General features: G+C 60.3%; 1 protein-coding gene and 1 long non-coding RNA gene across 2 annotated transcripts in view; both read left to right on the forward strand.

The window, feature by feature from the left end:
• The first annotated feature begins 5,305 nt into the window (after window positions 1-5,305).
• Window positions 5,306-31,435, forward strand: GLRX3 (glutaredoxin 3). Its single transcript, XM_037159158.2, has 12 exons — window positions 5,306-5,385; window positions 6,178-6,306; window positions 11,398-11,506; window positions 18,797-18,871; window positions 19,695-19,896; window positions 24,135-24,307; window positions 24,534-24,595; window positions 25,496-25,553; window positions 26,470-26,522; window positions 28,297-28,336; window positions 28,419-28,511; window positions 31,196-31,435. Exons 1-12 carry the CDS (start codon window positions 5,306-5,308, stop codon window positions 31,244-31,246), a joined length of 1,125 nt encoding a protein of 374 aa, XP_037015053.2. The 3' UTR covers window positions 31,247-31,435.
• A 33,413-nt stretch (window positions 31,436-64,848) lies between these two features.
• Window positions 64,849-68,530, forward strand: part of LOC128627946 (uncharacterized) — a 9,524-nt gene continuing 5,842 nt past the window's right edge. Inside the window, exons 1-2 of the long non-coding RNA XR_008392252.1 lie at window positions 64,849-65,321; window positions 67,340-67,432. This is a non-coding gene — a long non-coding RNA (uncharacterized LOC128627946). The remainder of the gene's footprint in view (window positions 65,322-67,339; window positions 67,433-68,530) is intronic.

Here is a 68,530-nt window from a genome sequence, read left to right on the forward strand (position 1 = left end):
GCCCCCCCTGCCCCCCAGCCCGAGGGGGGCAGCCCCACTGGGAGACCCTCTGACTCGGGAATCCTTTCAGGATCCGAAGCTGTCACACCATTCAGGATTACTTGATTGTCCCCACCGTTCTGAGGGTCCAATCCTTCCAGGAATTCTGGAGGGGGACACAGAACACTAGTTGGTAAGAGAGAGGCCACCTGAGATGAGTGGCCTATGGGAGCGCGTGGTGGCTGCTCCAGTCTCGGAGCAGCCGTGAGCCCCAAGCCTCACCACTAACTGGGGGGGTTCCTTTGCCCTTCCCCTGCAGGAAGGTCAAGTTCTCCGTCAGAAGACAGAGAGGAAGGGAGCAAGGCCTTGTAGAGGTGGTACTTTTGAGGCAGTGTGGCCGGCGTGAGGTATCGTGGTCGCTGGTTTACTAGTTAGGCCGATTCACTGGACGGGTTGGGATGACGTCTGCCACGGGAGAGAGGACCAGTGGGCAACTCTGCCCTTGGCCGTGGCGGGGACCCTAGAACCCAGCGGTGACCATCGAGCTGTGTCTTTCGGGGGCACACGTGCCTGCATTCTCCTATCCCAGGCCTTTGCACCCTGAGTCCCTTCTGCAGGCTGGAAGGGCCAGCTCTGCTTGGGGGGCCCACTGGACACCACGGACAGCCACTCCAATGAGGTGACACCTCCTGGCAAAAGCAGCAGTAGGGGGAGCAAGGGGGCAGCAGCAGACAGGGACGGGCGGGGGCTCACAGGGCGCAGGGCACCCGGTCCTTGTCCAGAAGGGTCCTGGTTGAGGAGGAACGTACCTGGTCAGACCTCGTTAGCTGCCTTCAGGGTCACTTCTGACTCAACGAGTATTCTTGTTTGGGACACAGCAGCAAGCTCGCCTGGCCCTTAGTTTCTCAAATGGAAAGAATTACAAAGAAGAGCAGACAATGAACTCCAAGTGGACTCGGAGAATAAATGCCCATACACACACAGGGCACGCGCACCGCGGCGTGTTCGGGTAAAGCGATCCACTCAAAGCCACGCAGCTGCGTACAGACACAGTGTGTCCCTAGTCCGCACCTGGGGTGACGCCGCCGCGGGGAACCACCCTGGGGGTTCCCGGGAACCGCCGGTCCCCGCCCCTTCCCGGGCCCGCAAGTTCACAGGCACAGCCCAGACTGGGGAGACTGGGGATCTCCGCTCCCCGGACCACCGCAAGGAGAAGGGCTGGCAGAGGGGAACCGGCCTGCGCCTGGGGAACGGCACTTGCTTCTGGTGGCAGCAGGGCGCCTGCGGACACAGCACCTTCTGTGGAAGCTCTGAGTGGTGGCCTCTCCGGGCCTAAAGAAAGCTCACAACAAAGGACGCGCCCTCCGGCCTGGAGAGGCGGCTGGCGCCACCCGCAGTCTGGAAGCCGGGGCTGCAGCCCGCACCTGCGGCCCCCTGGCGGGCGTGGGACAGGGAAAACGCACCGGCAGTCGCTCTCCCGATGAGCCCTTTCCGGGTGAACGGTAAACAATTAAAGACACCTTTAAAAGTTATTTTGTCTCCAGAGGTTTTGGAGATTGCAGCAATGGACCTAAGATTTGTGAACTACATTTCTTATACATACATTTCTTGCGGGATATGCTCGCACCTGTCCCCCCCCCCCCACGCAACCCCCAAGCACCCCACCCAACCCTAGATTAATTAGGGCAGTGAGCACCTGCTCATCCAGGTGGGTTTATCTTCTTCCAGGAAACCGGTTACCGTGAAAGCATCGACAACACGCCTCTGAAAAGAAATGAAATGTGTTTTTATTGGTGAAGCCCAGATGAAGGTGCCTGGAAATCTGTTTTACAAATAACCTTGCACATAAATTGTCCATTCCTGCGCCGAGATCTTTTTTCATGCCTGAGGAGCTGTCAGGGGTCCCTAATAAACGTGAGTTTTATTTAGTTCACCGGATATGTAATTCTTCTTTTCTTTGAAAATAATTATGTTTCAAGCAAGTGCAGCAAAAATACAACCAATAAAAATCTAGCTGTGGCAGCATAAACTACCTTTATGGCCGGCACATACACAGAGCCCTTCCGATATGAGCAGCTCCTGGCAAGGAAGACGGCCCAGAACACTGGCTGACTGGTGCCAAGATCAAGTTCCTGACTCCTAAGGGTCAACAGAGGAACCCTCACAGCCCTTCCCACGGCCCTAGCCCAGACTCGTCCTTGGCTCTCAGGGTGACATTTCCAGCATCCTTGTCACCGGGTTGGCCCTTGGGCCAAGGAGGAGAAGAACTGGACGTTTGGCCGGATCCAGTATCCAGCGTGTTTTGGTGTGGCTTGTGACACGGCCTTCCCAAGCCCCATCTTGGAGCCCCCCACACTGAGGGCAGCAGGGTGAACACCGCTGGGGGCTCCTGAGCGCAGGACACCGACTGTCTCTGCCTCTCGGCGGGGGCAGTGAGGGAGGCTCCAGGGTTGGGGGCGGGCTGGGGCATGGGGGTGGGCTTTGGAGGGTCTAGTCCAGGGATAATGCTCCAGGCTTTGATCAACCTCTGGGGGCTCCCTTCCCAGCCAGCCACCCCAAAGAGGTCATGGTGCCCTTGGCCACAGCCCCGGGCCCCCACCCACCTTGGTGGATAGACAGCACGGGGAGTGGGGTGGAGAGAGCTCCTGAGGTCCCATTCAGGTGCAGACCCCTCCTAGGGAGGTCTGTGAGCAGGCCCCCAGCAGCCGTGTGGGGGCTCCTGTATGCTTTCTATAGTAGTCCCAGAGATGTTATCGCAGCTGGAGAACAGAAATTAAAATATGCACCCTTCAGGTGCAAATCTCCTGCACTTACAGTTTTACTGTTTCTCAGCGGGGGGGGGGGGGGGGCTCCCTGCATCTTCTAACGGGGAAATTCCTGAGGAAATTAATTCCCTCCATTTGGGGTTGTTCTCAACTGGCCTTTGGGGGCGGAGTAATCAGAATTTAAGGGGCGCTCTTGAAAGGGAGGAAGCTGTGGCCACTCCAGCTGAACTACAACACTTCCCAGTGCTGTGCTTTGCCCATTAAGCATGAGTCCTTCCCTCCGGGGTCCCTGGGTCTCTCAGCTCCTGGGGTGGGGTTCATGGGGAGCCCCCCACTGGGAATTCTGTGCCCAGTCCTCCTCTCAGCTGACTGCCCCTCCTCTGCACTCGGCTACAGGTGCCCACTCGAGCTAGCTCTGTGCCTGCGCAGACTGACACCTGGCTGGCCACAGGAACGAGTGGCTCTTCCTCACAGGGTGTGGCTCCGATATTCCCGGGTGGGCCATGCAGGCGCGAGGTGTTAGACGTCGTGACCACGAAGAATAACTCATCACACAGGCGCGCGTCTTTGAAAGGGGGTCAGTTCACAGGCACAGGCGGCCTTCCTTTGCTGCCCAGGAGGGCAACTCCGTCTGAGCTTCGTTCTCCCAGGCCAGGACTTCAGCACCAAGGACCCAGAGAGAGAGCCCAGCATCCTGTCCCTGAGCCACCTCACCCCACCCCCACCTCACGCCAAGGGCCACACAGCACCCTGGGGAAATTCTCGGGCAGTGCTGCTGTCTGGGGAAAGGTGTTCCTGCTCCCTGACCATGGGGCTCTGGGAGCCCAGGAGCAGCCCCATCCAAGGGCACTTAGATGAAGGCAGGGCCCCTCAGCTCCCTGGCCCCAGGGAAACGGGATGTGGCCTGAAGATGCTAACACGCAGCATTCGACGAACCCGCGTTGGAGACAAGGCCCGCAGCAGCCCCAGTGTCCTGCTTGGCGGTGGCGTTGAGCTTTCAAGCAGCAGCAGGGCCGTACGGGGAAGCCGAGCCCAGAGTGTTCTCGAACAGGCCACACCGGTGCAGCAGGCCAATGGGGAGGTTTTCCTTCCCGGCCCAAGCTGGTTCAGAGAGAGCCGGGCTCTCTCCAGTGTATCAACAGCATGCAGGGTGGGGTGAGTCCCCACCATGTTCCCTAGGCTACAGTGTGGGCGTTGGCAGTGGTGTCTTTACACAGCAGCGGGAAGAAGCAGTGATGGTGAATGCTGACACATGCATGTGAGGGTGTGGGAGCCCCTGCACACCTGTAACTCAATGCGACCGCCCTGTCAGAGCAGCCTGGCCTGAGTCTGTTGCCGAAGTCAGAGCACGTTACGGCACAGAGGTCACCTGCCAGCATCGGGCCTGTCAGTACCACGGTGACCAGCACAGGAGGCAGGAGGCAGGACTGGAAAGTTTCTCCAGGGCCTTCCCAGCCTGCTGGGGAGGAAGTCTGCTCCGTGGCTGGGGCACATGCTGCTTCCAGCAAATTCCACATAAAGGAAAACTCAGGGTTCTGCACCAGCCACATTACAGAGGTGATCACTGCTTCATTTTTTAAAAAAGAGTCCTTTAGCACATTGCCCTGGTGCACTGTAGTTTCATTAGTTTAATAACTACAACGCCTGTCCCTGCTCTTTGAAAAAACGCAAACGACAGGGAGATGTGTATAAACTCAAAAGTGAAGGCCCCCCCCCTTTAAAAGCCCCTTATTTTTACAACCTGGGGGTGAGCTCTCCAGCACCGCAGGCCCCACCTCGTCAGAGCCCTTTTAAACGCTGCGTTCAGCTGTGCACACACTCACGCATTTCGTTTGCATGTAATTCTGTTGCAAAAGGGTTTTGCAACATGGTGTCTCCCCATTGCATTTTTTCATAGTAATCTCTGGGTTTTACTTACTTTCTGAAAACATACCCTTTTTACTTTAAAATAATTGTAGAGTCACCTGCAGGTCTTAGGAAGTGATACTCGGAGACCCTGTGCACACCTCCAAAGGTAACACCCTGCAAACTGCAGTGCGGCTGCACAGCCAGGATGCTGACACTGGGACCGCCGCCCATCCTTTCCAGACCGTCTTCCTGGTGCTTGTGTGTGTGCTTCCTTCCATGTAATTCTGTCACGTGTTTAGGTGTGTGTACCTACCACCACAGTCAGGATACAAAACAGTTTCCCGTCTTTCTCCACTTCAGTCTTAAACACCCTAATTCCCCATTTCCAGCAACATACATTTCTCGGGGTGAGGCACGCAGGTCAGGGCTCCTAAGGCCACTTTCTGTCACTGTTGCCCTGCAGCCAAGATAAGATACAAAGCGGGCTGCAAATGAGTCACCTACGGAATTTTAAATTTTCTAGTACCCCATTAAGAAGGTAAAGTGATGTAAATTTAATAATGATTTCACAAAACCCAAAATACTATCATTTCAGCCTGCAATCAGTATAAAGGTGACTGGTGAGATATATTACGTTTTTTGTAACAAGTCTTTGAAACTCCACAAGTCCGCTTCTTCATCGGGGGAACATATTGTGCACGCAGCGAGCGCCTATGGTGCCCCTGGCGCTCTCGAAGGCCCCTTGGACACAGTTCCTGCCCTTGAGAACTGGGCTGGAGGAGACAAGCATGTAGTAGGTAAGGAGATACAAGGCGGAAGCAGCACGGGCGCCCTGTTAGAGAGGGAGGTCGCGCCAGGGTGGGGGTGTGACTTCAGTGAGAAGGAAGCTACGGGAGGCGGGGGAGAGGGCCCTTTGCAGGGGAGGCGGATGCAGTTTGAGGACCTCGGACAGGAGACGCCCTCTCCCTAAAGCGGATCAGAGGGGCTCGCCTGTGGACACTCAGGACATGGACGAGAGGACTGGGCCTGAGAGAGAGTGGGGGGCATGAGAAGGGGAAAGGACACAGCAGGCGGGAGAGTCAACACCCGGGCGTGGCAAGGGAGCGAGGAAAGGCCCCAGCCCAGGCAGTGCTGCTCTGAAGTCACGGTGAAGTCCCAGTGAGCGGGGAGGTGGGTCAGCGCTCAGGGGTGGCACCGCCGGCGCAAGTGGTCTCACAGACGGTGGCGCAGGTTGGGGTCCCGCAGGCCCCGGTTAGTGTTGAGCTTGGAGACGCGCACCCTCCCCGTCCCTGACCTCTCGCTCCACTCCACGTTGGTGTCATTCCGCTTTAAAGTTTCGGCTCGTTATGCACAAGCATGTACTCGCTGCCTTCACCGACACTACCATTACACGCACACCCTGTCCTAGCCGCTGTGGGAGTTGCTTGGTGGGTGCGAAGCCCGGAGTCCCCGACGCTAGAACCCGCAGGTGCTGCAAACTAACTTGGCTCGAAGCCCCGCCCCTGGCTGGGGGTGGGGTGGGGAAGGGCCGGTCTTGGTTGGCGCCTGCGCAGACCGGGGCAGGAGGCGGGGCTCTCTCGCGCAGCCGCCGTTGGCCCCGCCCCGCCTGCGCTCGATTGCTCCTGTCTGGCGGCGGTAGCAGCATGGCGGCCGTGGAGGTGCTGGATGTCGGCTCAGCCCCACAGTTTGAGGAGCTGCTGCGCCTCAGAGCCAAGTGAGCGGGGCGGCGGGCGTGAGGGGCACGGCAGAAGCGGCAGGGGCCTCGTGGGCAGCGGCGGGGGGCACAGCCTCCGGGCCCTGGATCCTGGCACTGGCGGAAGAGGGGGGCTCGACCCCAGCCCCGGCCCGACCGCGACCGCCGGGCGCTCCCAGGCCCGGCCCCCTACCCTCCCGCCCGGCCCCGCACCCCGGGCGCCATGGCGGGGTTACCCAGCCTGGGGCCGAGAAGGGCGCGGAGACCGCTGCCCCCCGCGTCTCCGACCTCGGGAAGGGCTGCCTGCTGGGGTCCGTGCCGCGGGGGGCACGTGCTTGTCGCCCTTGGGAAGGACACGGACAGGGCTGCCTAGGGACGGCGTGGGGACACAGAGGGACCGGACTGCCCGAGTGCCCATAAGTCCGGGCTCCGTGGTGCCCACCACATCTGGCTTGGTGGGGTTCGTAGGGTCCTCCGTCCCAGGACTGGGCGGCTCTCTGCGGGGAGACTGGTGGGTGACGGGGGAGGGAGGTCCGGCGTCGGTGGCCTGGGAGCCGTGCCCAGTGCAGCCGGACCAGCCAGGTAACCTCCGGGCAAGTTCACATCCGGGCCTCGAGGAGGATTGGAGCAGGGCCCTCCTTGGGGTTGGGGGCTTCAGGGGGGCGATGCATGTAATGCACGTGGCCCGACGCGGGAGCTCCGTTCGTCGGCCCTTAGAGTTGCGGTGGCTGCGCGGTGCTCACCGGCAGGATGCGCCGGCGACTGGTCCAAGCGCAGCGGCGTTTCGAAGAGACACAGCAGAGCAGCTGCAGGGACCTTGCAGGTGGTGGGTGGGAGGTCACTCACTGCCTCTCCAACGCGGGAAGGGTGAAATTTACTGTCAGACTTGGAGTTGGCCGAGCTTGGTGGAGGCGATGAAGTTAAAGGCGTTGCCAGCCCAGCCCTTTGGCATATTTTAGGGTTGTCTGGGAAATTTTTTTTTTTTAAGAAAAGGGGAACGACGTTCACTTATTGATAAAAAGTGGGGTCGGGGTCATCCCACCACCGGCCTTTACAGCCCAGTGACAGCCCAGTGACGAGTCCAAGGTGGCCCCTTGAGACAGGCAGGCTTGTGAGGACTCGCCCCCAACCCCGTGAGCGGTTCTGCTTTTTGTTGCACATTTTTGTTTCTGTTTCATTTCTTAAGAACAAAAGTCCTTAAAAATGTCACAACTGGTAAAAGTTGAAATGTAAATACCACTTAGATGTATTCTCGACACTGGTATGTGCTTGAAGTGACTCAGAACAAACACTACCTTTCCCTCGGCCCCAGCATCCATGGGCACGTGGGACACGGTGTCGGGCATCTGGGAAGGCAGACGTTTCTGCAGCTTTTTGTGAAAATGGAAGCATTGAAGAGCATTACATAGCATTCATTGATACAGTTATTTAAAGCCCACTTTCCAAATCTCTTCACTTTGAAATTTTCATATGAATTGCATTTTTTGCTTAAATTATTTAGTCGTGTGCATCATGTTTACATGTTGCTGAAATCTCAGCTGGTCTCTATGGGGGGTATTAACAACCATTTGCTGAGTGACTAAGGTTTTGCCTGTTTGTAAAATGTCTAGCACGATAGTGTTTAATAATGGCAGCCGGTGTCGCCCGCAGAGGCGTGACTGGGAGCAGAGCGCCCGCAGTGGCAGAGCAGCAACCATTCATGCAGCGCTAACACTTTCCAGTCTCAGGGGTCAGGCCCGGAACCTGCTCTTTCTCCAGGGTCCTCCCCGGTGCGCTCTGCAGGTGTCGCTCTGCAGGTGTCGCTCCACGAAGGCAGAGAGGACGCTGGGACTTGCAGCCCAAGAGGGGTGGCAGCTCCCTGTCTGTTTCAGCTGTGTGTCCTGGTGATATTAGGTACCACGTACTTAATGGGAGAGTGGACATTGAGCATCTACATATGGGAATATTGGGAATGAATAAAGTAACAGTGAACATTACTATCATTCCTTGACGTTTTCAGAGTGCCTGTAAATTTTTGCTTGCTCTTCCCTGCATCCCAGGGTGTTGGTTGCTGCTGTTGTGCAGACGGGGAGGTTAAGAGAAGTTAAGTACTCTTTAAGGCCATGGTCCTAGTGATAGAATTTAAGTTGTGTGTGTTTTTTTCTTTTTTACTTGCCAGTTCATACTGTCAAAAGTTTGGTAACCTATTATATTTCTCAAAAAAATGTAATCATGTCCCATGTTATTAAAAGGTCTCTGACATGATTTCAGTGGCTTTATAATATTTTTATCATGTTTCTTAAAAACCATACCATTGTGCTGTAAGTTTTTACATTTATTTGCTTTGTAAAGTAATGGGGAAGTACTCATATACATAAACTTTTGTCTCTTTAATTACGTTTCTAGGATAGACACTCGAAAGTGTGTAAGATTTTTCCAAAGGGTTCCAGTTTTGCTGTAACTAGCAGGCTCTCTCACTGTGCTCTTTGGATCATTAGATACTGTGATCTTAAATATCTTTTCAAGCTGGTGAAAGATGGGGCAATAACTTACTGTAATAGAAGGCACAGGTCTTAATTATTAGGTGTGGTGCCCTCTGACAGCCGCATGCACGTGCGTGACCTCGGTTGAGGGTGCGGACAGAGAGCCCCAGGGAGCCTGCAGCCCCTCCCCGCAGGCCTCCCCACCGACCTGCTCTCTGCGCTGTGGGTGTGACTTTCCTGCCCCTGGACTTGGTGTAAGGGGCTCTCGTGCTCCGGGTCTTCGGTGCCCGTCAGATTCTGTTCCGTGAGTGTGTGAGGCCCCTCCCTTTTGTGGCTCATCCCCGTGGTGGTTTCTTTCTTATTGCTGAGTAGCATCCTCGGTGTGAGTTCACCGCAGGTTCCCAGTGGGCGGGCATTTGGACTTGGCCTCCGTGTCCGAGGCTGCTGTGACCATTCTCGCATGGGTTTTTCGGGGGCTCTCCTCCATCTCACCTTGCCTTAGGTCTTGGGCCCCTCGTGCCCTCAGCAGAGGCTCTATGACAGCGGCTGGAGTGAGCAGGAAGCTCGCGTGATGGGATTTCGAGGGCTGGGGGGGCAGTCCCTGGCCTGCATCCCAGCAGCCGGGACTCAGAGGCAGGGTCCCTGACAGCTGCAGGTGGAGGCAGTGCAGGAGGAGGCACGGGGCCTCTGACCCAGGCCCCAGGCCACCTCCTGGCCTCTGCCACTGCCCAGTTCTGCTGAAGCAAACAGGACGCAGGGGTTGGGACCCACAGAGGGTCTTTCCCAGCCTCGAGTGGGTCTTCCCTTAGGGCCTCCCATTTTCCACACCCCCATGCCCCCTGGGAGCCCTCCCCTCAGCATCATCCCTGTCTCTGCCCCTCCCCCATCACCTGTGCATTTATCTCTGCCTGTTGCCATTGTGGTCCCTTCGCTTCTGGTCCAGAGAGGAGAGCCCTCTGCTCCGCGACCATCCCTCCGCGCCTCCCTCTCCAGCCGCCTCGGAGTCCTTGCACACACAGCCACCCCGTCTTCTTCAGCCTCTCCCAGTCCCCGCTCGTGGTCCGCTCACAGAAGAACCTGTTCGGATTTCCTTGTGTTGAAACCCCCAGCCCTTGAGCCTGTCCTGGCCTCTGCTTAGTTCTCACTGTGCACAGCCGGACCGGGGAAAGAGCAGGTTCCAGGCGCTGGCACCGTCTTCAGTTGCCCCACCCACCGCAGTGCGCCCGGCGCCCGCCAGGGGGAGGCACACCCATCGCTGGTGGTCCTCTCCTGCTGCCGTGGTCGGTGCCCCCCGCCTTCCTTCTGCACTGCGGTGAGGCCCTCTCCCTGAGCCCTGCCTCTGGTCCCTCTGGTCCACTCCCTGGGCCTTTTCCTCCATCTGTCCGGACTGCCGAGCAGCCCGGGGCTCTGGCCTCACCCCACCTTGTGGTTGAGCGTGGCGTGGACGCCGACAGTTTCTTGATTCCCAAATCAGCAGATTCCGGAACCGCCCGTTGGACTCCCTTTCTTCTCGGCTGGCGGCTTCTGCACTGAGTCGTGTCTGGTGCCACATTGGCCCTCTGTCACTGAGCCCGAAACTCTGCGCCACGCTGTCCCTGCCCCATGATCAGCTCCCACGCCTCTGCCTCTGAGCCCCAGGGCCTCCCTTGCTCCCACATCGGAAGGCAGGGCGGGGGCTCCTGCCCCACTCGCACTGTGTTCCGGTGTCACCTTCCTTCCATGTTGCCTTCCTTGGTTTCTCTTTCCACAGTGTGCTGAGGCCGTTTTCTTCCTCACTTCCTGGGGGGAAGTGGGGTTATATTGGAACTTAGAGTTCTTTTTTTTTTTTTAAGATTTTAGAGAGGAAGGGAGGGAGAAAGAAACATCAGTGGATGTGTGTGAGGGATACATCGATCGTTCAGTGGCCCAGCCCCCAACTGGGGATCTGGCTGGCAACCCAGGCAGGCGCCCTGACCAGGAACCGAACCCATGACCTTTGCATTCACTGGCCAGGGCTCAACTTACAACTCTCTAAAACTGGTTTTTCAGTTGGATATGAGGGTAAACTTACATATTGTCCCTGTCAGGATCATTTTATGTAAGAATTTCATCAACAGTTTATTAATCCACTATTCCGCCGGTTCATACTATTTATTTTTTAAAAACCTTTTGTAGTGTAATGTAAGAAGTGTGTCTTTGTAAGAAGCAGTTGTTTTCTGTACACTTTCTGCTTGTGCGCTTTTGTTCTCAGCATTTTATTCCTGTTCCTATGGTAACGCTTGTGCCCCCTCGTCACCCACCGCGGTGCAAAGTGGACACCTGCAGTGACAGCGGCAGCCGCCGTGCGTGAGCGCCAGGCCCGCCGTTGCTGGGGGTCGGGAGACCGAGGTTGGCGGGACTGTCAGTGATGGTGGGCGGGCATCCGGACCAGCCCACGTGAGCCAGGTGTCAGGCCTCCGGCCGGCGACTCGGACACTCCCTGGGAAAGGCTGTGAGGCCTCACAGGTCCCCGTGTGTCAGCGCACGTCTCACGCCGCGGCACTTGGCACTCGGGCAGGACCGAAGGGGCTCAGGCGGCTTTCCTGAGGGCGTTTGTGGAGACCGGCGGCGTCAGCACGGGCTCGCTCTCCGAGCGAGCGCCTCTTCTCAGCCGCACTTGCTCTCTTTGCAGGTCCCTGGTCGTGGTCCACTTCTGGGCGCCGTGGGCCCCGCAGTGCGCGCAGATGAACGACGTGATGGTGGAGCTGGCCCGAGAGCACCCGCAGGTCTCCTTCCTGAAGGTACTTGCGCCCAGCGCCGCGGCCTGCAGGGGTTCCTGGGGGCCCGGGTGGGGCGGGCTGGCGAGGGCTCCCATCCGTGCGCTTGTTGTCGGTGGCGGGGGTCTGTTGCTTTTCCCAAACATCTCACAGGCGATGGCATCGCGACGTGGCGCTCAGCACACACGCATTAGCACGGGCACAGGGGTGGGCGGAGCAGACTAGACCGTGCACTGAGGGCCACCATGGTCTTCACGTCGGAAATAGCACCGAGAAAAAGCTGGGTGAGAAGGGGAGTGAGTGAAGAAAGCGTGAGCCGGGCGCCAGGAACCGGGGCACGAAGGAGAGACCGCTGCCCGGGCTGTGGCGGGCCTGCTGGAGAGGCTGCGGCGCTCGCCGTCTCGTGCGGCCGGCGGAGGAAGAGGGAGCGGCCGGCTCTCCTGCCGTCTGCGCCTGCGCTGCTCGGGCCTGCAGTGTGCCGGGGTTCTCCTGGGTGGGGAGCCCCAGGAACGGGAGACCGTGCTCACGGGGTCCAGCACGTTCCATGTGGTCACAGGACTTCCTGTTGGTTTGGGCAGCCAGGCCAGAGGAGGAGTCGAGAGCCTCAGAAATGAATTCACAGGAAGGGAGCCCACGTCCTTGGGATTCAAAACAAAAACCCAAAGCCTTAATTTTTTTAGCACGGGATTTATGAGTTTCTGAGACATGTTGGCTAATGTACCTACGTATAGAGTTCGAAATGCGGCGTGTTCGCACGCCACTTTGTGCGTGGGCTGACCGACGGACTGTGCAGACGGGGGCGGTCCTCCGACGTCCCTGTGCTGGAGCTGCGCCCAGGAGGCGCTGCCGCTGGTGGCTCAGAAATCAAAGCCGGGACAGGCGGCGGGGAGGGCACGCCCCCCGTCAGCCCTGGAGCCCCCAGTCGGCGCTGGCTCTGACTCCGCACGGGCCTCCCAGGGCTTCTTTGTGCAGGCGCAGCAAGTGTGACGGCGACCGCGAGCTGCTTCAGGTTGAAGGGCGCGTTGAAAATTCCAGCGAGATGTGTAGCGTAACCTTAGACCGTAGCCCTAAAATGTCCCTCATGAATAATGGAGGGGACACCGAAGCTGCGTGGCGGGCCAGCGATAAAAGATAACGGTTACAAGCGAAATGAATGATTAAACATTTCAATCATAAGATTAATCAAGGTGGTGGTAATTGTCGAGAGCCTGCTTTTCTGTGTGTAGTGTTACTGGTGTAGGTGACACATTGTTCCTAGCTGCCACCGGAATGATTTATTTAAAGTGACGGTAGAATTACTTCTCACCTTGGTGCGGCACTTGGCAGCGGGACTGCGTGTTCGGGTGCAGAAGTGTCAGCAGGCTGGGCGGTGTGATGGGCCCGCCGCCAGGTGCCAGTGGTTGCTCTCTGGACCACGCTCCGAGGCCCTTTTCCTCCACTGGGCGTCTCTGGGCGCGGGGAGGGCGCAGGCCGGGGGAGGGCGCAGGCCGGTTGAGAGGCCTGGGGGGCTGGAGCTGCGGAGCCCCTGGGAGGGGGCGCGTTGGCAAGCTCAGCCTTCGGCCATCCCTGCACGAACAGGGCAGGAGGTTCGAGTTACTGTGCCTCACTTCTCTGCTGCAGAGCTTTCTGGAGCCTCCGGGAGAGCGCTGCTGCTCAGCTGCCGCTGCGCCTAATTGGGGGATGTTTTTCAACGGCCGAGGTCGTTTGGCATTTTTTTTTTAGAAAGCATTTTTTAAAGATTTTATTTATCTTTAGACGGGAAGGGAAGGAGAGAGGGAGAGAGACATCAATGTATGGTTGCCTTTCATGCGTCCCCTGCTGGGAACTGGCCTGCAGGGAACCGGCCTGCAACCCCGGTATGTGCCCTGACTGGGAATCAAACCGGGATTGTCTGGTTCGCAGGCCTGCGCTCAATCCACTGAGCTACACCAGCCAGGGCTTCGTTTGGCATTTTTGATTGGAGATGTGGAGATTAGTCCATCTGACACTTAGACTTACAGAATCATGACGTAGGTGACCTGAAAATTGACGTTTCCCATAGTTTGATGGGAAAATTTGGTGGCCACTCGCACTTTTTATTGTGGAGAGAAAATGGTGAGATGGCACCGAGGGAGGTGAGCACGCAGCTCCGGTGGGAGGGGCCTGTGCCCCTCGGACTGGGCTGCTGGCAGGCGGGGCTCTCGTCCGTCAGAGGCTGGTGCCCCGGCCCTGACTGGCACGGGGGCGCGGGCCCTCCTGTGTAGGTAACTCTCTCCTTTCCTCTGCTGCTTTTAAAATTCTCTCCTTATCTTTAATCTTGGGTAATGTACTTACGATGTGCCTTGGCATGTGCTTCCTTAAGTCCAAATTTTGCGGTTTTCTCTGAGCTTCCTGGACTTCCTGGAAGTCTATTTCCTTTGCCAGATTAGGGAAGTTTTCCTTCATTAATTTTTCAAAGAAGTTTTCATTTCTTGCTTTTCCTCTTCTCCTTCTGGCACCCTTATGATTTGGATGTTGGGACGTTTAAAGTTGTCCCACAGTACTCATTTTTTAAAATTCTTGTTTCTTCATTTTGATCTGAGTCCTGGTTTCCTTCCCATCACTGTTGGTTCCCTGTACATTTTCCTTTATTTCACTTTTCATAGCCTTCATTCTTCCTCTGTTGTGCAACCATACTCTACCATTTCTGAGAGCATTCTGATTACCCGTGGTTTGAACTCTGCATCTGATAGGCTGGCAATCTCTGTCAATTAGTTTTATTTTTTTCAGGAGCTTTGAAGTGTTCTTTCATTTGGGCCACTTTTTTTGTCTTGTTGCACCTGCTACGTAGTAAGGGGCGGAGCCTTAGGTGTTCACCAGGGCGGGGCAGCCCACATTGCTGCCTTGTGACGCTGCGCATGGGGGAGGGTCCGAGAGGGGACAGTGCTGTTGACTTGCTGGTGTCTCATCTGGCTTTCAGTCACCTCTTCCGCTTCCCACAAGCAAACTGGGCCCTTCTAGTGCTGATTCCCAGGTGGGTGGGTTTGTGTATATTCTAGGACCCTGTGGGTCTCTCCAACGAACTCTCCTGCCAGGCTGGGACTTTCTCCTCCACCACAACCCCCCCAGGTTTTTGTAGCCAGAGGTTTTGAGGTTTTATTTCCCCGCTGAAACCCTGGGTTTCGCCATCTGTCTCCCTCCCCGGTGGTTCCTCCCGGTTTATCTGCGTGCCAGTGTGGGACCGCCTGCTCCGCCACCTTGCTGCAAGTCCTCTCCGCCCGGCTGCCCATCTCCGCCCCTCCTACAGGTCTGGATGAGTGTTTCTTCTTTAACTCCTTCGTTGTCAGAGACTTCCATACAGTTCGATTTTTGGCAGTTCTGGTTGTTTTTTGTTTTTAAATTTGGTGTTGTCCTTCTTTTGGTTGTGTGAGGAGGCAGGGTGTGTCCACCTAACGCCTCCATCTTGGCTGGAAGGCCTTCCCCTGTTTAACCCTCACCCTCTGGGCGGTGCATGTGTTGGGGATAGCGTGGGGAGAGCCCAGGTCACCCGCCAGCCGTGTCGTTTGGCGCCAGCAGCATTTCTGGTTCTTGGGGTCAGAGACGGCCACTGGTCTGGTGTCCGTGGCATTTAGCATAGTAGGGTTTGTTAGCATAGTAAGGCTTATTTTTTTAGCAATTCTAAAAATGCCTCTAAGGAAATCCTAGTAGAATTTTTAGGCCTTAAAAATATCTTTGTTTTTGTTCATCCTGTCACGGAGTAGAAACAGCACAGCTCACATAGCTCATTAGTTGCCAGTACACTGAGTTTGGCAAAAGTCTTGAAGTTATCAAAAACAGTCATTTAAATACCCGTTTTGAAATTTATATTTGAGTGACGAGAAGAATTGATTTAGAAAAATTTTTCTTTTTGGTCACATGTCACGGGGTTGAACAGAATGCCCCTGAATTAGGTTTGAGCGTCCCCTCCTCCGCCTGCAGCCTCGGTGCCCTGCCGGCCAGCGAGTAACTCCGCTCTTGGCTCAGGAGTAGCAGCCACTAGTCATGTGATACTCCGTCGGCACTCAGTTGGTGGACAGGGACGTGCCGTGCACTGTGCTGGTGCTGGGGACTTCGGGCAGGGAGGGCGTGGACAGCAGTTGGGAAGCACTGTCACGGCCGAGTCGGGGACCTGCAGGTGCACAGAGCAGATGAAGGGCGGGGTGCGCACGGCGGGGGCGGGCGGGCGGGCGCTTTGCTTAGGCGAGGGTGTCACTCAAGCTTGGCTTCGCAGGAGAGAGCTGGGGGGGGTCCAAGTGCGAGCCTGGAGGCGAGGGGAGAGGCTGGCCTGGGTGCCAGCCGGGCACCGTGTTGGGGACACCCGGGGCTGTGGGCTAGACGAGGCCGCTGCAGGGGAACAGTGGCCAAGCGGGCCCAGATCCAAGTCCTGGGGCATGCAGCCAGGTTGGCCTGGCAGGCGAAGGGAGAAGCCAGAGAGTAGTCTTAGAGTTAGGGCGGGCAAGAGAGCCGAGCAGAGGGCATCCACGGAAGGTCACGCTCATTGAATGGCACTGAAAGGTCAGCAGAGTGAGCGGCAGTGGGTGGCCATGGGGTTTGGCGAGGTGGCATCACAGCTCCGAGCCAGACTGCCTCCTTCCACAGCTTAGTGGAGTCAGACACTCGGCCGTCACCCAGCCGCTCACGGTCCCGGCTCATCCTGAAAGATGGCACGGTGGCAGCGCCTCTTGTCGTGAGGGTAAGCGCGCCAGCACCCACAGCCCTGCCTGGCCTGGCCCAGACCACGCAATGCAGCCGGCCGGCCGTGCCGTGCTGGCCGTGGTGGCCCTGGCGGGGGAAGTAGACTGCAGAGAGAGAACGCCCACGTCTGGCTTTGCCTTGTTGCAATCACAGCTCCCTGCCCTGTGTCCCCTTCTCCACAGCCAGGGCCCATGCGTGGGGACAGTTCTGGCCTGAGGGTTGTGGTCAGGAAGCAGGTGGTCCCCACTGAAGGCATTCTGTGGGGACTCCATGCTGGAAATGCACGCGTTTGGTTGGTCCTGAAGCCGGGCACAAGCCCACCTTTGGGCCGGCACCTGCCCTCGTGGTCGCTGGAGCAGCGACGTTGACCCCAGTGGGGAAAGCACATCACTCTGGACCGCGCCTGCTGTGTGCGTGGGCGGCTGGGCCACGCGCCTGTCTCGGCCATGATCGCCTCAGCTCGCCAGTGTGCAGGGCCTTCCCTGAGCCGCACCTGTGTCCGTCAGGGATGTGCCTGTCAGGGATGTCCCCAGTCCCTCCTGAGTGCGGGTCATCGTCAGGTACTTACGTATTCCTTTTCTTGGTTCATCGTCGTCACGCACTTTCACGTTCAACAAGCTCGATCCCAAAGAGTTCTGCTGCTGCGAGTGTTTCGGACTCGGGGCGCCCTGGGGTTCGGGGCAGCGGCTGCACCCCATCACTTCTCCTGGCCGTGCTCACGAGGGCCGCCCGTCTCCACTGCTGTGGCTCCTGTGGCTCAGGGAGGGAGGCTCGCAGGGGGCCGTCCGGCTTCTACAGGGACGCCCAGGGGCATGTGTGCGTCCCGAAGGGGGGGTCTGTGGCGAACCGCCCCCACCCCCAGGGCAGCAGCAGTGCAGGGAGCGCCCGCTTCCAAGGCATGCGGGCCTCTGGTGTTAGGAGTGAGGGCGCCGCCCGCAGGGCTCTGAGCTGAGGCCACACCTTGTTTTCAGTCCACGTCGCCTCCTCCGGGTTTGTTTAACTTTTCTGTTAGAATCCGGTGGTCCCAAAGGGGGCTCTCTGTACTGAGTCTAGCCCAGTGTGTGGGACTGTCAGTGGCCGTCAGTCACAGGACAGAAGACAGCTTCCTTGTCGGCCCGGGCCGCTCCCCGGGGTGACTGTGGGACGGGAGGGGGAGCAGGCGGCTCAGACCGCACAGCCCCCGAGCCCCGGCTGAGAGTCCCTCCCATGGCCCGGCCTTCTCCTCGCTCTCGTTCCCTGCTGCTGGACGTGGGTCTGCAGTGGACACGGCTTTGTCACTTAAGTGCACGGCCAGTGAACCTGATTAAAAGTGCGGTTTCAAAGGCGTTCTAGAGGAGGGAGCGTGACGGCAGTGAGAGCCCCAGAGGGCCTGGGTGCGGGCGCCGGATGGGGCCGGGCTGGCCTGAGTGGGGGCGCCGGCAGCCAGGGCTGCGCCTGGGCCGGGGCGCCTTTCCCGCTTGGAGAAGCAGAGCGTCTGCATCTTAAGAACTTTAAACAATACAATTTCTCAGTAATTTTATTTCCTGGGCAGATGGAGACAACTATGTTCAAACGTTAATAAAAAATGAGAAAAAATAGTAATTTTCATTTTCTGCAGGTGTAATGTGGATGCAGAGTTTTATCGGTTTAAAAGTCTAGCCCACAGTGACAGCCCTCTGAGGGAAAGATGCCGTGTGTCTCAGCTTTTCTCAAACACACGGTCCGTACAGTCCCACGTCACCAGCCTACGGTGGTCGTGTTCTTGTTGCGGGGGACCGTCCCTCAGTGTGCGCCAGGCTGTGTCTCAGAGGCCACAGCGCAGCGTTTGCAGGTGGGGCCCCGGACACAGGCAGTCATCTCGGGCCGCGTGCGCTCCCACAGGCACAGGGACCACGCAGGCGTCTGTCCATGTCCAGCAGCCTTACGGGAGTTAAAAGTGAAATCCGTCGGGCGTCAGTGGTTTATTGAAGAAACACTTCCTTTTGCTTTATAATCGTCTGTGGGCTGCAGCCGCCAGTCACGGTGCCCTGTCTCTGGGAATCAGTCAGCAGAGCAAATGGGCGAGAGTCGCCGTGGTCAGAGGAGGGCGCTGCGGTCGTGATGTAGCCAAGACCGCTGGTCTGTGGACCCCCGTGCAGCAGGGGCCGCACATCGTCGTGCGAGGTCACTAGTGCACTGAAAGTTTTACTCAGAGCCTCCAGGCGTCTTCTGAAACACACGACAAAATAAACACCTCTGAGCCCGTGTCGGCCCTGCGGCCTGGAGGGGCGATGTACCAGCCCGGGGGGCCTCAGCCAAACGTGGGTGTACCGTGGACTCGGTACCACACTCCTCAAAACATCAGCTGCTTGGAGGGGCGATGCCCAGGAAACCGAGTCACCACGTTCTTTGGACCATAAGATGCACCTGGGTTTTAGAGGAAGATCGGGAAAAAAATTCTGAAGCAAGAAATGTGGTGAAATATTTCATAACATAATATGTCACCATGTGCACATAAACAGAACTCAACAGCAGCACTAACCACCATTATTCCTGCCAAATTTGGGGCGGGGGGAGTTGGTCTCACGGTCCGAACAACACGGTGCGGACTGCAGTCCCGCAAAAGCCCCTTCCGAGACCAAGCTTCACTTCTCTCTTTTCCAGTTGGAAGCGGAAGCTGTTCCCGAAGTGTCTGAAAAACACGAGATCAGTTCTGTCCCCACCTTCCTGTTCTTCAAGGTAGGACTCAAGCACCAGACGGCTGCTGTGCTGGGCCGCGGGGTTTCTGTTCGGTTCCATGACCCCTGCCCTGACCCCCGCACCTTCTTGGCTTTGCCCCTCCTCCTCGTAGCCGTAGTGTTTGCTCGTCCGGGGTCCTGGCCAAGTGACCGAGATAGGGGTCCCAGCAGCCGGAACTGGGGCTCCTCGGTGCAGGGAAAAGTGCGGACACGCGCCGTACACCCAGAACACTGGCCCTCCGGTCAGAAGGCGGTGGCGGGGCTGCCTCTGGACACAGTGGGGTGTCGGCCCGGCTCTGGTGTGGCTCTTCCAGGCCGCGGAGCAGGTCTGTGCCGTAGGGCACGCCCGACTGTCCCTGTGGTCCCCTGACATGTTACTCCTACTTAGCGAAGGCTTCATCCCTTCCAGGGTAGGAAGTTCTTTTTGTGGGACATTGGCCTGGGGTCTGGTTTGAGTGTGAGATGTTCTCGTGTTTACCGCCAACCCGGTGAGTCTCACAGGGGCGTCATTGTATCATTGACTTCAGAACCATGGGCTTTAAAAACACCGGCGCCTTGGTGGGATTTGCTATTTGAACACGTACAGGTGTTTTCCTACGATGTCCCCAAAAAGGGGAAAAAAACGAACAGAGAGAACAGTTAATCATTTCTAAACCCGAGAAGCAGGCAGCTGATGGTCAGATTTTTTAAGTTTCCAATAACAGCGCTCACCCTCTAAAGCTTGGCTAGAGGTGTGGGCGTGTGCACTTGTTCGTGCTGGGGGCCCAGAACGTGGGGGCAGTGAGGGATGCCACGCGTGTTCTAAATGAGTTCTTTACCTTCAGAATTCTCAGAAAATCGACCGGTTAGATGGCGCACACGCCCCAGAACTGACCAAAAAAGTCCAGCGGCACGCCTCGGTGGGCTCCTTCCCTGCCAGTGGGAGTGAGCACCCCACAGAAGACCTCGGGGTCCGCCTGAAGAAGCTGACGCACGCCGCCCCCTGCATGCTGTTCATGAAGGGGACCCCGCAGGAGCCGCGCTGCGGTGAGACGCTGCTGTCGCAGCGAGGTCGCGGGGTTCGGGGGCCGTCCGGGGTGCGGGCGCTGTGCTTATGCACCACCAGGACGTTGGGGGCCAGCAGCCCCAGGGGCGGCAGAGACTCGGTGACGTGCACCAGTGTGCACTGAAGACTCGGGGGGTTGGCACCGGAAGGCGTCTTAGAAGCCACCTGCCTCAGGCTCCTCGTGGCAGACCCAGGTACCCAAGGGTGCGCGCAGCACCTCGCCCGGCCTCCTGGGAGCCCAGCCGGGACTGGAGTGGGCTCCGGCTCAGTGTGGGTTACAGCCGCCCCACCCTCCTGGGCCCAGACCAGTCTTGACGGGACTGCCGCTCACCCTCTCACCGCCAGCCGGGGGCTCCTGGCCATTGAAAGATTCCCAGCTCTGTGGCTTACAGTCGCTCTTGTTCCCTGAGCCACGTGGGTGCTTTGTAATTCTGTCCGTAGGTGTGCAGTTGCTCGGCCCCTCCAGGACTGCATTCGTGCATGTTCCTTTCACGGGTCATGCTGTGCAGCAGAGCTCTGAATGCCCTGACGGCGTCGCCAAGGCTCTGAGAGCACGTGGCCCAGCCTCACGGGAGGGACCGTGCGGAGGTGGGATGGCACCACTGAGGGGGCCCTGATAGGACCGCCACGTGTCCGGGGTGGTACGATGGAAGTTGCCAAGCTTCCAGAGAAATTTAATGGCGAACTCTTCCCTGCATGCTTAGCAAATTGCATATTACATTGTGAAAAAGTCTAGTTTAAAAACAGAGCTTCATGGTGAGGCCATCGTGAAGATTACCAATCATTCCTTTATCTCTCAGTTCTGCCAGGACGGCCGTGGCGGGCGGGCGGGCGGCCTGCTGCCCGGGATGGGAGGCTGACCCAGCCTGTCCCCAGTTCACAGCTGGCGCCGGGGCGTGGCGCCTTGTCTCTGACGGGGCTGCACCTGCGCACTTTCTGCCCTCCGGCCTGAACATCGCCTCTGGACCTCGTGCGGCAGCAGTAACGGGACTGAGAGCGCCAGTCCAGTCACCGCGTCTGGGGTGTGGTGGCGCCGGCGGTCAGGGGGCGACCCCGTGGGACAGGGACGGGGAGGCCGGACCCGTCCACCTCTCTGCGGTCAGACAGCACCGGTCTCCGGTCTTTGGGGGTGACAGTGAAGCTGGCAGCTGGTCTGAGTGAAGCTGGGCAGGTGTCCCGGGGCCCCTGGGCTGGGCGGGGCGGGCAGTGGCTGCGGCCCGCTCTGTCCCCTTGTCCCTCGATTGACCGGGCGCAAGTCAGACGCCTTCCTGTGCCTTGGCCTCTTGCTTGGTGGGGCGGGGGTGGGAGCCCTTCTTGGCCATCCCTTCCGTTCAGCTGTGTGGTTATTCAAATGGGTTGCCTGACACTTGGAAATAACCATTTTCCTGCTTACCTTTTATTTCATCGGACTGAATTTATGCTGTGTTTATGGCCATTTTAGAATAAGCAGAGAAGCTGTAAAACACTTCAGAGCAGTCTGAAACCACAATATTGTAGATATTTAGATAACAAAAAACCTAATTAGGGAATTAAAAGATTTTTAGATACAAAGGATTTAACAGTTTCACTCCATACAAAATACTCCGTGCATTTTAGTTTTTGTGATTTTTATAGCTGCACTGAAAACATCTCTGCTGTTCAATCACAGGTAGCATCCGACGCATCAGTCCCAGGGGCAGCGGGTGGTCAGACAGTCACAGAGGGTCCCCCCTAAATTCCCCCCGTGTTTCGGGCGCCGTAACTGCTTCAGTTGGCTTTTCTGGCTCCCGACGTTTGGCTCTGTCACAGCGCATCTTTCTGTCACGGGTGGTGACGAGGTTCCTCTGGTGAGATGGTCTCTGATGCCACGGCCGTCCGCCCTGTGGTGTGCACGCGGGACCCAGACCCTCTCTCGGCCACTCCCTCCGGGAACGCGCCCAGCTCCCCTCCCCGAGCCTGTTCAGGGCGGACTGCTGTGCTGTCCTGCCGACGTGCTAGCAGTGAGTGTGGGCGGAGCCTCCTCTGTGTGAGTGACGGCCGTGCTGCAGGGGGGAGACGCTCGCCTTTCACAGGTTGGGGCCCCCGACACACACATTCTGTCCCTCGGCAGATGGGAGCGGCACTCACCTGTCGCGTCGGGAACAGGGAGGCCGTGTCAGGGTCTGCCCGGGGTCTCCGTGGACTTGGCCCAGCCCCTGCACAGGGCAGTGCCTGTCGCCCTCCCCTCCCCGGGGCCCCGCCCACAGAGCTGCAGGGGTGACCTGAGGGGGACCACGGGGCTCCAGGACCGAAGGCCGGAGTGTCCTCAGGCCAGGCTCCTCGGGAGGGCCAGACGGCCGGACGGGCCCGTGCGCTCTGGGAAGGCGTCAGACACGCACTGAGATGCTCGTCTTTTCAGGCGGGACAGCAAACCCTCGAAGCTGCAGGTCGATGAAGTTTTGGGGAACTCTCTTACCTGTTGTAGTTAACAAAGCTGGTAGCGGAGCAGAGGGCGCCTGAGCCACAGCACAGACCTGTCCCCTGCTGCTCGAGCCCCACGTCGGGCTTCACTCTGCGCCAGACGCAGAGACACTGCCGGTTCCGTGGGCTCTGCAGGCCCCGCTGCTGGCGGCTGGGGCCGTGGGTCACAGCTTCGGTCATGAGCGGACATGACCTCGGAGACAGAGCGGCTCTGTGGGTGTTAAACAGGTTTTCCTGCCCTAAGTGTCGTCACTTCGAGCACGGGTTTTCCTTAGAAGTGTGAATGTCTCGTCACTAGAATGAAGCTTTCTCACTGTTTATTCTTAAGCATAACACTGCCAGTCTGCCACTTTAACCCTTAAAGATGCGGCCCCACCGGTCAGTCTCTCCATCCACTTGCCGCTGCCCAGAGCCACGGTGCAGGCCTCTCTCTGGCGCGGGCAGGGGGGAGGACCACCCTGGTTTCGGACTGTAGGACGCCCCGCCCCGCCCCCATTGGGAGGGACGACGGTCGTCAGTGCTGCCCTTGAGCTCTGTTTACATCTGCATTGGTGACATGTTATTAAATATTTTACGTTTGCTTTGAAATTTCATTTCCTGTTTTCCTCTGAAAGAGGTGTGTTGTATGGTCTGAAAGTGTGGTGGTAGGTGGGCAGCAGAACGACCTCGGCGCCTGTGCCTTAGCTGTGGTCTGGTGGATCCCAGGTGCAGGGAGAGCTCCGCGTCCGAGTCCTGAGGGCGGCGGGGGCGGGGGAGGGCGTGTTCGCAGTGTGAGTGGGGGGACGGTGGGGCAGGATGAATAGCGGCAGGAGGGCAGCCTTGGCTGCGCACTCCCTGCTGTGAGCGATCCGGACGCCGCAGGCGGGGTGGGTGGCGCCCATGCACGCATCCGCGTGGCGTGGGGGGTGGCCTGTTCTGGGAGTGGTCGCTCACTGCACTTTGTGGTTTGATGTCCTTCACAAGAATTGCTGACGCTGTTCACTGTGCAGGAACTCGGGGTCTGAAAGGCAGGTTCTTTCCTGATGGCCCTTTGCCAGGGAGAGTGGGGCGGGGCGTGGTGGGTGGGGAGAGTGGGCGGCAGGGCCTGCCGGGTCCGTCGGGGGACAGGCTTAGGGAGAGAAAACCACCCTCTCTTCAGTGGGCACTAACCGGTTTGTGCCAGGCGGACACTCACACTCAGTCTTCAGTCCCAGAACAGACCAAAGTGTGTCGCTGAAGGGTAACAAAACCAGGGAACACGGGGGCCCCTACACTGCGGGGGAGACCCTGTAATGCACTCTGGGGGGTGCGGGCTGCTCTACAAGGAGCCGCCCAGCTCTGGCAGCAGATGAGAAAGAACACGCTGTGCCCCGTTCCCTGACAGCCCAGGACCACGGCAGGGACGGCAGCACGGAAGCTCAGTGTGCTGGCGTGCCCGCCCCTGACCTGGGCTTGCCTGTGCGTCCCCTGCGTGGGTGGGTCCCAGTCCTGGGCCAGAGGACTCTGCCTTTTGTCCAGTACTGTTTGTGACAAAAAAGTGTACCTGGTACACACACACGTAAAAACTCACAAGTGTATTAAAGAGTTAAACCACCACGCCTGAGCACGGGGTGTGGTTCGGCATCAGGTGCGGCGTTATCCGATGGAGTCCGTTAGTTGGAGTTAGTTCTCTCCCTAGGACTGTTGGGCCCTGGTTACTCCACCGCCGGTGACGTGGGTCCGTGGGTACGATCCTCTGGACGCAGGGCGGTGCGAGTGCCGGCGGGAGGGGGGGTCGTTCACTTTCCTCTGCTCTGCACAGGTTTCAGCAAGCAGATGGTGCAGATTCTCAACACACACAACATCCAGTTCAGCAGTTTTGACGTCTTCTCGGACGAAGAAGTCCGCCAGGGCCTCAAAGCCCACTCCAACTGGCCCACCTACCCCCAGCTCTACGTCTCCGGCGAGCTCGTGGGCGGACTGGACATCGTGAAGGTCGGACTGGCCCGGGGAGGGCGTCCCATGGGGCGGGGCATCCGCAGTTGGAACGCGGGTTCGTGCGTGCTGTCGCAGGCCTCACACGTACGTTCCTGTGAGCCTCTGCCTGCGCCAGCGTGCGGCTGTTCTGGTGGGAGGGCTGTGCCCAGACTCGGCGCGGCGGCGTGGCCAGGAAACCCCTCCTGATGCGAGTTTCTGTGACCCGCACCCGTGTCTGTTTCAGGAGCTGGAAGCATCGGGAGAACTGGGTACCATCTGCCCCAAAGCCCCCAAGTTAGAGGAAAGGTGGGTGTTTAAATAAGAGTCCACCCCTGTTTCAGAAACATTCCGTGACTGTCGGTGTTTGCTGCCTTTCTCCGTCAGGGTAGGGACGAGTCTCACACTCCACGGCAGTCCTCATGCCGTGTGCCTTCCGCAGGACATGCCAGCTGGGGGCCTGATTGGGCTGGAGGTGCTTTGTGTCTACGTGGTGACTGTGGGGGGGGGCCCTGCTGGGGGACATCCAGGCTCAGTCACCTCTGCGTTTCGGAGCAGGGCCCAGCTGGCACGAAGTCCAGGTGTGGTCACGGGCCCTGCTCCTAGCATGGCCCTGGGCCGCCTGTGTTGCCCCCTCGGGTCCCACTGTCTGCCGCTGCCAGGCCCCTCGGCCCCAGGCCACTGCTGTGTCGCCCCTGCGGCCTCCCCCTGCCTCTCCAGATGGCAGCGGGCACCGGTCGGGGCGGGTCCGGGGCTGCGGGGCCTGCCGCACCCATTTCCTGAAGGGCGTCTGGCGGCTTTTAGACGGTCCATCTCGGCAGAGTTCCAGCCTTCAGCCAGCAGGGCCATGAAGGAATCGTATCGCCATCGGCATGAATCGGTGGGGAAGCTTAAACCAGAGTGTCTTCGGAAGTGTGGCCCCCGCGGGCCGTCCAGTGTTGGGGCTTCCGGCTGTGAGGTCCCACTCCCGTCCCTGAGCTGACGGCTGACACCGCAGTGGCCTTAACAAGCCGCCTCGGGTCTCACGGCGGCTGCGTCTCCTCCACCGTCTGTGGGGGGAGGGGCGTGGAGGGAGGTGCATTTGCTCGTGGTGCCGCCCAGTCTGCCAGCCCAGCCTCCGTCCCTCCCGTGTGCGCTGCCTGGAGGCAGGGCCTGGGTGTCGTCTGCTCACCCAGCGGAGTGGCCTCACGCCGATTCTTCTCTCCGCAGGCTCACCGCCCTGACGAGGAAAGCCCCCGTGATGCTGTTCATGAAGGGAAGCAGGCAGGTAGGGGACTCAGTGGCTCCCTGGCGGCAGCACCTGCGGCGAGGGGACGCTCGCGGCATTTGCCCACGAGGCCCAGGGGTCAGGAAGGGGCGGGGCCCTCGAGGTACCCATGAGGAACGGACAGTCACCTGTGTCCCGGCATCCCCCGGGTGCTCTTGCTGCCACCAGACTGGCCGGCGGACTGGTCGGTGCCATTCACGCCTCGCTGGGTCTGGGCCGCTGCCCGTGACCGCAGGCTCTGCCCACTGCGCTGCCCGAGCGCGGGCAGCCTGGCGGATCTGGGGTCCCCGTGGGAGTGTCCCCGTGGGCAGAGCCCTGCTGCCTCCCGTGTGCGCAGAGGTGGGCCAGTGGGTGAGTGGGGCTGCTGGGCGTGCTTTTTCCCCTTTTCTATGACTGCGTTCTCCGCTTCTCTGAAAAGAGGGTCTTGGTGTTCATTGGGTTCTCACAGGGACTGCACCCAAGGGGTTAGGGGCCACGGACAGGGCGGACTCCCCCTCCATACTCAGCTCCGTCCTGTGGCCCCTGCCGTCAGGCCGCCCCCCTGTAACCGGGCGGTTCTCGGGGCTCCCTGGACTCAGGCTCCCTTGTGGTCATCGGGTTGGGGCCTGGGTCCGGCTTCTTTGGTCCCTTTGTTTACTGAAGCGGGGCAGGAGAAGCAGGTGGTCCCCAGTACTGAGAAAGCCTCCTTCCCCCCTCCGGTGATTATTTTTATTCTCCAGACAGCTTTTCTGGAAGCCCAGGAAGTACTCATTCGTTTGGGAACAGAACTGCTAGGTCTGCGCCGTGCAGATGTTTGCCTGGTGCCGAGTCTTCCTGCGCAGCTGCAGCCGGGAACAGGGCCCCGGCCGGCTCAGCCGCAGCTCACAGGCTACTGGGGTCAGGGGAGCAGAGCCTCACTCTCCTTTTCTGATTTTAGGAAGCCAAGTGCGGGTTCAGCAAACAGATTCTGGAAATACTAAACAGCACCGGGTGAGTGGAGATTGTCTTCAAGTGGCGTAGTGCAGATTCGGGTTCCGGTCTGTGTCCACGTGTTTCTGTTCACCCTGCGGTTCTGCTCCCTGAGCACTTTCAGTCTATGGTGTGAGCCTTTTCTGGCCCATGTCAGACACCTGGTGACAATGAAGTAACCGTTTGTCTATGTTCCAAAGGGAAGTTAGTAACTGTCCTTTCTCTAGGCATGACGGTGTCTTAGGACAAGTGAATTCCAGGTTTCTCGTTCACCCCAAACACACACTCCAGGGTCTAAACGGCCCACAAAGCTGACTCGGGGCACCTCCCAGGTCGACGCTCTGGGTGTGAGCAGGGGATTAAACGCCGGGCCCTTGCTTTCATCTGCCCGGGGACGAGCCGCCCAGGGACGAGCTGAGCGGTTTCTGTGCCTGAAAACAAAGGCCCGTGTCTGTGTCACTTGCCCCTCAGTTTACAAAACCGACAGGTCCCAGACGTGGGTGTGGTCGGCGCTCGTTCTGGGGGCTTCGCCACGTGTGTCCACCCGTGTCTCATGTCCTGTTTCTCAACGGCCATTTCCCGTGGTCAGTGTTCAAGCTGCGGCTTTGCACAGACTGTGCGGCCCCGTGAAGTTGCAGGAACGTGGTTCTCAGAGTGCTCCGGCGCTCCGGCAGGGCTGGGAGCGGCCAGGTGAACAGCACAGGTGCAGACACAGCCCCGGGGACGTAAAACGACGGATCCCTTCATGCGATGGTGACATTTTACAGAGCGGAGCCGGTCGGGTTATTGTTCGGCAGGGTCCGGCCTGCGCCTGTTCGCTCTGCTGCGGACGGGGACAGGCTGGCTCGGTCTGGTCGTAATCTTTACGGCCCCTTTGTCTTCCCTCTGCACTGCTCCCCGGTGACGCACAGTGCGCTCCTCCCTGGCCCCAGCCTGTCCCCTGGGGCACATCGACCAGGCTGTGAGGCCAGGACACTGGGCCTGTGCCAGCTCCCATGCTGGGGGCGTCTCCCTGCCCGCTGTGTGTCCCCATCTGTGAGCCCAGGAGGGGCAGGGTGCCGGCTCCCTGGGGCTGGGGCTTCTTTGGGAGAGAGTGCCCCGCGGCCCGCCCCCCACACCCACCCGTGGGCCTCTGCGGGTCTGTAGCTGGAACTCACCTGAGCACGTGGGGGAAGAAGCCCTGGCTTCTGCTCCCTCCTCTGCTCTGGCCCCCAAGCCACTCGCCGTGAGGGGCGGAGTCCCAGGTGCATGCTGAGGTGTGATTGGCCCCTGTACAAGGAGCTGTTGGGGTCTCGTGACAGATGACGGCCTGGCCTGGAGAGCCACCTCCCTCGGCTCATCAGGACGGAGCCCGACCCTGTGTGGGCCCTTCTTTAGAAAATGCGTTTTGGTCTTTCGAACGTGTAGTCTTTGGTTCTTGCTGCTGATCTTGTTTCTGGGCGGTTTCTGCCCCATGATGGTCCCGTGGCCGGGGCGCCGGACACATGGTCTCCCAAGGCGGGCGGCTCTGGGTTGTGCGTGGCCCTTCGGAGGCCAGCCTCCGGGACTGCGCGCCGACCGGGTCCCAGTCGGGCGCCCTGACCCCTCGGTGACTTTCCCGCCCCGTGCGGTGGCGCTGGGTGCACACGGGCAGCACGACCCGTTGGTGGTGTGGGGCACCCCGTGCTCTGCAGTGAGTCTTGTTACTGCCCAAGTGGTTTAGTCACTATTCTTGGTCATTTTTAAAACACAAAGCGGGCTTTATAGTTTTTGTTTAAAGCTGAATTTCTGGTTGAAACGTGTTTCCTTTTTCCAGAGTCGACTATGAGACGTTCGACATCCTGGAGGATGAGGAGGTGAGTCCCGTCTGTCCGCCCTCTGTCTGTCTGTCCGTCGCTCGGCCCGGCGGGAAGGCGTCAGGGCCCGCTGTCTCCGCAGGTCCGCCAGGGGCTGAAGGCCTTCTCCAACTGGCCCACGTACCCTCAGCTCTACGTGAGAGGGGAGCTCGTCGGAGGCCTGGACATCGTCAAGGTGGGTCCCGGTGCGCCCAGCGCCCGAGGGGCCCTTCTGCGTGGGCCTCCGGGCGGTCCTTGCTGCCGGCTCTTCCGGCCGCCTGTCCGGTCACTTCTACGCCGGTGTTGCCATGTCTGGGGCCACCCCGTCTGGCCATTCTCACTGCCGCTGCTGTGTCCAGCTGTCCTCACCGTCCCCCAAGGTGGTCGGTCCCCCTCTCACGAGGGGCCTCTCCCGACCCCTGGCCGACCCCCTGGGAGCAGCCCCACCGCCGAGGGAGGCCCCCACTCGGTGCGGCGTTGTGGCCACGTCCCGGTTCTGTTGGACTCCCCCACGCTGCTCTGGCCGCGCTGCCCTGCATGTTTCCAGCTCTCCCTCAGCCCGTCTCTGCTGCGTGAGTGGCCTCCTGGGGTCCACAGTTACTCTGCGCCCCGCGTCCGCGGGGTACTCCGTCGGGGAGTTCCCTGCCCAGGGCTCCGGCTGCCGCCCGGAGCTGCCCTGCGCCTCTGCAGTTGGGGCAGCGCGGTCGCTGCAGCCCTGCTCCTGGGGCTCCTCCGCCTGCCTCACTCCGTGCCCGCGGGGACAGCAGTCACAGCAGGAGGCCCGAGCTTCCTGACTCAGTTTCCTCAAGGACAGAGGCCGGAAGGCGTGAGGTCCTCCCCGAACCCGCCCCCGGTGCCCTGGAGCCAGACCGTGGGTGAGCCCCTCCAGGGCGAGCGTGTTTGGGGAGGGAGGAGCCGTGCCCTCCCGTCTTCGAGGGTTCGTTTCCTCCCTGGGTTTGTAGGACTCTCACGGGGCTGTCAGTGGCGCGACTCTTCTCTCTTCTTCTGGAACTCGAGTGCGGGATCGAGGGTGCCCCCATGTGATGGCACATGTGGCACCAGACTTGACTGCCCGGCCCGGAGCCGCGGAGGCCAGCGGACCACCCCCGCCGGCTGCTGTCACGGCACAGGAGGGGGTGGCAGCGTGGGTGTGGGACAGGCTCAAGCTGGGCGTGGGCCGGTGGAGAGCAGCGCCAGCTGGCACGTGGCCGGGACTTCTCAGGGTCCAGTCTCAGCCCTTCTGAGCAGGAAGCAGATCGTCGGTAGCGCTGTGTCCAGTGAGGTGGGAGGAGAGATGTCCAGACCCGCCCTCCATCGCGTGGGGAGAGGCCAGCGGGCCGAGTGAGGGCAGCTCAGCGGGTGCGGGTTCATCCGCGCCGGCCCAGGAGCGCGGAGGCTGCGTGTGCGGGCTTCCTGCTGCACCTGCCTCCCGCCGGCTCCTGGCACCGAGTTGCGCTTTTCAGGACAGCCAGGGAGGCGTTTTTCTAGGCCTTTTCCTGGTGGGAAATAGGTTTAATTTAGGGTTGTAGCTTTCAAATAGCCCCAAAGTAACAAAAATAGATCTGCGTTTGTTATTTTTTACATATTTTCACTTTTGTAACACACACACACACGCAAACCCTCCCCTGCCGTCTCGCCTCGGTGCTCTGTGGCCTGAGCCCTGGCCGTTGCTAATCACGGGGAGAGGCGATCGATCAGTCCCATTAACTCCCACAGCTGCCTGGCACAGGCAGCTTCTCTGCAGGTGTGTGAGGGCCGTTGCCCTGGGACTCCCTGCTCACCTGCCGAGAACGCATGTGCTCGGAGACGGGTTCTTCGAGGGGGTGCCTGGGAACAGCTCGGGCGCACGGGGCCGTCTCGCGCAGAGCCGGGCTCTTCGCCTGCTGTGCCGTGGAAATTCCAGGGCCGTGCGGACAGTGTCCCCTGGCTGGCCTCTGGGAGCCATCCGGGTGCCTTTTCTGCCAAACGGGTGACCGGCTGAACGAATGAGCAAGTCGGGAGCCGCGTGGGTGGAGAAACTTGCCACTGGATGATGGGCAGCTGCCTCCTGCAGTGTCTGGGGACAGTGTGTGGCGCAGGTCACCTCTTAAACTGCCTTGTCCGAAGGACTTGGCGCTGGGCCAGTACACTGCTTTCATGCGTCAGCCTGCGAGAAGCCACCTGCTGTCACTAGGAGGGGACACATGGGAGTAGGTGGGTGAGTGGTCTGGGACCTCAGAGTGGGGAAGTCCGCATGTCCGCCTTCTGCCAGGGCACCGCTGGCCCGCCCAGTTGTGTCTGCTGTGGGGCCTGGGTGCAGCGGGGCCTCTCGTGGGGAGCAAGTACCAGGACAGCCCGAGGGCTGGCTGAGCCCTTGGGGCGGTGCTCCGGTCCATGCGTGCGGACCTGGCCTGGGCGTCCCGTCGGGTGCTTCTCTGAGACTAGAGAGCGTCGCTTTTCTTGTTGCGCGTCAGGCCGGACGGCTGTGCCCGTGTTTTGTGAAAGACCGCACAGGAACCCCCCTGAACCGCTGCATCTTTCCCACGGTTTCTGGGCTCCACGCCCACATTCACGCATCCACTCGGCCACTTTCCAGGGGGGTAGGGACAGCGGCCTGGGCTGGGGGGTTCTGCCCCTCTCTCGGACTGTCTTCCCCGGTTCTTGCTCCAGCCCGCGTGGGAGGCTTTGCCGTTCTGCCCCAGCGCCGTGCACGCGAGCCGAACAGCCCGCTGCTTTCAGATGCCCTTCCCTTAGTGTTGGGGCCCGACTGCGGCCAGGGGGGCTGTTCGTACGGCCACGTGTTTGGTTGGAGGGTTTCCCTGGGGTCTCGGACCCATACGCGTCTGAATTAGGTTGTTTTCTACTCGGACACACATACGCTGCTCTTTTCTTTCTTCTCAGGAGCTGAAAGAAAACGGTGAGCTGCTGCCCACGCTGAAAGGAGAAAATTGACGACCGTGGACCGCGGCCTGAGCGCGCGACCTGCCTCTGGACTGAGCAGCGGTGGCCCCGCCTCCCGGACGCGAGGGGCGGGGCTTCTTTCGGCTCCGCCCCGCGTGTGCCGGGCTGTGCTAAGTACGCGTATTTACGTCTTTCCACCAAAAATAGAACGCAATAAACACTTTCAGATTCAATGAGCAACCCTTGTGCAGACAGGTGTATCTTTACCGAGACGTTACACAAACGTGCCGTAACGGACTCACTTTAAACCGCTTTTCAGGACACGGGCCACTCCTGGGCCGGGCGGCACCCCCTGGCCGCGGGGAGCGGGCAGCCGGGACAGTGGGGTGTCGCCGGTGAGCGTGGGGCGTCCCAGCGCACAGTCGTCACGTGGGCCGTACTGGTGCAGCCCTTGCACCGCTCGGGAGCCCCCGCAGGTCCGTGGAGACCTCGGCACGGTTTCCACCCCGAGGCAAGTGTGTGGAAGAAACGGTTGCTCCCAGGGCCGCTGTCACACGTGCCATCGGCAGGTGGCCCGGCGCACCTCCGTGCTGGACTTCGGGGAGCCCGTGGCCCTGTCCTGGCCGCTGCGTCTCCCCGGCCTGTGGTCTGGTGGTGAGGGCGGGAGGAGCTGCCTGGCAGCCTGAGGGGAGGGCGCCGGCCACTTAGATGAGACAGGAAAGGCCCTGCCGGTGGTGGTTCCACTGGTCTGGGTTCGATCCCTGGTAGAGAGGCACAGGCCTGGGTTGTGGGTTTGGTCCCCAGTTGGGGTGCGTATGGAAGGCAACTGATGGGGGTCTGTCTCCCTTCCTCTCTCAGATTAAATTATAAAAACAGGACTTGGTGATGATGAACTTGAACCTGACCTTGTCTGAGAAGCACCTTTTCTGTCCTTCCATTCTAAACAATAGCTTTGCTGGATAGAGCAATCTTAGATGTAGGTCCCTGCCTTTCATGACTTGGAATATGTTAAAGGGACTTATCTAAGAAAATATCAAAATCATGTAAAATGACAGCAAACTCACAATTATTAACCACACCTAAAAAAACATTTTAATCAAACAACTAGAACAGGAACAGAACCACAGAAATGGAGATCACATGGAGGGTTAGCAACAGGGGAGTGGGAGGAGGAGAAGGGGGGAGAAGGTACAGAGAATAAGTAGCATAGACAGTGGGTAGAAAATAGGGGGGAGGGCAAGAATAGTGTGGGAAATGTAGAAGCTAAAGAACTTGAGACACGTGGACATAAATTAAGGGGGGAGGGAATGGTGGGGGAGGGGCGTGCAGGGTGGAAGGGGGTGAAGGGGGAAAATGGGGCAACTGTATTGGCATAATCAATAAAATATATTTTTTAAGACAGGAACTGCGTGGGCCCTGGCGGAGGTCGGCCCTGCCCCAGGTGCCACTTCCTGGCTGCAGCAGCTGGGGCACCGGAGCCCGTGACAGGGGCGGGGGATGCACTTGTCACAGAGGTGGGTGGGGTCCCACCTCCTGCTCCAAGAGGAACACATCTCGGTGGCTTTTCTTGCCACTGTGTGTAATCAGAAGGGGCTCCTTCAGGCCTGGGCCATGAACTACTTTTTTCCATGTGAAATGAGAATCATGCAAGCAAACCTTCCAACTGCAGGCAGACACGGGTCGGACCACACTCCAAAGCCCCTGGCTCCGGAGGAGGAGCCCGCCCTTTCCTTGTGCCCTTGACCCCCAAGGTCAGCGGTCCGAGTCCTGCTGTCATGGTGTTTGCTCTGTCCACTGGTGCCGTCTGTCCTGTGACATCCTCTGCTAAGTCCCCTTTGGTCCTGCTTTGTCCCAGGTGGGAGTGGCTTCGCCATCGCAGGTCTGACCAGCCACCCCACCCCCCACCGGGCATGTTCAGATACAGAAAATGCCTGACTTGCACCGTCAACCACCCTCGCCAGTTTGGGGGCCACCGTTCCGGCCCAAGGTCATCGCTCCGGTCCTTGTGGTTCAGGACAGACTTCCAGGGTGGTTCAGGTGACTCCAGGGTGACAAGCAGCCCCCTCCTTGGCCGAGTGTCGTGGCTGCAGTTGGGCAGCGTTGAGTTTTGGGGCGTCCCGTGTGGGGCACGTGTTCATCCCAGTTGCTCCTGTCAGGTGGCACGGCAGTGAGTGGGGCGCACCTGCCGCCGGTGTCTGCCGCCGGTCCCCGGAAGGCCGGCTCCGCGTGCGACCTGCTGGGGGGCTGCCCCCGGGCTGCCTGTGAGGTGGGCCCAGCGGCACCTCTGACGGCTCGGGCGGCCCGATCAGCTTCCTCACTAAATGGAGCCTGCCCTCGGGGTACCATTTTGTCAGGACCGATGTCCTCTCTCCGATGCACGGACCCTGGAGGCGGAGTGGTTCCCAGCAGGCACAGGGGACACCGTCTGGCTGGCCTCAGGTCTGAGCTCTGTGGGGGGGCCGTGGGGGGCCCAGAGCATGGGGTGCGTGTGTGAGTGGGGGCCCAGCTCTGCCGGCCACTCGTCCCCACAGCGCCCATGCTCACCTCTCCTTGTGCCTGGAGCTCAGGTCTGCGGGGGCCTCAGCCCTCCGGGCCCTGCGCACCGGCCGGGCAGCCCCTGCTGGGACTTCACTGACCCTCGGGCCCCAAACCGCACCTGCTCTGGCTGCGCCGCCTTCCAGGCGTGACTGTGGCGGGCAGTGTCTGCGGGGTGTGCGGGCCTGGAGGTGACTTGCCTGGGAGGTGAGGGTCCCCAGGGGACTGCTGCCCCCTCTGGGCCATAGCCTGCAGGGGCAGCACAAACTCTGACTTTGTTTGGTGACCTCGGATGGAAAGAAGACACCAGTGAAAAGGACTGGGGGTGGGGCAGGAGAACTCGGGGCCTCGAGGCCTCGTGGGGCAGGCGCCTCTGTCCCGCACCTGAGGCTGCTCCCTGCCCACTGGGTGCGCGGTGAAGCCGCCCTCGTGCCTGAACCGGAAGCCCAGAGCCACCAGGACTGCTGGTGCGGCCGGTCCCCTCCCGCCCTGGCCTGGGGACCGGGTTTCACCGTGTCTGCCCCACTCCTGTGTATAACGCGCACCCAGGTTTGTGGCCCAAGCTTCCATTATTTATATTTAGATACTTGTTTTCTGTATTGTGAAGGAATTTTAGCATTTATTTTTTTAGCATATTATGGTGCAAGAAATTGTATGTAACAAATAATCACAAAACACAAGAACCAGATACAAGGTATTTCGGGTATTACCCATGGATAATGCGCATCCTTATTTTTCCCTCAAAAATTGGGCAAAAAACTACGCATCATACTCGGCAAAATACAGAGCTCCCTGAAGTTACAGGGTGGATTTGAAGGTGGCTTGGTAGGTGGCCGTGGAAACTCGCTGTGACCATGCGTGGCCCTTGTGAGGACAGCAGAGGGCAGGCGCCGGCCGCTCCTGCCCGCGAGGGACGTTGTGTGAGGCCGTGGGGTCTTGCTGGTGGCATCTTGACTAATCATCAGCGTAGTCAAAAGGGAAGAAAAAACGATTTTCCACTTTAAATCTTCACAACAATGGGTATTTGGTCCTACTCAGGAGTTTAAATGGAGACACCTCGTGGAAAATAAAAAGCACATCCTCACAAACAGAAGATCAAGGTTACGTGGCTCCTTTTCAGGAAGACACCGTGGTCGTGGCACGGGCGGGGCCTCGGAGCGGCCGCCGCCCCCGGGGCGCCGGGCCGTGTGCTCAGCCGGAGGCCCATCCGACATCCAAGGGAAGGGGCAGAGGGACGGACCCCGGCCGCTTCGGAGCTGACAGCTTACGCTCAAAATGTGAAACATGGTTCTGATTGAAGTTTCAATTCTTAAACGTGACAATTGCTTGTTCCCAAAGTGGAAAACTTTTTCCTAAATATAAAAGCCACTGTTTCTTCACGGGTAAATTCACTTTTTCAGACATATTTCGGGCATTGAGCCCTGGGACTGGGTATAAGGCAGCTTGTCGATGCCTCCTTCACCTGTGGGGACTTTCCTTTTTAATCTTTAAAAAGTGTTTTAATTTTTCAGTAACAGCTCACATACAGCTGACACATTAGTTTCAAGTGTTCGACACAGTGAGGAGACATTTATATAATTTACAGTGATCACCCCGAGAAGACTGGCACCCACATGACACCAAAGGGGAATTTCAGAGAGAGGTTTTTTCCTGCGAATGTCCGCACTCTGGTCGTGCATCTCGGGGTTTCCTACCCCCGTGCCTGACACCTGGACGCTCGGATCCGGAAGCCGCAGGTGCAGGGGCCTCAGGACCCTTGGGGGCGGGGGGCAGGGGCGGGGAGGGCCCCCTGCCTGCTGTGCCCAGAGCCCCGAGTCCCTCGCCAGGTTCCAGGGCCGTGAGCTGGGAGTGCTGCTCCAGCCCACCTCGGGGCTCCCACACTGGCAGCTGGGCCCAGGCTCAGAGGCCAGCCGTGCCCTGTCAGAAGGCTCTCTCCTGAGATGACAGCACTTTGACACCCGTGTCCGAAAAGAGCAGGGCCTGGACTCGGTGACTTGTGACTGTCAGAGGCCTCCGGCACCTGGCTGGCGAGGCTCAGAGGACTGAGTGCCGGCCTGTGAACCAAAGGGCCTCGGGTTCGATTCCCAGTCAGGGCACATGTCTGGGTTGTGGGCTGGTCCCCAGTGGGGGGAGCACGAGAGGCCACCACGCATCGATGTTTTTCTCACCTCTGTCTAAATATAAATAAATAACACACTTCTCCCTCTGGCCTCTGCCTAAATATAAATAAACAATCTTTAAAAAAGGTCTCCAGTATGCCCCTTCAGCTAAATGGTTATCATTTGCAGATAGCTAATTTTGTTTGATCTTTCCCCCCTTTTAAAAAATCCTTCCCCAAGGATTCGTTTATTGGTTTTGGAGAAAGAAGCATTGATGTGAGAAACGCCTAACCCTCAACCCAGTCTGTCCTGACCGGGAATCGAACCCACAATCCTTTAGTGTACGAGATGACGCTCCAACCGACAGAGCCACCTGGCCAGGGCTCACCTTTTCTAAGAAGTCACATTGTCTATGAGGGAGCTACAAGTCCCCCACGTGAGCCCAGAGAGCGGGCAGCTGCCTTTCTCGGGCGGCCTAGGCTTTCGATCTGCCTCAGGCTCGGCCTGGCCTGGGAACCGAGGCCTGGCGCCTGGACCCGGAGTCTGTTCGGGAAGAAGGGAAGCTCAGCGTCATAGGAGTTAGAAGAGTTCGTCACACCCTCGCCTGGGTTTTAATAAAGGACACCGATACAGCAAGGACTTAGGAGGAGGCTGGTCTCCTTGGGGAGCCCCCGCCCTTCCCTCTCCCTCCACTGGAAGGTTCCGGGGCCCTGGGCTTCGCGGAGGCCGGCAGGGGGCAGGCCCGCGCCGAGCCGGTGGCCTGTTTCTGGGCCAGCAGGTCAGACCCAAGACACTTGTCCCGTGTGTGTCCTGTGGGTGCCCCTAGGACCTCCAGCAGCTGTACCCTGTTCCTCCTGGCTGGGGGCCTTTCAAAGAGGAAGCAGCTGGGCAGAGGGGCTGCACAGGGGAGGGGCCCCGGGGCCCAACGCTGGGGCCTCGTCAGTGCACCAGCAGCCAGCGTCTGGTGCTTATCACGTGCCCGGTGCTGCCCAGGTGTTTGGCACAGTGGACCACTTACCTCTCACCACAGCCCTTCAAGGAGGTGCCATCCGCCTGTTTTTGCAGGTGGGGCCACAGGTGAGGCAGATGACCCCCAGGCAGATTGGACGGTGGAGCACCTGGCCCTGGAGCTCATCCTGCTGGGAGGCGGAGTCAGACTCCGCTCCTTTGGGGGGAGTGGGGAGGCTGGAGGGCACTGAGCCCAGCGACCGGCCCCAGCCGATCCTGATGGGACAGAGGCTGGTGCAGGCGGTGCGGTGGGGGCCCGTGCAGGGAGGGACCGGCCATCACAGGAAAGACCCTCCGTCGAAGGGGCTGCTGGGAGCACCCCACAGGGCAAGAGGTTCAGAAATTTCTTGGAGTCACGTCCCCACGTACGGGGACGTATCTGAGTGGGAGGTCCTGGCCCCTCCTGGGCGGCGAGTGGTCACTGTCCCGAGCAGGCACTGGGCTTGGGTGCAGCTGGGCTGGAGACCTGACCCTCACTCAGGGCCCCTCCAGGCTTGTGGGTCCTGCCTGGGTGGGCGCTCTGTCAATCTGGGCCACAGAGGGGCGCTGTGGCGCGCTGTGGCCCGGAGCAGGCGGGAGGGAGCTCTGGGCTCAGGCCTCCGACGCCATGAGCAAACACCAAGTTCTCAATCAAGAGAACAAAACGTTGCCCTGTGCGCTGTCCTCTTATCTTGACAAATACACCCTGCTAATGACCTGGAGGCCCGCATTTGAATTTAGAATGATGGGTCCTCTGAGTGCTGTGCCGACAGGGTGACAGAGTGCCGGTTGCAGGCCCTCCATCCCCCCCTCCTTCCTCCCCACCCCAGGCGGCAGTGCAGAAGGCCCAGCTGGCCTGGCTCAGCCAGTGTGCGCAGTGGGGAACTGCAACGGCTCTGGGGGCGCCACCTTCTGGAGGGGCGCCCTTCCGGAGAGTCGGTTCCAGTGCGCCCCCCTTTTGGAGAGGTTAGTGCTAGAGCGCCCCCTTCTGGAGAAGTTGGCTCGGGTGCGTCTGCGCTGGGCCTGCAGGCTCCTCACTCGCCTGGCTGGGCCAGGTCTCTGTCCCTGATCCCCGCTTACTGCAGTCGCGGGGTCTGCTGGGGCGCCCCTCTGCCTCCATCTCCAGGCCTGCGTGACTCCGGCAGAGGCCCGAGGTGACCTTGAAGGGGCCAGGCAGGCGCGCGCACTGCCTGCCAGACACGGCAAAAGCCAGTCCAGAACCTCTTCCCTCAGTTGTCTCGCACGCCAAATGCCCCAGGCTTTGGTCCCAGGCCGCTGCTGGACCTCGAGGTCAGCGGAGGGGAGCGCTCGGCGGCCTTTGAGTGGCTGAGGACCTCAGGAAGGGCAGTGACAAGATATATCCACAAGAGGGCGCTGCGCACTGCGCTCTGGCCGACGCGCTCTGGCTGCAGGGGCGGCCACCAGGCGCCAGGGGGCGCGCGAAGACCGCGGAGCGCGCGGGAACCTGCCGCGGAGCCGCACCGCTACCGGGCGGGTGTGCACGCGCCCGCAGGCGGGGTCCAGGCGCCTGGCCGGCGTCCCCTGCCGCTGGGGAGCCGCGCCCGCGGGTCCCCTGGGTGGTGGTGCCAGCCTCCCTGTCCAGTCGGGACCCAGGGCTTTGGGGAGGGCTCGAGCTAAGCTGCGCTTGTGCGGCGGGTCCTGTCTCCTGGCCTTGTGCCCGGGCCCTTGGGGGCCACGTGGTCCGGTCAGCGGGGTCGTGGTGTGGGGGCAGGGGAGTCCAGCAGGGTGGGCACCCCGACCCCTCTACCCTGCCTGGTCCTGGGTGGGGCCCAGTGGTGGGGTGGACACAGCCCCGTGAGGGGTCCAGGCAGCCAGGGGGTCGAGATTCAGCAGGTGAGATACCCGTGAGCCCTGGTGGCTGCCGCGGCCAGCACCCGCCAGGACCTGAGTCCCGCCTGGGTGCGGCCTCTCACAGCCCCTCCGCTCTCTCGTCCGGAGACCCGGTGCCCCGGGGGGGTCTGTGTGCGCCGAGGGGCAGCGCCGGGTCCCTGGGACACAGGTCAGGGTCCCTGGGGCCTCAGCAGCACCGGCTCTGGCCTCTCCGGGGTCAGCTTGGCCCCAGTGCGTTTTCCCCCCACGCGGGGAGCTCTGTGGGACAGCGGGACAGTGCGGACAATCAGTAGGTATCTTTCAGACAGGCTCTGGATCCCCAGGAGAAACAGCCCACCCCCTCCCCGTGCTGGGGCTGTGGGTTAGTGCACTGGTTTATCATGATTGCCCAGCGGTGCTGACACTTTGTAACCAGCGGAGGCTGGGAGAGTTTCATGGTTCCGGATTTTCTGCCCCACGTCCCCTTTTTGTCCCAGGGCCCCACCCAGGTCCGCAGGTCACAGGCGGTCATCCCGCGTCCTTGGGCCCCTCTGGGCTCCAACGGTTTCTCAGACACCCCTCGTCGGTGACGGGCATGGCTTCCAGAAGGTGCAGCCAGGTGTTTTGTGCCGGTTTGCCCGCGGTTTTGCCGGGATCAGACCTGGGAAGGAGGTCGCAGAGTGAAGTGTCATTGGCATCCGGTCGTGTTGAGGACCCTCCCTGTGCCGCTTCCTGCCCGGCCCCCCAGGGCCCTCTCTGGAGGGAGGTCGTGGCCCAGCCCGCACTTGGGGCCCATCTCCCGGGGAGCCGCTTGTAAACGGCTGATGACCGGGAATTGTACAGGAGGTTTCAGGACACTTGTGTCTTCGTTCCATCACTTTTTTAACTGGTGTGGCCTCCTGGGTGTGTGTTTCGAAATGAAGGGGGGGGTGGTTTGAGAGGGGGTTAGGCTGGCGGCTGATACAGGTCTTGCCTTGTGGCCCCTCTTCTTGTCTGTGTTTGGGACATCGGCTGAAGTAAAAGAACGTGGTTACGGCTGTTAAGAGCCTGAACCGGGCTGGTGGGCAGCCACGGTCCCCGGGCACCTCCACTCCGGCTGGGGACAGCTTGCTGCTCTGCCCGTCCACCCCCCCCCGCCCAGCTCCCTGTCCGGACCGACGGTGGGCCGGGCTCCGGGGCAGGCCTGCCCCCCCCCCCCCGCCCCTGAAGTCCTCCTTGCTCCATGCGCTCCCTCAGCCTGCTCTGATGGGGGCCTGCTGGGACCTCACAACTTGCTGTTTTGGGGGCAGGATCCAGGCGAGTTCCCCTCTCGTGTCCACAGGACAGTTGCTTTGGCCGCCCGTGCTGGCTCTCTGTTGTCGGGCAGCGGCCCCCCTCCCTGCCGCAGCACCTGCTCCGCGCCTCTAGTTTTGCCTGGGTCTTCCTGCATCTGTGGCCAGTGGGGGCCGGGGGGCTGTCCTGGGTGTAAGGCCCGTGGGCGGCTGGGGGCCGCGGCGCTGGCAGGCCCCGGCTTCAGGGCTCTGTCGGTGCCTGCGGGCCTTTCACTCCCCGTCGCCCAGCCCGGCTGGTCCTCTCTGTGGTCACTGGGTCTGCGGGGGCAGCGGATATGTGCAGCCCCTCTGCAGCCCCGGGCGGCGCTGGCCCCCGTCCTTCCCTCTGCGGCTGCAGGGCCCCAGGCCTCCGGGGCAGAGGGAGCCTCCGCCTCTCAGCAGGGCCACGCTGACTGAGCGCGGCTGCTGGTTCGGTTGGGTAGGGGGGTGAGGGCTGCCACTCACCTGCAGAGAACGGCCTGCAGGTGCCCGCACGCAGGTGAGGTGAGAGGGCGGGTCCCCGGGTGAGCGTGCAGGCCGGGTCGGGCAGGGGACCCAGGGGCCATGACTGCCGAGTGGGTGGGACAGGGACAGAGCCCTCGGACCCCTGGGAGCCTAGTGGCTGCTGCAGGTGCTCAGCCTGTGGGGCCGCTGGGACCTGGGTGGGCCCAGCTCTGGGGCGAAGCTCAGGTGGCCGGAGGGGGTGGGTGCTGCGTTAGAGGCACAAGCAGAAGGCATATTATCACTGAGGAAATGACATGCAGTTCCGGACCGCATGGCCACACGGAGCGGTGTGTCCCCTGGCAGATGACGCCTGCAGCCTGGAGGGTGGGGTGGGCCCGCTCAGCCTCGGGGGGCCACACTGCACCCCAGGGCCAGGCCCTGCTGTGAGCTGTCCTCGGCACGGTTTGCGGAGGCGGCGGTCCTCCGGTAGCCGCGGTCCAGGCAGGAAGGAGCGTGTTCCTCCGTCTGTTTGCTCGGATAGCTTCCCACTCAGAGCTCCGAGAGGGGTCACGGGTTATGGTTTGCGGGGGTCTTTCAATATGAAAAGCTCCAGGAATGCCGCCCGGGCCCCCACCCCCTGCCGCCCTCTGGCTGCTCCCTCAGAGCCCTCAAGGCTGCTGGGTCGGCTCAGGGGCGGCTGAGGTGCGAGCGCCCTTCTGCTGGAGAGGTGCCAGCCGCAGCCTCCCTGAGGCGGCCCCGGGGCCGGCAATGGGCAGGAGGGCCAGCCATCCGGCGAGACCCCCATGCCGGCCCCTCGTCAGCCTGGCACAGGGCCAGTGTTCCCCTGGAAATGATACCCAGAGACCTGCGCCATCTTTCAGAATTAACTTCTTCCGGGGAACGTCCGATGCCCCATAATTTCATTAGGAGCTTCCCAAAACTCCATTTGCTTTTATTAGTTTGAGAGCTGCTGCCAGGGCCACGCAGAGTGGGCCGGAGGACAGGGTGGCCTGCAGGACGGGAGGGGGAGAGTGCCCCCAAGGTCACAGCCATGGTGCCCTGTGGCCTGGCCCGCGAACCAGACCCCCGAGTTCAATGCTGCTGCCCTTGAGACACCCTTGGTGACTGAGGGTGTTGGCCTCTCTGGTTTATTAAAAATCCACATGCCTGTGTGTGACGGAACCATCTTCAGTGTTGAGAGGAGGGCGGCTGCGGCTGCTGCTGCAACGTGGGTGAGCCTCGAGGTCGGGCGGAGCGGCGTGGGCCAGACTCAGGGGGCGGGTCCACGGGAGTCAGAGGTCGGGGGCAGTTTCAGGCCTGCCGGGTGGAAATCTCAGCAGGCGGGTGGGGACGGCCTCACAGCCCTGGCACGGGGGGCACCTGGTACGGAGCAGCGTTCTAAAAAACAGAACACGTTACGCTCTGTGTGTTTTGCCACAATGAAAAAAAGGAGAAATAGCCTGGTGCAGCTCCATCCTGCGTGTGTGTCTCGTGGAAGAGAAGCCATCTGTCCCTGGCCGCCTTCTCTCCCACCTGAGTGCGGGCCGCCACTCCACGGAGAGTCGGTGGGCATGGACGGGAGCCCCTGAGGCCCCAGAACTACCTCTTTGGTTGTGGACGGGAAGCCGACAGGGACGGTCACTTGAAGGTGGGAGGTGACGGAAACGAGCACCAGTCACCTGTACAAACGGCCAGTTCAGGGGCCGGGGAGGGCGGACGGCACATCGTTGAAGCAGAGTCCGCCAGGCGTGGGGGCAGCCCCCCGAAGTAATGCGGGCCACTCTGAACACGCCCGTCCAGCCGGCAGTCGCCCTCGGTGGCACTGGAACACCACCACCGAGGGTCTCACGATCGAAGGGCGGTCCGGGGCCTGGCATCTCGGTGGACAGCCCTCTGTTGCTGTGCAGGGAGATGCAGTCGGAGGGGCAGGAGGAGGAGGAGGGGGAGAAACTCCCGAGTGTGTCTGGGAAGTGTCTGTCCCTGGATGCGGTGGCAAGATTCCACGGAAAAGAGTAAAACTTGCTGCTGCTGAAGATGATGACGATGACGATGATGATGACGATGATAATGAAGAAGACAGTGATGATGATTTCGAGAACGAGGAAGCAGAAGAAAAGCTCCAGTAAAGAAATCTGTACGAGATACTCCAGCCAAAAATGCACAGAAACCAAAGTGCAGTGGAAAAGACTCAAAACCATCGACATCAAAGTCAAAAGGTCAAGAATCCATCAAAAAACAGGAAAAACCCCTCCCAACCCCCCAAGTGACCTGGTTCTGTGGGAGACATTAAGGCAAAAATGCAAGCAAGCGCAGAAAAAGGCGGCCGGCTCCCCAGCGCGGAAGCCGAGTTCATCAATCATGTGAGGAGCTGCGTCCTGGTGCGGCCGACTGGGAGGCGCTCCGGCTCCTTGGCGGAGAGTGAGTCTCTTAAGAAATAGTTCCAACCGTCCGCTAAAACGTCCCGTCACACCTCGTTTCTGTGACAGCTGCTGCGGCCGCCCTGTGGACAGCGCAGAGGGAGCATCCGTCCTGCTGCGTCGGGCGACCGCCCTGCGGGTTCCACTGCCCAGAAGGGCGCTTGGTTTTACCGGCGGACCCCACCCCTGCTCCGCTCTTGGGGGTGGGGCGGGTGACAGGACACAGTGGGCGTGGCGGCCGGACAGACGGAAATGGTGGGGGGACAGAAATATGCCTGTGAAATAAGCTCAGCATTTTAATAAACTAAAAAAACCAGGAACGATAACGTTAAATATTTATTTTTAGCGTGAGGAAAAGGGAGGGAGAAAGACAGGGAGAGACACGGGTGTGAGAGACAAACCCCGGTTGGTGCCTCTCGTGTGCGCGCCGACTGGGGACAGAACCGGACCCGGGACCCAGCTTGTGCCTTGACTGGTGACCCCTCACTTTAGGGGTGACACTCGACCCAGTGAGCCACAGCGGTCGGGGCAGGAGCAATAACTCTAAAATCGCTCTGCCGTGGTCTGCTTCATTTCAGCGTTGACCCTTGACACCCAGAAACTTGAACTCACCAGGGAAGGTGCTGAGTCAGCATCAGACGTCAGCTCAAGCTGCGGTGCAGGCTGGGACAAGGCCTTGGGCCTGCCCTTTGACCTTTGCCCCTGTGCCCCTTGCCCCTCCCGTGAGGCTCAGCTTCCTGTAAGTGCAGCTGCCAGGACAGCCTCCGGCAGGGACCTGTCCTCAGCACCAGGGCGAGGCCACTGTGCCTCAGGTGGCTGTGTGTCCCCCCGGCGCTGGTGCGGCCCCGTTCCTGCCTTTCTCTGAAGTGTGTCCGTGCGGGAGACGCCCCTGTGCTCACCTCCTGGGTGGGCGGGGGTCCTGCCCCCAGCCAGCCCTCTCTGGGAGTTGGCCTCCCAGCCCAAGGTCATCCCTCCCATTCTCCTGTCCTCCCCCCCCTCCTGTCCCTGTCCCGGTCCCCCTCTGGTGGCTGTCGGGGGGCAGGGGGCCCTGAAGGGGTCAGGCTAACCATCGGTGGCTGTTCCACGTGGGGTTGTAGGTCTCGTTCTCAGTGCTCCGGGAGGCGGGAGGTCCCTGAGTACTCACTGCGCCGCAAGTGTGGCCTGGCGGGTGCTCAGCCCTCTGGCACCCACCACGACCCCGGCGGCCCTGTGCTGGGCAGTGAGTCTGGGCTGTCCTAGCCGGTGCTCGTGTCTTGCCAAGCTGTTTCGAGCTGGTGGCTGTGACAGCGCTCTGTCCAACCGCAGGACCAGAAGCCCAGTGTCCCTGATGTGGCCTGAGGCTCAGGTGTGCTTCCGAACCGTGACCTCCTCCAGGTCCAGAAAAGCAGAGGCCTCCCTGTCTCTGGCCGCGTGGGCCACGGGTTGGGCAGGAGGCGTCCTCTCTCCAAAGCTGGGCGGTCACGGGTGTGGCCTGCTGACCAGCCCTGGATCCGGGCCGGGTGCCTCCACACCCCCTCTGAGCACGCACCCACGGCGACAGTGGCCGGGCCAGGGCTCCTGGCAGCCTGGCGTTCTGACCTTGGTAGCCGACACTGTGAAAACCCGTCGAGAATCTGGCGGACAGAGTCCTTAGACACTGTTCTTTCGTGTCACGGACACTGGCCAGGAGGCTCAGCCGCCGTCTTGGAGATCACAAAGGGCACGTGCTGCCCCTTCGCGGGGCGTTTGCTGTGGACACAAACGCACGGACGTCGATGTGTTTCCAGAGTGTTTTCCTCACTCGGCGGCAGCGAGATGCGTCCCAGACTCTGTCCTCAGCCCCCGCCCCCGAAGACAAGCACAGTGCTGTGCTCTGCAGTGCTGCGGTCCCCCTTGTGCGTCCCCTGACTCCGAAAATGTGGAGGTTTTATAAATTGCACAATAAAAAGCTGATTGTGTATCGGATGAAACAGAACAGCTCTTTCTAATTGCGTCTGTTAATCTCGGGACTTCCTCCTTGGAGGTTCCAGTGCACTGGGGTGGTGCCGCAGCGTTGGCAGCTGGAAACATCCTCCCGAAATACAGGGCAGGGCCTTTTCTCCATCGAGAGCAGAGGGTCGGGGTGCACCCGGGGCACGGCTGGGGCCTGCCCTCGGACCCTGGCTCCAGGCCTGGCAGGGGCCTGCTTCTCCGGGCAGATTTGGTCCCGGGGCCGTTTCCAGGTGTCGAGTGAGGCATTTCACACACGCGTGGCCTCACTGCCACTCGGAGTGGTAACTGTGGCTCTGTTTTGCAGATGGGCACGGGTTCCAAGGTCAGGGACAGGCGTGTGGCAGGGGCGTGAACTGGGCACACTGGTCTGAGCCGAGTCCCAACTGTGTGCCTTCCACCCAGGCCTCCCCACCGGTGGGATCCACTGCCCAGGACAGGGGCCGGGCCACACCCCCGGGAGCAGGCCACCCAGTGTCTCCGGGTGTTGGGACATGTTTGTTCTGCTTCTGGGGCTGTCCCAGTCCCCTCCGGCAGTGGAGGAGCCTGGCCCGGCACTGCGCCCTGTCAGCGGGTCCCTTCAGCACCACGGACAGAGCAGAGGGACTCCCAGCAGGGGGACGGAGAGGCTGGAACCCCCTCCCTGCCGGCCAGGCGGCCAAGGGGAGGCGCTTGGTTTCGGGGAGTTTTAAGTGAAAAACACTTAAAGTTTTTCACTTAAAAGTTCTGAGTGGTTTAGGAAAACTTTTAGGGGGAGACACTTCGGCAGCAGTTCATTGGCTGGTAGAGGAAGGCATTGTGGGAGCTCCTTTCTGCGGATCGGGGCCTTTAATCAGACACTGATGAATAGGGCCGCTCGGGCCTCGGGACTCGAAAGGCTTTATTTTCCTCTGGCTGCTGCCATGGTGAGCCGCGCCGGCTCCTGTGGCTTTTATCATTATTTTCATCCCGTTAATTAGCTCCGCCAGCCAGATGCGGCGTTTATAAAGGCACCGGGAATGTTCTGTGAAGAAACCTTGGGTACCTGAGATGGTGCTTTGTGAGGAGCTGCTGGGGCGTTCTCCCAGAGAGGCTGTTGGGGGGGGCGGCAGCCCTGTTGGGGGGGCGGCAGCCCTGTGGGGCGGGCCCTCGGGCCGGGCCTGCGCCCTGGTCTGTAGGTCAAAGTGCACGTGGAATGCATTACAGCGTTCTAGAACGTCTGTTCAGTGTTTCTACCGCCAGGCCCGGTGCTGCTTCCACCAGCAAAGGTGACCGTGGCCCCATCGCCCCAGCCCTCAAGGCTCGCATAGGACGGGGAGGTATGTGGCAGCGGGGCCCCGGGATGGAGCGGACAGCTGCTCTGGACACTCGCCACCCTCCCGTCCTCAGAAGCCACCTGCACAGGCTCAGAAGAGGCCCCAGGCAGGGCAGGGCGGGGTGCGCAGGCTCCGGCAGGACCCTGGGACACCCCAGCGGGCCCAGCACCGTTCTTGCCACGAGGCCTGGGAGCATCGCTTTCTGCCGGAGCCCGTCTGCGAGAGGCAAGTGCACCGTGGGCTCGGAGGACGGCCACCGATGCACACACGGCCATGGAGAGTGTGTCTTCCTTCTCCGCGACCAAGGCCGCAGGCAGAGCCCAGCCACGTGGAAGGTCTGGAGCACAGGGAGCCCCGGCTGCTGCGGCTCAGTGGGTGGGAGCGTGGTCCCACAGACCAAAAGGCCGTAAGTTCGGTTCCTGGCCAGGCACACACCTAGGAGGGGGTTCGATCCCCCGTTGGGGCACGTGTCCCGGTCCCGCAGGTCTGAGAATGCAGCCGACCAGTGCTTCTCTCTCTCGGTTTCTCTCCCTCCCTCCCTGTCTCTCTAAAAGCAGTAAAAAACCCACATGGAAAACCCGCTTTGCGCCCTGCCCTGGCCTTCCCGCCTCCTCCGAGACCTTCGCCTCACCTTCCTCTGTGTTCGCAGACACGGGCGCACACACTTCCTCCTGTTCATCCACTGACGTCACTGAACGCGCTCGGCTCGCATCAGGCCCTGTCCCCTGCCCCCAGCAGCCGCCCCGGACACCCCCGTGCCGTCACAGGTGAAGTGTCACAGGCACAGATTTTGTCCTTCCCGCGGCCCGAGCAACCCCACTTCACTCAGTCACCGCCTTACTCAATGGGCATCTCGGAGTCCGCACCCCCGGCCCCGCTTCTCCACTAGACGGGGGTTCCGGCAGACGTCCCCGAGTGGCCGTCTTTCGATGGGAGAGAGACTTGGGGTCAGTGAGAAGGAACCGGCATGTCCCACGTCTGCCGAGGGCCTGGCCACTGAGCCAGTGACCCCCCCGCCCCCTGCCCGTCCCTGGGACAGTCCCTTCCGCAGGCCACCTGCTGGGGGCGCCACTGGGCTGCGGGTATGGCAGTCTCAGCCCACGAGACAATCTGGGTGGTGAGACGAGGAATCGAAATAGGTCTGTAAATGGCAGAAGGAAGTGGCGAGAATGACCTTAAGAAAATTCTGTTAAGAGAATTAAATATTAATTGACAGATGGCAGTGCATCCGGAAAAGAATTTCTAGGTGAAAGATTTCAAAACTGTTTTAGGCAGAGCAGGGGGGCTTGCTCTGGAAAGGCCAGGACCGCCATCGGGGGCCACCTACCAGAAGGACGTCGTGCAGAAGAGGGGAGGGCCTTTTTCCAGGGGGACTCGGGGCGGAGGTGAAGAAATGCAGCTCAGAGGGGCCGATTTAGACTCAGAATGCAGACGGACCTTCAACGCGCAGGTTTGCCTTCTGAAGATCTGGGCGGGGCTTCCCAGTGAAACCCTCTCTCTTCTGCTCTTGACAAAAGAGCGTTATCAACAAACTTTGAAAATAATAAACACTAAGGGAATGAAAGCACATGTCCTGTCCTGGCTGCCTTCCTGTGTGTCCCCGTCCCACTGGCCTCCATCTGGCCACTGAACTGTGTCCGAGCTGACGTCCGTCTGGGTGTGGTCACCTGCCGCTGCTGCCACGGGCTTCCTGGGGCAGCTTCTCTGGACGGCGTCGGCAGCTGGGACATGACCGCACCCGCCCGCACCGATTCCCAGCTGGGAACCCGTTACACATGTGCTCACGACTCCCCCAGACAGAGACACGTCTCCGCTGTGTCCGTGATACAGGCCCAGGGCCGTGGGAGCCAGTTCAGGTGGGTGTGGCTGGGCCACTCGGTGGCTCTGTACAGTCGGCGGAGACGAGCTGTGGCTGGGAAGTCGGTGGCAGAGGGGGTTTGAAAGGCCTGGGAACAGAGGATGCAGCGAACCCTCTGGTTAAGGAGGAGCAGCGAAAGCACTGTGTGTGGTACCTGCGTGTCTGCACGGTGCCTGGAACACGTGTGTGTGTGTCGTCGAGGGAAATGCCCCCCCCGTCAGGCTGCACCCGAGAAAGGGGAGAGTGTCCTGGAAGTTCACGGCACGTGGGAGCCGCCGCGGGGGAACGGGACCGAGGACGTGGCCAGCGCAGGGGCTCCCATGCCCATTAAACAGCACGCTGGTTACCAGTCGGCCAGACAGCGGGCAGCGTGGGGAGGGGGATACGTGGGGAGGGAGGCATCTCACAGGGTCTGGGCACAGGCTTCTCTGGCCACCTCACCCCCTCGGCCGGTGCCTTCCTCAGGGGCGTTTTACCCGCTTCCAGGGAGGAGACCGAGTGCAGGCCGCCCTGCCCCCGATGTCTCCTGAGCGCCTATGATGCAAAGTGACCCAAAGTGCCGGTTTGAGGTGACGCGCTTTGGTTTCCTTAGGCCTGGGATACGCGTCCCACGGCAGGAGGTGGGGTCATTTCTGGGCGGCAGGGTCACGGGTAAGCCCCATTTCCACAGGTGCTTTAACGTTCTGTGGAATGAAAGTGTGTAGGTCCCCCACTGGCCACGCCAGAGCCGTGTGGGAGTGACTTTGTGGAGCCCATTTTGTCTCGGGAGCGGCGGTGCTCAGGGCCCGGATGTCCCGCAGAACCGGGGAGGCGCCGTGAACGCACAGCCGCGTGCCACACCCTCCCAGTGGCCGGGCGTTTTCGGTGGCGCTGGCTCCTCTCCAGACGCCCAGGGCGCCGTGCACTCGGCAGCGCTGCCCACCGGCCCTGCAGCCACAGCAGGACCATCTTTGTCACTCTCGACAGGGCACATGTTCGGGTAAAACACAGTCCTCAGGCCAATGGCCACAGCAGAAGCCACACGCATTTCCACCGTGGAGGAGGGTGTCTCTGCTTACGCCACATTCCACGCACCACCACGGCCCCCAGGACGTGCGGGAGGGTGATGAGCCGGCCGCCCCGGCCCCAGCTTGGTGACTCACCGTGTGAGCGCTGGCAGCCGGCAGGGCCCTCGGAGCAGCTGCTGGAGAGAAGCACAAACTCGGGAGCGAGGCCACCGCACCGCCTCGGGGCGTCCTTGACTGCCCACTGGCATTGACTGGTGAGCACCCTCTGCATAGGGGGTGTGTGTGTGTGTGCGTGTGTGAACAGGAGTGTGTAAGACACGCAGCCGTGCTGGCCTACAAAGGCGGCGGCTCCGCTTGCTCCCACCTCCTGCAGCCATGTGACTGCACGTTGATATTGCATTTCGGAAACGTTCACTTTCTCTGACTACAAAACCTGACAAACCTCTCGTCAGAATGTGAAATGTGAAACAAGGTTTCAAAGGCACTGGCAGGCCCCTGAGCCCTCCCCACAGGTGAAGACCCCTGGACCCCCGTCTTCCCAGCGAGCACTGTCGCTCTCCTGCTGTTGGAGGTCACTCCAGCTCTGGCGTTCAAATCCCTGGCCGCCTGTGGGCCCCGGACCCCACGCAGAATGGGGGGCACTGGCTGTTCTCCACGTGACACCCCCTCCCCCGTAGGTGTCCCCACAGGCCAGCGTCCCTTGCTGGTGGAAGGGCTTTCAGTGGGGTGCGCAGGAGACTGGCAGCGGAGGGGACAGTGGTGGGGGTATTTCTTCCCACTCTCCTTCACTTTGGGGAGGGTCCTCCCTCCCGATTTCACTGGCCAGGGGGCACGAATCAGGGTGGCCATTCGTGCGGAGGGGCGCCGACGGCAGCTCCCCCTCCCATTTGGTCATTGGACCCAGGGGCAGTGGCTCCATCAAGGCTCTTCCTCCGCAGCTTCCGGGGGAAGTTCTGCTTCCTGCTGGTGCCGCCCTGACCCCGCAGAGCGGCTCAGGCAGCACCAGGGCGCAAGAGCACAGCGTCGTGGCCATGCAGGACCTGGAGTTGGAGGGGCGCTGGTCTGCTCTAGCTGAACACCGAAACCTCAGCATCGGCCCGGCCGGTGCGGCTCAGTGGACTGAGTGTGGGCCTGTGAACCAAAGGATCGCGGTTCGCTTCCCAGTCGGGGCACATGCCTGGGCGGCCAGTTTCCCAGCAGGGGGCTCACGAGAGGCAACCACACATTGATGTTTCTCTCCCTCTCTCCTTCCCTTCCCCTCTAGAATAAATAAATAAAATCTTTAAAAAAACCCTCAGCAGTGGGCATGCATAGCCAGAGAGGCCACCCTTCTCGGGAGGTGGACATCCCTGGGACACAGGGACGCGTCTCACTCAGGGGACAATCCCAGCTGCACTTCACAATCGAGGGACAACGCTCAGTGTTGAGGTGGCTTGCTCAAAGTCGCACGTTTTATAAACAGTCCAAGTGTGACCTGCAACCAGGCAATTCACATTTCGTCTTCCTAAACACGCTCCCGAGTCTCAGTCCTGTCGTTGTCCTCCGTCCCCTCCATCCTGCCCGTCCCCGGGGTCTCATAGCCAACGTGACCGCACAGTCCCCACAGGCCTCACCATCTGAGACGAGGGGTTCACCCTTCCCGAGGGTGGTCTGAGCCCTGGCGTTCCCCGCCCCAGTTCCTGTGTCGAATTTAACCCCCACGGTGCCCTAGGAGGCGGGGTCTGTGGGCTCTGACTGGTCCTCAAGGCTCCCTGTGCGGCTCGTGTTCGTCTAAAGGAGCCTACGCAGAGCCGGCGAGTCCCTCCCCCACGTGGGGCCACAGGGGCTGTGGGCCACCTGCAGACCCGAAGGGCTCCCCAGAACTCGGCTGCCCGGGCCCCCGACCTAAGGCGTCCAGCCCCAGGACGGTGAGGAATGGAACGCCTGTCGTTTGCCGGCAGATTGTGCTGTCCTGTCACATCGGCCCGGACAGGCAGAGATGCCCACCTCCCCGGGAAGCACACCGTGGCCATCCGTCTGCCAGGACCCAGCTCCTCCGCGGCGCCGCCAGAATCCGCCCAGGTTAGTAGTCGGCTTAATTACGCAGAGACAAACCCCAGGCCCACCTGGTGACTCACTCGGTGACAGAGGAGCCAGAGGCTGGCACCAGGCCCTGGAGCAGGAGCTGGGTGGGATGGGGGAGCCCTGGGCGGGGGGCTGGACTGACCCTTGGGGGTTGTTGGGGGAGTAGGGACAGTTCCCGACAAAGCAGCCTGGGAAGAAGTCCCAAGGACGCACCTCTGCGTCCCTTTTTAGAACAACCCTTTCATTCTGGTAAAGGTTCAGGTTTGGAGCTGCGGGCAGGGAGGGCTCCTCGCCCACTTTCCCCGAGTGTCAGCGTCCCACGGGCCCAGCAGACGTCTTCGTCAGAACCAGGACATCAGCAACGCCGGCCTGTCCTGCTCGCTCAGCCCTCTCCCCTCTCTCCTCCAGGGCCCGGGCCCTCCGGTCGGCCACAGCGGCGTCTCAGGCTGTCTGTCCTCGCTGACAGTGGCCTCCTGGCTCGGAGGCCCTCACCACAGTTTGTAGAATCTCCCTCAACTTTTCTGGAGGTGCCACGGTTTTCCTCCAGGAATTCTTCATCGATGAAGGGCCCTCTAGTGCCCTCAGGTCCCAGGGCACACGCTTTCAACGTGACTTCCCTTTGGGGACGTTAACCTCGAGGCTGGGTCAGGTGTTGCCCAGGCTGCTCTGTGGTTGGCGGAGTCTCTGCCTGTGGCCCAGATGTGGTCCTCGGGGCAGGGGACTGAGCCTCCTGGGAGTCCCCAGGGCACTGGGGTCCCCCCCACAGGGGAGGGAGTGGCTCTGCAGGGGAGACTTGCCTCTGTTCGTTCACTCAGCCCGACAATCGCACCAGGAGAGACGCACAGACATCTATTTCACAGTTTTCCTTACAATTCAGTCCCGGGTTATTTGTTCTGTCACTCGAATTATCCCGCTCTCCGCCACTGGGGGCACTTCCACTCGCTCCTGCCCTGTTTCTTTTTTTTTTAAAAGAAAATCCTTGCTCCCCGCCCCCCTTTTCCTTTTACTGATTCTAGAAGAGGAAAAGGGAAGGAGACAGAGATGGAGAGCAACTGACCAGTTGCCTTTTTCACACGCCCCAGCTGGAGACCAAACCCGAAACCCAGGTGTGTGCCCTGACCCGAAATCAAACCCGAGACCTTCCTGTCTGCGGGAGGACACCCGCCCCACTGGGCCACACCAGCCAGGGCTCCTGTCCCCTGGTTTTGAGTGCTTCCTTGTTGTAGGGCGCTGTGGGACCCTCCGTCCCTGTCCGGACCCTGTCCCGACCCTGGAATCAGACATTCCTCTAGGCGTCCTGGTTGCTCTGTCTGGCGGACAGGGGGGCATTTAGAATCCAAGGCCAGCACTCAGTGTACCTGGCAGTACCCGGGTGTCGTTGCTCCCAGGCCTCTGGAGCTGAGGGATGGGTGTGTTTATACCAAGTGTGCATACACCAGCACCTCTAACCTTTTCTGTATCCACCCGTGTCTTTATCCCCCGAAACACGCGTGCGTGCTGGTGTTCAGAGTGTGATGCAGAGCGTGTGGCCCACTCCGGCCTCCCTGCCGCTGCAGAGCCAGGTCGCCTCCACCCCCACCCATGCAGCGGTTCACTCCGGTTTCCTGCAGGGCAGCCCCACGCCTCGGAGAAGCGACTCTGCAGCCGCGGACAGCACGGTGCTGGCGTGCGCCGCCGCCGTGTGGGGCGCTCTGGTTCCCACTCAGAGCACCGCCTTCGCCCCTCCCCCGCGGTGGGGTCTGCCCCGTCTGTGATCCCTCGGTTCGTCTCCCACCCTCTGGGTGGGTTTTCGAGTCTGCGTGGTCACAGCTCACTTCCCGCCCCCCCTTCAATTCAGCGCGCGTTCCCTCTGCAGTCAGCGCCCCGCTTCCCACGCCCGACAGCGCTGCCCGCCCTCCACCCCGCGCAGATGCCGCAGGCCTGGAACTGGCCGGAACCGCTGGGCGGGGTCGGACAAAGCGCAGCCGGTTTGGACCGGCTTGCACCGGGTTCTCCCAGGGCACTTGGCCTTGGCGCCGGTCATCCTGGCTGCGGGGCAGATGGCCGGCAGGGAGGAGGGTGTGGGTGCTCCCCCTGGTGAGAGCCTCCCGGAGCCCCCCTCGCCCCCTCCGCATCGAGCGGGACCAGCACACCCTTGGTGTCGTCTGAGGCCCGGGCACATCGGGCCTGAGTTCCAGGCCCTGTGCAGCGACAGGTCACACGGACTTCAGCTCCCGGGATGGGAGACTCTCTGTGCTCTGCTCTGCAGCACAGCTAGGCCGAGGCTGGAGATGGAGAAATACAGTGGGTGGTGCCGAGGCTTCTTCCCCGCGCGCTCCGTGGGTGGGTTTACGAGCCAAGCCTCACCCAGGTCTCAAAACGGGGGGGGGGGGGGTGTGCTTCTGAAAAGCCGCGCTTGTGTCGGTCAGACCTCACGGCCTTGGTGTTTTTATGTGGGTTTCGGAATTCAGTTCTGCTAATTGTCTTCGTTTCAATTTGCCATTCCCCCGCGGAAGCTCGTCAACGCGCTCCCTTTGCAGTGGAGACCCGACTGCTTAGATTTCTAAGTGTGATTGAGACGAAAAAAAAAAAAAAAGCACGTGGAGGGAAGTTTGATTAAATAGCCTTTTATCGCCTTGGTGTTCTAAACAACGAGAGTTAATTACGGTGGGTGTTTGCTCTGCACAGAATCGCCCTGGGGTTCCAGGCGCGTCCTCAGACTTGCGCTGCGAGTCTGGCCTCTGCTCGGGATGCAGATGAGGCGCTCGTTCCATCATCTTTTCCCGGCGGATCGGGAAGCTCAGCTGCAGTTCCTGTCCGTCCTCTGGCTGAATGCACACGGCGGAGGTGCAGTTCGGGGTGCACTTTCCTCTGCGGAGCTCCCAGTGCCCACGCAGTTTCGTGGGATCTGCATTCTGTCCTCTCGGTGCGTTCCCCCCGTGTTTTCCGGCCACGCCCTCGAGGGACGGTGGCTGCGACGCGTTTCTGCTGGGTGCCGAGCTAACAACGTGGCCCCGCTCCAAGCTGCCTTCCTTCTCCCCGCGCGGAGGAGCAAACCGCCCTTGGCCTCCGTTTCTGTTGTGAAGGCGGAGCCGCCGCTGCAGGGCCTTGGCTGTGGGAGCCCCACCCTTGGGCTGGCTTTGCGGGTCAGGGATGGGGGCTCCATCCTGGGCATCCTGGGCCCTCTGAAGGGGTGGGCACAGGGACGGGGGTGGGCGTGGGGCGGAGCAGCCGCCCAGAGGTGGAAAGGAGCCCCCTGCTCGCTCAGTTCACAGCCCCTCTGCTTCCTGCACCAGCACTGAGCTGCCCTCCAGGTAGATTCTTCCCTGGGGTCCGGCCAGCACCTTCCCAGGGCGGTTTAAAGATGCGGCTCCTCAGAAGGGCGGGGCCTGGAATGGACAGAGCAGGAGAGGGTGGGGGTGGGAGGGTCTGCGCTGAGGGTGCTGGGCTCACCCAGGGACAGACGCCCACAGCCTCACCTGCCTCACCTGTCCCCACGTGGGGTGGGGGGGGTCCTGTGATGCCCCGTTCTGACCCATCCCCTGAGTTCCCCCCAGTCTCCCTAAAACCCCGTGTTACCTACTTCCAGGGTCGACTTCGGGGATGTTTACTGAGTGCCAAAGCCCCCCTCCGTTCCCTGCCTTACAGAATTCCTTTCATTGGAAGGGCTGCCTCCAGAGCTTAGGGGACAAGTGGCTTCTGTCGCCAAGTCTGGGGGGGTCACTGTCCATTACAAGTAGAACAGCTGTGAAGGTTGGGGACACAGGGCCCTCGGCTGGAGTCCAGCCCACCTCAGAGCCAGCATGGCTGGCGAGGGCAGGCCGTCAAGCAGATGCTGCACCCCCTGATCTGGGGGACGGGGATGGGGTTCGGGCTGCACACTGGGGGGTGGCCCCGGTGGGCCCCAGGCTTGCTTTGTGAGGTAACATCTGTGAGAGAGCGAGCTCATTAACACCTGCGTCTCAGCTTTCCGACTGGTTTGGGGGGGTCCTTCCCGCCAGCTCCGTCAGGGTCAGCGGGGTTCCCTGTCTGCTGGGAGGCACAGCGTTCAGCTAAGGGTTCAGGGAGCTGTCACCCTGTAGTGACAGATGGGGCCCCGAGGACCCCGTTTTAAAGCGTGTGCAATTCAAAGGGAAGACAAATGGGGTGACAAATGGAAGTGACTGCTGTGTGGCTGCCAGCCACCAGTGTCTCCTGGTGACACTGAGGACTGTGGCCCGGCGTCTGCAACAAGACTGGATGCTGCCGGCCCTGGGCTCGGGGGCGGGGGTGCTCCCTCCACAGGAGCCAGGGCGTTTGGGGACCCCGAAAGTGCACATGGGTGAAAACGGGCTTTTCTGCTAAAACCGCTTTGTAACTTTTTCCATCCATCTGTTCTGCGTTTGAAATGTCAGGAGAGCTTCTCTGGTCTGGCGACCGCGTGCGGTCTACTCCCCTCCGTTGCCCCTGGTGCTCCGCCTCCCCGAGTGGGATGCTTCCTCAGACGCCCAGAGGGGACAGGCCCTCAGGGGCCAGCTCCTTGTGAAGTTTCTCCAGGGACAAGTCTGCGTGGAGACGTCCAGGCCCCCGGTCAGTCTGGCCGGTGTCCTTAACGGCCTCTGCTCGGCCGGCACGGACAGGCAGGGACACTCCTGCACCTGCTGAGCCCCGCTGCCCGAGTGCCCTGCGTGCCGGCTTCCCCAAGTCCAGGCAGGCCCCTCGGTGACCCGGCCACTTGGGGGCCACGCCCCACCCTTGTCTGATGCCGGACACCCTACAACGTGCAGGTAGGCACCTGCCCTTAAGCTTCTGTGCTTTGATGTGCCCCCCAGTCACCGACAGAGGAGGGCCTTGTGCCCCGTGGTACCCGAACAAGGGACAGTGAGTCCAGTGTTCCCCTTATCCTCGGGGGGGTGTTCCCAGACCCCCCCTGGAGGCCTGAAACCGTGGACAGTACGGAACCCTAACCGCTGTGTGTTTTGCTACACAGGCCTTTTGGCTAAAAGGAACACTTTGGCTTCTCTTTGGTGGAAGCCATTGTCAGTGGAACTTTGCTACTGGCCACTAGGCCCCCGAGGGTGAGCAGGGCCGGCCCGGATTTCAGCTGCTTCCATGACAACAGCCCCTTCCTTGCCGAACCTCCGGCTCCCGAGGGCTCTGGTCCGGGGCCGCAGGAGGAGCATCTTTGCCCAAGGAGACACTCTGCGTGCCAGGAATGTGCCATGAAGCCGGCCCTGCCCTGAGCTACAGGCCTCATCCCACTCGGATGGCGGTCCGAGTGAGTCCCACACGGGCACCCATGTGCGCCCAATGGAGGGACAGGGAGAGGGACCCCGGAGTCGCGGTCACCGCTTCAGTGCCACCAGCACTGGCTCTTCCTGATTCCCTTGCATCCCCTCAACACTTTTTTCTCCTGGGGTATTTCAGAGAAAATTCCAAACCTCCTACAATCTCTCCCACAAATACTGCAACATCTATTTCTAACAGGTAAGGACTTAAGAAAACTATAACCACATCCCAGGATCACATCTGACAGAATTAAGAACGATTTCTTAATGACATCTCTGCACTAGCTTTCCTAAGACAATGGGTTTTTCCAGTTGGCTTGTTCCGAATCAGAGCCAACACGGTGCCCACGCTGCGTGTGTGTGACGGATTCGTAAGTGACAGTGGATGGAGGGTCCTCCCGCCCCTCGTCCACGCCATTGACTAGTCTGCCTGGCGGCGCGCCCTGTGCCCTGGGCGTGGTGGCTGCCTCCTGTGTTTTTGTTCAGCGTGGGACCCGGGCTCCCTCCTGGGACTCGGCGCCCAGGCCCAGAGCCCTACGTGGCTCAGCTCCACTTCTGTCCGTTGTGGGACGGACTCCGCCCAGGCGCGCACACCCGCTGGGAGGCGGGGCCCTTGGTTTCCCCTGGGAGTGGGTGTCCGGGTCCCACCTTGAGGGTGGATCAGGCTGCCAACATCGTCAGCCTCCTCAGTTCACGATGACACTTTCTGCTTTGTCCTTTGACCCACTGGGTTGTTAGGGTGTCACCTGGCCACCAGGTCCTCACTTGTCCTCTTTTCTGTCTCAACATGGTGAACACACTGCAGTCACAGTCAACACCCGGACGAGGATCCCCGATGCTGCGCAGCCGGGTGTGGGTTTTCCTGTTGTCTCACGCTGGCTGTCCTGTCTCACGATTTGACCCGGATAAATCCAAGTGACTGCAGCCCACGAGAACACGCCCTTCACCCTGCAGATTTCTTCCTGTTTGTCCCCTGCTCTGCCTTCTTTTTCTTTTCCTGCCTCCTCCGCTCTCTCACGCCCCCTGCAGTTTACTTGTTGAAAAAGTCCATTTCCTCAGTGCTGAAGGGGTTCCCACGGTGTGGGGGTGTGGGTTTGGCTGAGTGTGTGTGTGCATGTGCATGTGTGTGCGTGAGTGCGTGTGTGTGGTTCTCCTGTGTTGCCTGCCAGTTCGTAGTTAGATCTAGAGGTTCAGTCAGATTCCGGGGTTTTCTCGGGGGCAATAGACGGATGTGTGCGCTTCCACCAAGAGACAGCGACGTCCCAGCCCCCTCTTCACGGTGTGCTAAGCCGTCACCACCCCTTGTCCCAGTGCCTTCATTTCTTAGGGATGGGTTGGCGAACCGGCGATGCTGTCATTTTTCCTTTATTGTATGTACCAATTGTACAAGAGAAAATTCTCATTAATTATCTCGTCATCGTAAGAGAAAGCCCACACAGAAAAGTCTGGAGGAATGCCGGGTTCACTTCCTTTGCTCCCCCCCACCCCCCGGCTTTTGGAGCAACACCTCGGCTCCCCGGTGTGCTCCAGAGGGGACTGTGAGCTGAAAAACCAGTGGTTACGAACTGCAGACTTGAGCGCTGTGATGTATTGAAGCTGCTGCCGCTGTTACCTTATTGATTTGAAAATTGTTCCATCTCTGGCCCGTGGGACCGTCTTCCCATTGGACCCCGAGTCCTCGTGACGTGACCCCAATCTGCAGGAGTGTCTGCTTTCTGTGCGGACAGAATGTTCCAGGCACACCTTGGACATTTTCTGTCTCACTGAATCAGACGCGTTTCCAAGAAGTGCTGTTGTGTGCCTGTGGGTTGCAGTATTTCAGGAGATGCAGGGGTAGGAATGCCTGCTGCTCCCGGACTGGTTATTGTTCTCAGGCTTTTTCAGGGGTCAGGCGAGGAAACACACACATGTTTTTAGCAATAAAGAAATTTTAAATCCATACTGGCAGTTTCAATTAAAATTAAAGACTACAGGATTTTTACTTAATCTCTTTTCTTTTCCTCACCTGAGGACGTGTTTATTGATTTTAGAGGAAGGGAGAGAGAAGGAGAAAGACATTGATGTGAGAGAAACACTGATCAGTTGCCTCCTGTATGCGCCCTGACCTGGGCACGTGCCCCAACCGGGGATTGAACGCCCGGCCTGTTGGTGTGTGGGACGATGCTTTAACCAGCTGAGCCACTGGGCCAGGGCGTGGCCTCTCTGGTCTGATACCTGTACCCCCCACTCCCACACTGAAAACCCTACCCCCCCCGACCCTGCCTGGCTCCTGATGTGCTGCCCCCCTCAACATGCGTGTGCAGCAGCCTCTGACCAGAGCTCCCATGGTCCCGTGCACCTCAGGCATGGCTGCTGTCACTTAAGGGTTTTGTGCAGTTCTTTATGTCCCTAGACTGTGTCCCATTAGGGACGCGCAGTTATCTTGCTGTGATTTCAAAATAATGCCCCCCGAAAAGTTGCGCCCTGAACTTGCGGTTCCCCTGGCTCCTCTTACCTCGGGTTTTAGGTCCTGGTGTCCATGTGCTGTGAGTTCACAGGGACACGAAATGTCTGCCCATCTCCGCCGATGGGACAAGGTGCACTCACAGAAATTGGCTGTCTCTTCTTGTCCTGTGCTGTCTTGTCTGCCCCCCGACGCAGCCGTGAAAAACTCTTTTAATTTTGTTACCTCAATGCACGTAAATATGTTCAGTTTATGGTTTCCTTTATTTTCGTATGTTTGTCTCTGCTTGCATACCTAGGAAACAGCCCTGTGTTTCCTAAGAGCACATGTCACACGTGTTTTGTCCACCTTGCTTTTCTCTCCACGTCACGACCTCCCGGGGATCGTCCCACTGAAGCACACAAAGCACACAGAGAAAGACTCTCCTGTCTCACAGCCCCTCGGGGTGTTTCATGAAGGCACCATTGTTTAGTCGAACGGTCCCGGTCATGGAGCGTTCGTGCTAATTCTAGTGTTTTTCTGTTACTGATCACACATGGCCGAGCAGCGCTACGTACGCGTCTAAGTGGCGCTGGGTTTCTACAGACGCGGTCGTTGGATCAAAGAATAATTACGTGTGCCAAGCTTCTGATGCTGCCGTCTCCGCACCTTCTGTAATGGTTATATAATAGTGCGGCAATTTAAAAACGCCATCATTTCTTTTGCACTCACCGACAACGGGCTTCCAGGGAAGACAGCCCTGCCCTCATTAACCGATTAATTCCCCTGAAATCAGCTGGTACCAAAACCAGCCAGGCAGATGCTGTATTTTTCTCCTCTGTTTATTAAAATCCGAGCAAATGAGTGGCCCCCCCCAGCAGCTCGCAGAGGCGGCGGTCCGTGTGGGAGTGAGCGGGTGAGTGTCATAATGAACGATGAATTTACACCAATTGTAATTTAATTCATCAGAGGCACTTATATTTTTTAAAACGCAGGTATTATTTTGGAGTAGTTTCAGGCTCCCAGAAAGGCACCAAGACTGTGCAGGGACCTGGGTGCCCTTTGCCCGAGTGCTCACTCCCCACGTGGCCGCGCGGTGCCCGCCGAGCTCTGCGAGCCACGCTGGCTCGGGCACCGCCACCACTCCCCATATTTTATCCTGATTTCTCCAGTTTCCCGCTGTCGCCCTTTTTCTGCGGTTTCCAACCCAAAACACCATGTTAATTCAACATACATTTTTTTAGTGTTACTCTTTCCCTCCTTCGGCTGTGCGGAACCCACTCACGCTGGCTCCTTCCACTTAGAAGAAATCCCGGTGACCTCTGAGTGCGTGGGCCAGCGTGTGGGTGCACACGTGTGCCCATGTGAACACGTGTGTGCACGGGTGTGTGTTCAGGCCGACAACAGGCTCCCGCACTCATTTCGAGCCCTGCTGACCCAGGACTGCGAGTGAGCTGTGCTCCACAGGAGCCTGGCTCCCCCCAGTGAGAAGCGGCACCGAGGGGCTGGGCCCGCGTGTGAGGGGCTCGTCCCTCCTGGGCCGCCATGGCCCCGGGCATCCCCAGTGCTCAGAGGTGGAGCACCAGGCTTTTTATAGAGGGAACAGTTACACCTTCATACTGGTGTCCACCGTTCAGGTTGGATGACAGGGCCCTTAACTTTGTGGCTCAACACTAGTGTATTTGTGTCCCCGTGACCCTAACAGACTCCTGGTCCCCCAGGGCAAGATGACATCACAGAGCGGGCTTTCTCGTTAACGCTCAGGGCACAGCCTCCCTGGTGCTGTCTGGTCTGTGTCGCTCTTGCTGGAAACTGAGGGACTGGTCAGTTCTGACCTCCGACGAAGGCCTCCCCAGGGCCGGGGCAGCCGCGGGTCGGTGGGGTATGCAGGCTGCAGGGAAGGGCCTCGTGCGGGGTGGGAAGGCTTCATCGACGCGGGCCCGGACAGGCTCTGGCGTTTGCGACGGGAGAATCGGCTTGTCTGGGCACTGACCCGCTTGGTGCTGCAGTGTTCCTGTTCACGGATGCACCATTTTCTGTGTGGATGCACAGACCCCACTGCCCCAGTGACAATGACGGGTTCCGACGGGAGTTTGGAAGCCACCGGTCACTGATGGGTGGCCGCTCCCAGGTCCTGGTGGCCCCTCAGTCGCCCCTCTTGCAGGGTCTCAGCTGTCTGCCTGCGAGATGGTATGTGGTCCTTTGGAGGCTGTTTGCTTCCTCCCCTCTAATTTCTGCAGGAATGAGGGTCATGTGTGTTTTTGCTCAGAGTCACCAACCCAGTGTCCCTCCTGGTGCCTTGCCACAGGGTGGGAATAGCGTGAGGACCTCTGGTAAGAAGGTCTGCCTCTGGTCCTGCCACCGGGGGACAGCTCCTGGGTAGACCCATTGTCGGCTGAACAGAAGCTTCCGGACTAGTTGCTACAAGGGACCCAGGGGCCCATTGGCAAAACGCTGCTCGATGCAGGTGACTGTCAGCGTCACGGCCGCAGCGGTGCCGTCAGTGCTATGGAACTTGTCGGAAAAAATGCCGTAGTTTTATTTTCCCAAAGGCTGCTTTTCTTGCTTAACACAAGCTTTCCCTGCCCTTAAAGCAGCCGACACCTCAACGCAGCTGCGCACAAGCAGCAGACGCCAGGGCCGCGCACTGCAGCAGGGCCGCCGTGGGCGTGTGACGCGCAGGCTCGGAAGGTCGCGGCAGTTCCCAGCGCGAAACGGTCCTGAAATCTCACAGCTTTCTCTCTGGTGTAGCCCGTATTTTGTAGTAACCTGTCACTTCTGCTGCTCCCTGCACCCACCGGAGTTTCCTGTGCACCCTGAATTCTGCGCCCCGTTTCACCAGGAGCATAACAAGCAAGGGTGACGTGGTCGTCCCTGGTGTTGCCCTGGGGGTCTGCCATGGTGAACAGAGTTCTAGGACTGTCCAGTGCTGATGGTTTCTGGGGGCGCGCCGTGACAGCCCAGAGCCCTGTGGACTCCAGCCGACATGGCTTATCTGTGGGGGTGTCTCACGTGGCCTTTGTAAAGAGGCCCGCCTGTCAGTGGCCGGGGCCGTGCTCCGTGGTCTGGGACCCCTGCCCAGTGCCCTTCCAGCTTTGTCACCTGCCCGCACTTTTGCAAGCCCGGCACAGCCCAGCGGGACTGCCTTTCCAACTTGGCTTGTCTTAGCCCATTTAGAAACGGAGTGGTGGAAAGGGACCCTAAAGGGATTTTCCTGAGGTCCCCGGGCACGAACGGTTTCTCTTTTGAGGGGGATGACCGACCCTGGCCCCGGCCCTACCGCCAGCCCCCAGAGCCCGTCCTCAGATGGTGGAGGCCCCGCCCAGCTGAGCAGACTGATCTCCCCGCCTGGGGCAGCAGGCCTCCGGGGCGAGACCTGCGAGCCTCCCCTTCCAGTCTGTGCGCGTGAGTGCCTCGCCTCTGGGGGTGGGCGGTGGTGAACCGCAGGGTGGCAGTGATGGAGGCCGTAGCTCCAGGCCTGCCCTCAGGGGCCCCTGGCTCGGGTGGGAGGACCGGTGGGTTCAGCAGCCACATTTCCCAGGATGCTCTTCCCCCAGCCCGTCATGGGGGCAGGGTTTCCAGGAGAGAGGGCAGGGAAGGGTTAGGGACAGACCTGGGTCATTCGGCCTGGCCTGGAGCGGGGACACAGACGCAGGGGTGGCCAGGGCTGTGGCCTTGGGAACCTCCCGGGGGAGCAGCCAGCCGAGTCCACGACAGTGCTGAGGGCAGCGGGTACTAGATGGCAGGGGGTGGCAAATCCGAGCTGGCCAAAGGGGTGCAGGGTTACACGGTGTACGAGGCGGCAGGTGGAGGCCGCAGGCGGTGGCGGGGAGAAGGCGCGCTCTGTGCTGAGACGGCCAGGGCCCTGCTCACCGCTGCCCGGGGAAGCGGTGACCAACTCTCCCAGCTGTCCTGCCAGGGTGCAGCTTCGGTCAGTTGGGTGACCACTGGGGGCGCCAGGGCCGTGATCTCCGCCTGGCCGGCCCGCCCCCGGTTTCTCTCCCCAGGGCCCAGCCTCCACCCGCTCTGGGTGAGCCCCTCAGTTTAGATGTCGCCCTGGCTCTCAAAGTCACAGGGTCAAAACAGGGTTGTTACTCTCCTGAGGTCTCCCCTCCAATAACCCCCAGGCCCATCGTCCAGCAGGGGGTCTGGGTTGTGTTCGCTCACAGGGTCTGCGGTTGGCTGGCTGGCCGGTTGGTTGCTCTCGGACGGTCCCTGCGGGGACAGCCACCCCTCTCCTGATGGCAGCAGCAGGGACGTCTGCATCCCACACATGCCAGACTCTCGGGGATGCAGGCGGGGGCGGGGGGTGGAAACTCAGTTGCTCTGTAATCGTCCTCTAGCTGTCGGATCTTCTCCCTGTGTGTCCCATGGGTCACACAAGTCACGTGGCCAAGAATCAGAAGCGGAGGGGACTACCAAGTTGTGGGGCAAAGGGGCTGAAACAGGGTGACCCTAAGTGAGGGCCGTCGGTCTAGTGGGCGTGCCCCGTCTGACCCTGGGGTCGGGCTGTGTGGCCTCCCCGCACCTCAGCTTTCTCCTTTGTTTAACGGGGTCCCCAGCTGTGGCGAGGGGAGACGTCCGGAGGATTTGTGGACTGAAGCATTCAGAAGGCTCCGTGAAGGGCAGGGGCGTGGTTAAACCCGGGGGTCGGCTGCAGTCTCCCCAGGCGGTGGTTACAGCAGCAGTCCCGGTTTTTACTGGTGGTCGCCCGGGCGGGACGAGAACCCACTCAGCGCCCCCAGACCAAGGCGGGGTGAGGGAGCCGCAGCGGCGGAGCTGTGGCGACGTGTCTACGCGGCTCTGAAAGGCGTGTGTGGGCTTTCAACCTAATTTTGTTCTGCCTGCTGCGCGGAGCAGTGCGTGTGATCTTACCCGTGCGTTTGGAACGGGCTCCAACCGTGATTTACCGGAAGTGAGGGCTGCGGTGCTGACACCGGGGTGTCACAAAGCCCGTCTCGGAGAAGGGGGGCGCGTGGGTGCCGACGGGTCCTGCTGCGTGCGGCCAGGTGCCCGGTGGGAACAGCCAGCTGGAAGCGGCCCCAAGTTTCAGCGAACAGAACAGAAACCTGGTGAACGAGGGAGGGTTTGAACTTCAATATGGCACTGAATTTCTGCGATGATGTAGCCACAACAAACAGGCTTCTCTGGGGGGTGGGGAGGGCGCCCGACTGTCTCCGGGCTCAGAGGCAGTGGCTGAAGGTGCGCAGGGCTGCTGGCAGGTGCCAGCCACATGAGGCCGTGGGACACTAAACCGCCAGGCGTTTTCCACACGGTGTCTCTGGGGACCATTTCCAGAACTGGTGTGGGGACGCCCTGGATGGTGGAATTGTCGGTGGGTTCAGTCTGCTCCAGGCCCTGACGTGTTGCTGAAGAGAAATGTCTCCCTTCTCCTGATCCTCAAGGGCTTCCCAGAGAAAGCCTGACAGTCGTTTTTAACAACCTTAAATCACTTTTATCTCTGTGACATATGGGCTCTTCACGGTTTCCTACAGCAACGCTTGAAAATAAAAACGCTTCGCCCCAGTCTGTGGTTCCCATGTCTTTGTGGCTGAGTGGCGGTGCCCTTGGCCTCAGCCGCGGGGGCCAGGTGTGGCGTCTGGAACTGTCCCCGGACAGATGCATGTCCTAATGCCAAGCTGCTTTATTTTAGAACATGACGGTGCTGGCTATTTTTAAATTTTGTTTTTCTATCCTCATTGTCATTGCTTTTAGAGAGAGAGGGAGGGAGAGAGAGAAACACTGATACGAGAGACAAGTGTTGGTTGGTTGTTTCCTGTACGTGCCTGGAATGGGCATGGCAGGCGCCCAGGCTGGGAATCAAACCTGCAGCCTAGGTGTGTGTCCTGACTGGGGATACGAGCCCGTGCCTTCTTGGTGACAGGCCAATGCTCCATCCTGCTGAGCCGTACCGGCCAGCGGTGTGTTGGCTGTTTTTAAAACCCAGTTACTCTGTTTGAACCTCGGCGGCCCGGCGGCGCCACCCAACACTGAGCACTAGCAACGGTTCTGCCGCGTTTCTGGAACAGCCGCCCGGGGCGGGCCGGCTGCACTGTCCTCCAGCTCTAGTGAGGTGTCATTGACACGCAACACCGCGGGGACTGAAGCGGTGTGGCCAGCTGATTCCACACACCTCTCCGCTGCAGAGTGACCACCTGCACAGCGCGGGCCGGCACCCCTCCCTCCCCTCCCCTAACAGCCGCTTCGCGTGTGCGGAGAATGAGGAGGACATTCACTCCCTACGCCCTCGGGAATCCCTGGGTGGAGGACAGCGTGTGCTGTTGCCGTGATCACCACGCTGGACCTTAGACCCAGAAATCACCCATCGTGGGACCAGGAGTTTGCACTGTTTGACCAGCATCTTCCCCAGCAGCTGCCCCCACTCTGTGCCTCCCTGTTCTGCTCTGTGGGATTCCGCGAGCGCCCGTCTGTCTGCGAGTGCCAGGCTGGCCCCTCCACGGGGTCTTGGTCTTCCCGTGTGAAGGGTGGGGGGAGGGCGCGGGGCACGTCTCCCCTCCAGTAGGGGGCAGGCTTCTGTTCAGAATGAATGGTCCTGTCGTGGGGCAAATTCACCTGTCACACTGGATGTTGAAAATCCCTCCAGGACATGGCGGTGCCACCCTCCTGAGTCTTCAGCCGACCCGGTAAGGAGAGTTGTGGTCACGCAGAGCTTGCCCACGCCGGGCCCGAGGGACATCTCTCGGTGGTCCCCTGTCGCTCGGGGGGTGGGGGCGGCTGCAAATGCAGGGTCCCGCAGGGTCCCCCAGGGTCGATGTGAGGAGACTCCTGCTGGTCTCGTTTGGCGTGGAGATTCCGAGTCGGGACCGCGCCTTCCCCGAGAAGCGGTGTCGCCTGCTCTCTCAGTGCCGGCCCGGGACAAACCGGCCTCACCTTCGACCATGGACCCCGTCCCCCGTCCGCCCTCCCCTGCCGCACCAGGCCGGCCACGCACACTGCTCCCTGGGCCCCGGCCCCTCGTCGCCCCCCACCTTGGAGGGCTTCCTGCCAGTTCAAAAATAATGTGTCATGCCCTCTTGAAAGCAGCCGGCAAAGAGGTTTTTCTGATAATAGAATAAAAATAGATCGGTGTTTAGGGACCCATGCCCATTTGGATGCGTGAATTCGACCCATTTGTTGAGACGCCGGTCACGTTGTCTAGATTTTATACCTCACACGTGACCTTGTTCTTTCAAGGTCGGCTAGTGGGGACCACGCTGCGTTTCCAAAAGGGACATGATTTTCCTCCTCAGGAGCTCGTCTTCGTGGAAAAGCCCCCTCGGTCCCAGGGTGGGGGGAAGGACGGCCCCTGCAGAGGGCGGAGCCACGGCAGCGGAACTCCGGAGGGGCCGCACACAGGCTCTGCGGGGGTGTGGAGCTTCTCAACACAAACTCGGTGGGATCAGTCGATTTTGAAAATGTGCGGTGTGACGGGCAGGCAGTGCCAGGACCGTGTCATTAGCCTCGTCCCCCGGGCGCAGGAGTCCTTCTGAGGAGCAGTGACTTCGCTGCAGTGGAAGGGGGCAGGGGCCCCATCCGGGGTAACCAGCCCCGCTCCGGGCCCGGCTGCCGGGTTTTCCTGACGCCCCTGGTCCTTGAACCCGACCTGGAGATGCTCTCCCCACTGACCACAGAGAGGGGCCCCTCGCCCCCGACCCTGAATCAGATCCAGTTCACATACTTGCTCTTCGAATTCTTACTCAGAGGCCAAGCTCGAGACCAGAGCTTGAGAGCGTATTCCTTGGATGTAAACGGACTTCTGTTTTTTACGGGCAGCGGGGACTGTCACTTGAAAGACGCGTGTTTGCGTGGGGGAAATAAGTGTTATTTTCTCTCACGCAAGTTCGACGAAACCCAACTTGCACAGAGAGGCGCCGGTGCCCCCGCAGCTGTGGGGGCTCCTGTCCCAACTGCGCTCGCTCCGTTTGCCAGGCCCTGGAAGGCCCCGGGGCCGTGGTCTCTGCAGTGGCTCCAGCCGCTGGGACGGGACGTTTGCGCTCCTGGGAAGGGTTTCTCCAGCGTGACGTCCGACACCCCGGGTGCCCCTGGCGCCTTCTGGACCACGCTGACCCGGCTTCATGAGGCCGGGGCCGGCTGGGGCAGCGGCGTGTCCACCACCCTCGCTCGCCCGGCCTGACGGGGCCCCTGGTGACTTTGTATCTTTCCCTGGACACGGACAAGCTGCTCCCCAGGAGGACGCGGCGCGTTTTTCAAGGGTGTCCTGGCCGTGGTGGGTGGGAGCTCCTCCCAGACAGGGGTCTCCGGGGTCTTCACAGGGTCCCTGGGCTTCGGATGTGGGCACATTTTCTCAGAGTCACCACTCGACCTTCTGAGCCTCCTTGGTGTCTTGTGGCCGAAAGGCACCCAGCAAACCCTTCCTTTGAATTTCACCGGCTGCCCTTCCACCCGCCACCTAAGCTCTGGAAGTGGAACTTAGTGCTTTTTCGGGAACTGACCTTAATCTGGGGTCTGGTGCGGCTCCCTCCTCAGGTGCACGGTGGGGGGACCCAAAAAGCTCAGAACTTACTCATAAAAATTGTGTATTGATTCTTGCATGGATTTCAGTCACCTTCAAAGTGCTCTCCACTGGATGCCATGCACCTATTGGGATGCTTTTTCCGCTGCTCAGAACAGCTTTGAACTTGTCCATTTTCATGCCTTTCAGTGCTTCTGCCATTTTTTGTTTCACGTCTTCCACATCGGCAAGATGCTCGCCTTTGAGGACCTTCTTCATCTGGGGAAACAAAAGTCGCTCAGGGTGAGTAGGGAGGGTGGGGTACAGGGGTCGTGCCATTTTTGCTCAAAAACCGCTGAACCCTCAGTGTGGCGCGGGCAGGTGCTCTCGTAAATCACCCATCAGGAAACAGGCAAATGAATTGAGTTTTCGAAAAAATTCACTGGAGCCAAACGTGGCTTCTCACAGCAGCGCCAGCTGGTGCGAGACACAGATGGGCCCCTAGGGCACTCACCCTGTGGGGGGGCCAGGACTGCCAGGGCCCCCCCCATGTGAGTTCATGTTGCCTCTTTGAGCTGGTGTGTCCACACACTCGTCAGGATCCTGGGATTTCGGGCAAGTTCAGTGAAACCCTTGGTTTCATCAAGTGCTTGGTTCTGCTGGCCCGGATCTTCCTGTGTTGTGGTCGTTAGTGGAAGACACATCCGTGGAGTGTGGTGTGAGGGGGGAGAAGACAGTCACTGAAGTGAGATGGGGTCCCTGGAACGGATGCCCTTGTTTAACAGACACATAGTTATTCACTTAATTACAGGTGCAGTGGGAGAGCGGGGTTGGCTGCCTCGGGGCGTGGAGGGGCCTGGCCTGCTCCAGCCAGAGGCCCCTGGACGGAGGCCCTTGGAGCTAATTCTGATGGATAAGAGCGGGCATCGCAGAGGAAAGGGGGGCATCCTGGCGGGGGGTGGGCAGCAGCTAGGAAGGCCTGGAGCTGTGAGCAGGCCAGGGAGCCAGGAAGGGAGCCCGGGGAGTGGAGGCAGGAACCGCCCAATGGAAGCAGAAAGCCAGGCACCAAATGGCCAGGTGTGCCGAGGGTTTGAAGCACTGGAGGCCAGATGAGGTGCAGGGTTCCAACTGTCCCCCAGCTGTCCAGTGGAAGGTGGACACTGGGGGCTCTGGGGACGCAGGGACGTCCAGGGGGCATGGAGGGTGGCTGGGATCGGTGGGGGGAGCTCGATTGCTTTCCATTGGGAGACAACCTAATTTACATTCAGAGACTCGCCCAATTTAACTTCATTAAAACGGAATGCAAGTCCACGCAGGACAGCTTGGTAAATTAACACATGAGGCACTGGGAAGATAAGCGCTCAGGATTAAAACTCCGGCAAGCCAATAAATACCCTGCAG

Source organism: Artibeus jamaicensis, unplaced genomic scaffold (assembly GCF_021234435.1).
Source record: "Artibeus jamaicensis isolate MK-2021 breed Jamaican fruit bat unplaced genomic scaffold, CSHL_Jam_final contig_490, whole genome shotgun sequence".
Taxonomy (NCBI): Eukaryota; Metazoa; Chordata; class Mammalia; order Chiroptera; family Phyllostomidae; genus Artibeus; species Artibeus jamaicensis.

Bases quoted from the DNA above. Each gene is read 5' to 3' on its own strand.
- GLRX3 (XM_037159158.2), top strand. From the start codon at position 5,306: ATGGTGCCCCTGGCGCTCTCGAAGGCCCCTTGGACACAGTTCCTGCCC. The intron at 24,308-24,533 runs GTCGGACTGGCC...TGTCTGTTTCAG, and splicing joins GCGGACTGGACATCGTGAAG to GAGCTGGAAGCATCGGGAGA. The intron at 26,523-28,296 runs GTGAGTGGAGAT...TCCTTTTTCCAG, and splicing joins GAAATACTAAACAGCACCGG to AGTCGACTATGAGACGTTCG.